The 72,089-nt window shown below is 41.3% G+C and overlaps 2 protein-coding genes across 3 annotated transcripts; one reads left to right on the top strand and one right to left on the bottom strand.

The window, feature by feature from the left end:
• Positions 1-38,972: 38,972 nt before the first annotated feature.
• LOC142165136 (uncharacterized) lies at positions 38,973-39,311 on the bottom strand. The gene has a single exon (XM_075223756.1). The coding sequence runs from the start codon at positions 39,309-39,311 to the stop codon at positions 38,973-38,975; it is 339 nt and encodes a 112-aa protein (XP_075079857.1).
• Positions 39,312-50,150: 10,839 nt separating this feature from the next.
• LOC107828942 (ethylene-overproduction protein 1) lies at positions 50,151-56,918 on the top strand. 2 transcript variants are annotated; one of them, XM_016656335.2, is made up of 4 exons: positions 50,151-52,453; positions 52,938-53,229; positions 53,307-53,616; positions 56,102-56,918. In XM_016656335.2, the coding sequence occupies exons 1-4, from the start codon at positions 50,403-50,405 to the stop codon at positions 56,329-56,331; spliced, it is 2,883 nt and encodes a 960-aa protein (XP_016511821.1). In that variant the 5' UTR covers positions 50,151-50,402; the 3' UTR covers positions 56,332-56,918. The 2 variants fall into 2 exon arrangements, with proteins under 2 accessions (XP_016511821.1, XP_016511822.1); XM_016656336.2 differs by lacking the exon at positions 56,102-56,918 and adding an exon at positions 54,498-56,083 and having other exon boundaries at positions 50,157-52,453.
• The last annotated feature ends 15,171 nt before the right edge of the window (positions 56,919-72,089 follow it).

Genomic DNA, 72,089 nt, shown 5'->3' with positions numbered 1-72,089 from the left:
TAAAGCGGTGCCTTCCACCCTACATCAGACAGTGAAGTTCGAGTGGGAAAGACAAGAGGTCGTGTTGCACGGCGAGGATACAACAGGCGCCATGGGCGGAGCCATTGTGCCTTTCATAGAGACCACTGATGACAAGGGTCCCTGGGTCTACCAGATTCTCGATACAGGGTCGGCCAACAAAATTTCTGAAGGAGAAATCATCCCGCACCCTAGGGTGACTGCCGCAACAGTAATGATGGTATCAGAAATGCTGGGTAATGGGTTTGTGCCGGGAAAAGGCCTGGGAGTTGAACTTCAAGGGATAGTCCAACCTGTCTCCCTTCCTAAGAATCTGGAAACTTTCGGGTTGGGGTTCAAACCAACCGCAGCAGACAGGAAGCAAGCGCGAAAAATGAAGAAGAGGGTCTGGTTTCTGCCTAAACCAGTGCCACGCCTCTCGAGGTCTTTTGTTAAAACTAGTGCCAAGGGGTCAGCGATCCCAAAGATTCGAGGACCTTTGATCGGCATAAGTGAAGACCTGAATCAGAGTTTTGAGAGACTATTCGCGGATGTCAGTATGGTGGAAGCTGGAGAGGGTTCCAGCAGAGCAGAGATACAATTTGTGGGGCCTGAGGCCAAGACCAACAATTGGACGGTTACTCCTCTTCCTGTCCGAGGGGAGTCTTGGTAGTAGGCTTTGATTAATGTTTTGTTTGTTTGTTTGATCGGATTATTCAAGGGTGTAATCCCAATTTTACTTTCGTTTTGTAAAAGTGTGAACCCTTTTTATCCTGCAAATTTAATAAAGTTCTTTTCTTTTGTCCCGTTTTAATTTCTTGTTTTGTTCTTTTTCTTTCTGAACAGTTCTCTTTTTACTGGTCCTAATGACATGGCATGCACAGCGGATCTTCGACCTAGTCTAATAAATCAATCTGAATCTGACTCAATGATGCAAGAGGTCGTTTGTGGTAATGAATCCGAATGTGACGAAGGGGAAGCCTTCGAAGAAATAAATCGAGAACTGTGCCAATTTGAAGAGAAACCCAAGCCTAACCTAAATGACACTGAGGCTGTGAACCTAGGAGACGCTGATAACATCCAAGAGACCAAAATTAGCATCCACATTGAGCCGAATGTCAAAGCAGAATTGATCGAAACTCTCAGGGAATTCAAAGATGTTTTTGCATGGTCATATGATGATATGCCTGGATTGAGCACCAATTTAGTGGTTCACAAATTGCCCACTGACCCGGCATACCCTCCGGTCAAGCAAAAACTAAGGAAATTTAAAACAGAAATGAGTGTAAAGATCAAAGAAGAAGTGATTAAGCAATTACAATCGAAGGTCATTCGGGTCACTCGGTATCCCGAGTGGTTGGCCAATGTGGTACCAGTCCCAAAGAAGGATGGAAAAATCAGGGTGTGCGTCGACTACCGCAACCTCAACAAAGCAAGTCCCAAGGACAATTTCCCGTTACCCAACATTCATATCCTGATCGATAATTGCGCTGGGCGCGAGATCGGATCCTTTGTGGATTGCTATGCGGGATATCATCAGATCCTAATGGACGAAGAGGATGCTGAGAAGACAGCATTTATTACGCCATGGGGAACCTACTGCTATCGGGTAATGCCGTTCGGTTTAAAGAACGCTGGGGCAACGTACATGCGAGCAATGACTGCTGTGTTTCATGACATGATACACAAAGAAATAGAGGTGTACGTCGATGATGTGATCATCAAATCTTGGCGTCAGGAGGACCATGTGACAGACCTAAGGAGATTTTTCCAAAGACTCCGGAGGTATGATATCAAGCTTAACCCGGCCAAATGCGCATTCGGGGTTCCATCAGGAAAGTTGCTGGGATTCATCGTCAGTCGACGGGGGATTGAGTTAGACCCATCCAAAATTGAATCCATCCGAGACTTGCCACCGCCAAGGAACAAAACAGAGGTAATGAGTTTGCTGGGTAGACTCAATTACATCAGCAGGTTCATCGCTCAACTCACAGCAACTTGTGAGCCCATATTTCGGCTACTGAGAAAGGATGCTGCAGAAGGTTGGACGACAGAGTGTCAGGAGGCTTTCGACCAAATCAAAGGGTATCTGTCTAATCCACCCGTGTTGGTCCCGCCTAAGCCCGGGAAACCCCTAATCCTTTACCTGACAGTCTTGGAAAATTCATTTGGTTGTGTACTGGGGCAACATGATGACACAGGAAGGAAGGAGCAGACCATCTACTATCTTAGCAAGAAATTCACAGTGCATGAGGTCAAGTACACTCAACTCGAGAAAACATGCTGCGCCCTAACTTGGGTAGCTCAGAAGTTGAAGCACTACCTGTCTTCATATACTACTTACCTCATATCCCGCTTGGACCCATTGAAGTATATCTTTCAGAAACCTATGCCCACGGGAAGGTTGGCAAAGTGGCAAATTCTGCTCACAGAATTTGATATCATCTACGTGACAAGGACGGCCATGAAAGCCCAGGCACTGGCAGACCATTTGGCAGAGAATCCCGTTGATGAGAAATACGAGCCCTTAAGAACGTATTTTCCTGACGAAGAGGTGATGCATACGAATGAGTTGGAATTACCCGAGGAACCGGGTTGGAAGCTTTTCTTCGATGGAGCGGCAAACGCATAAGGGGTTGGAATAGGAGCAGTACTCATTTCTGAAACAGGACGGCATTATCCTGTTACGGCTCAACTACGCTTCTATTGCACCAACAATATGGCCGAATATGAAGCTTGCATTCTGGGTCTGCGCTTGGCTGCTGACATGGGTGTCCAAGACGTCTTGGTCTTGGGAGACTCGGACCTCTTGGTACATCAAATTCAGGGTGAATGGGAAACACGAGATCTAAAGCTCATACCATACCGACAATGCTTGCATGATCTGAGCAAGAAATTTCGATCGGTAAAGTTCAAACATATCCCGAGAGTTCACAATGAGGTTGCGGATGCCTTAGCCACCTTAGCATCAATGTTGCACCACCCTGACAAAATGTATGTTGATCCTCTGCATATCCAAGTCCGTGATCAGCACGCCTACTGCAATACCATAGAAGAAGAAGCAGATGGCGAACCCTGGTTTCATGATATCAAGGAATACCTCAGAATGGGGATATATCCAGAACATGCCTCTGGAGACCAAAAAGAGCCCTTCGGCGTTTGTCGAATGGTTTCTTCCTCAGTGGAGGAGTATTGTACAAAAGAACCCCGGATTTGGGATTGTTGAGATGCATAGATGCCAGTCAAGCAATGACGGTTATGGAAGAGGTACATGCGGGAGTTTGCGGACCGCACATGAGCGGATATGTATTGGCAAGAAAGATCCTTCGAACAGGGTGTTATTGGCTCACCATGGAACGCGACTGTATCACTTTTGTGAGGAAATGCCATCAGTGCCAGATACATGGAGATTTGATTCATTCTCCGCCAACAGAGTTACATACGATGTCAGCACCTTGGCCGTTTGTGGCCTGGGGCATGGATGTCATTGGGCCCATCGAGCCAGCAGCGTCCAACGGTCATAGGTTCATTCTAGTGACCATTGATTACTTCACCAAATGGGTTGAGGCTAAAACCTTCAAATCAGTAACTAAGAAGGCAGTGGTGGACTTTGTTCACTCCCATATCATCTGTAGATTTGGGATCCCAAAAGTGATCATCACGGATAACGGTGCGAATCTTAATAGCAGCTTGATGAGAGAGGTATGCCAACAATTCAAGATTACACACCGCAATTCCACCCCATATCGTCCTAAGGCAAATGGAGCAGTCGAAGCAGCCAATAAGAATATCAAGAAGATACTGCGAAAAATGGTGGAAGGGTCCAGACAATGGCACGAGAAATTGCCCTTTGCTTTGTTGGGTTACCGCACTACCGTCCGGACTTCCATAGGCACAACTCCTTATTTGTTGGTGTATGGAACTGAGGCCGTGATACCAGCGGAGGTCGAAATTCCGTCCCTCCGAATTGTCGCTGAAGCCGGGATTGATGATGATGAATGGGTCAAAGCTCGATTGGAACAGTTGAGCCTGATAGATGAGAAAAGATTAGCAGCAGTGTGCCATGGTCAGCTGTACCAGAAGAGAATGGCAAGAGCGTATAATAAAAAGGTGCGCCCCAGGAAGTTTGAAGTAGGGCAGCAGGTATTGAAGAAGATCCTCCCACATCAGGTCGAGGCAAAAGGCAAATTCGCCCCAAATTGGCAAGGGCCTTATATCGTGACCAGAGTCTTGGCCAATGGTGCTTTGTGTTTGACAGATGTCGAAGGTAGATGTGTCGACATGGCTATCAATTCAGATGCAGTCAAGAGATATTATGCGTAATTTCTTTAAATTATGGCAATTTTGGTTTATTTGTTTGTATTTGGCATTTGTTGAATAATGAGATGACGGAGGCAATTCTTTCTTCTATCCAAACACTTTTAACCTTCGCTTCCCCCTTTGAGCCTTGAGCAAATTCTTTCAATACCCCTCTTTTGGAATCACTAAAGGGAAAGATACGAAAAAAGGGAAAAGAAACGAAAGGAAAAGAAAATGAAAAGAAAGAAAATAAAAGTCAAGGAATATAAAACCTTGGGAACTACGTTTGACCTAATTCCTCAAAGAGGATACGTAGGCGCCTCACGGCTCGGTCATAGTATGCATCATAATAAATATAGGATGCATAATGTACATAGTGTGCATAATAGACACAGCGTGCGTAACGCACGTAGCACAACATAAGAGTAAAAAATAAATAAATTCCCCAAGCAAGAAAACTGGGGCAGGAGTTATGTTTTAAGTTCCAACAAAGGTTTGATTCCAAAAGTTGTAGCACATCACCCTTCAAGTTGTTTTCATTTTATAGCCTTCCTTCAATCCCACACCAAAACCAACATCGACATCCAAAAGACCTCCCGATCAATGTTCGAGAGATGCCAAATCCGGCAAATAAGGCCGAGAATAATACACTGATCCCCAGCAAAGAAAAGGATCGTAAGACTGGGAATGAGTTGATAGTCAAAAGAATCCCCGGAAGAGAGGGTCGTATCTACAACACCCCGATTCCTCGAAAGAAATAAAATGAGAGAGTCTCATCGGTGAAAACCTTCGCAGGCACCGAGAGGCGATGTAAGATGAGGGCTATGAAATGAGAGAGTCTTATTGGTGAAAACCTTCACAGGCACCATAAGGCGCCGGGAGATGAGAGAAAAGAGAGAGTCTCATTAGTGAAAACCCCTCGAAGGGCACTATGAGGCGACAAGACAGATCAGCAAAGCTACCACATTCGAAACGAAGTGAACACTCCTTTATCATCCCCAGCAGGTCAAACCATCGAGCAGATCAATCGATACAAATAGACTGGGTCGGAATCTATGGTGCACGCCATGATCACGGGGACCAGTTTTGTCCTCCAGATAAGTTCTGTGGATTGTCTCTTCCCACAAATATTGGCTAAGAAAGTTTTTTTTCTTTTCCATATCTTTATTTCTTTTCCTAAAAAAGTGTCTTTAAAGGATTTTTCAAAGCTTACTACCAGGAACCAAAGGGGAATTCATCCAGCGCAGGATAATACAAACAGTCTTAAAGGCCAGTCCCGGGCAATGCAGTGATTGTGCCTGGAAATTTTGGAAGAAGTAAGCTCCCAAAAGGGAGTGGTTTCGAGAGTTAGAAGCGGACTCCCACATCATGTGTTTAAAGAGAAAGCAGAGTAGGGGATAAACTGAAAACCAATCCCCAGCAGGCTAGAGACCCCCAACAGGCAACTTTGCCCGCCAACCAATTATGGGGACAAAGAGCGAGAAAAGAGGAAGAGAGAAAAATTGCTCGCCAGAAAGGCACCCTCTACCACCACGATAAAAACTAATTAAATCCTTTTGTCTGTTGCAGGGGAACAGAGGATTGATGAGGGCAGCAAGATGCAATGCCATGAAAGTCACCAAAAACCGGGGCAGAAAATTTTCTGCCGATTGTCAAAAATTTTCTCGGAAGAACGGAGAAACAATTTCAATACATTCAAGTTCTAGGTCGCCCACCAGTATAATGCGGGAATACTTTTAAGTTCTAGGTCGCCCACCAGTATAATGCGGGAATACTTTTAAGTTCTAGGTCGCCCACCAGTATAATGCGGGAATACTTTTAAGTTCTAGGTCGCCCACCAGTATAATGCGGGAATACTTTTAAGTTCTAGGTCGCCCACCAGTATAATGCGGGAATACATTTAAGTTCTAGGTCGCCCACCAGTATAATGCGGGAATACTTTTAAGTTCTAGGTCGCCCACCAGTATAATGCGGGAATACTTTTAAGTTCTAGGTCGCCCACCAGTATAATGCGGGAATACATTTAAGTTCTAGGTCGCCCACCAGTATAATGCGGGAATACTTTTAAGTTCTAGGTCGCCCACCAGTATAATGCGGGAATACTTTTAAGTTCTAGGTCGCCCACCAGTATAATGCGGGAATACATTTAAGTTCTAGGTCGCCCACCAGTATAATGCGGGAATACTTTTAAGTTCTAGGTCGCCCACCAGTATAATGCGGGAATACATTTAAGTTCTAGGTCGCCCACCAGTATAATGCGGGAATACATTTAAGTTCTAGGTCGCCCACCAGTATAATGCGGGAATACTTTTAAGTTTCTAGGTCGCCCACCAGTATAATGCGGGAATACATTTAAGTTCTAGGTCGCCCACCAGTATAATGCGGGAATACATTTAAGTTCTAGGTCGCCCACCAGTATAATGCGGGAATACATTTAAGTTCTAGGTCGCCCACCAGTATAATGCGGGAATACTTTTAAGTTCTAGGTCGCCCACCAGTATAATGCGGGAATACATTTAAGTTCTAGGTCGCCCACCAGTATAATGCGGGAATACATTTAAGTTCTAGGTCGCCCACCAGTATAATGCGGGAATACTTTTAATTTCTAGGTCGCCCACCAGTATAATGCGGGAATACTTTTAAGTTCTAGGTCGCCCACCAGTATAATGCGGGAATACATTTAAGTTCTAGGTCGCCCACCAGTATAATGCGGGAATACTTTTAAGTTCTAGGTCGCCCACCAGTATAATGCGAGAATACTTTTAAGTTCTAGGTCGCCCACCAGTATAATGCGGGAATACTTTCAGCTCTAGATTTTGGAATCAGTCGCCCCACCTGAAGACGGAAGGGTACAACAGAGATCCCCAAACGGGAAACAATGAAATCCCCAGCACCAAGAAGCAGACAACTGCAGAGGCAAGCGCGCAATTCAAAAGGAAAAAGGAACGCGTCTCAAAGGAAGTAGTTTGGGAACGGTGTAGCATGCCCAGTATAACAATTCTGATGAAAAGCCATACCACTGAAGAAACCATTGGAATATTTAAAGAAGAAAGCTGTATCCCCAGCAAATCAAGCAAAGTGATGAGAACTGACATTCAAAAGGTGAAGGACCAGCATCATCTCCAAGTTCACAAAATAAAAGCGTCAGAGGAAAGCGTTAGCCGACAAGAAAGCAAGGCAGCAAGAACAAGTTGAAGATGGATGAGATTTCAGGATCCTCAGTTTAGCTTAGCTTCTTGTTTTCCTTTTAGAGCAATGTAATAGGGAGATCGGTTGAGCAGTAGCATCCTACAGCAGCATACAACAGCGCACAACAACAGCAAACACTACAGTCGCACGGTAGTCCCAGCTACCAAAATTTCCCGAACTACATTGACCTGATTCCTGTTTCAGCCCAGGATATGTAGGAAACCTCTGAAGCAAAGGTTCGGTCAAATCTTTTTCAAAAATGCTTCACACGGAGTATTCGGACGGGCAAAAATCGCTCGCTTATCTTTGCGCGAAAACCCTTCATGTCTTCGTGCAAAGAGGGGCAGCTGTAAGCACGTGATTTTTGCTTTACGAGCAATCGCTCCAAAAGAAAATAAAAATAGTGACAAATGATTTCGCTGTACAATTGTTCGAGTTTTTCGTGACATGTGTTGTTAGTCATTTGTGGATCTGTCCATTTTGCATTTAATCATTAACAAACAAAATACAAAATATGCATGTCAGGGTGATTAAACCATAATTCGGTCAGTAAAAGAAAATTCAAAAAATATATGTGCGTCGTTCGTTCTAGGTTGTGATTTAACTTACTTAAATATTTTGTGATAATTATGTGGAAATGTCACAGTGTTGTTGATTTTAATTTCACTATTTTTATTTATTATTAGAAAAAAAAAAGAGTAAAAGAGTGAGGGAAAACCGGTTTGGGCCCAAAAGAAATGAAATAAAACAGGCCCAAACCAGCACTCTGATCCAGTCCAAAACAAGCCTGCCCAAACACGGACTCAAACGACGCCGTATTGGCATCCCTGCCAAAGTCGTTGATCTGATTCAAACGAACGGTCCAGATCAGGTTGATCAACTCGCCTCAACGACGTCGTTTCAGGTAAGATGATCTAAGACGTCCAACCCCATTGATCCAACGGATCCAGGCCCTCCTCTAAACCCGTCAACATGGCCCGATCCATTCCCTTTACCCGGTCTCACCCACCATCACGCCCAAACGACACCGTCTTTCCTAAGTGGATGGATCCTGGCCATAGATCTCACTTGATCCAACGGCCAGGATCTAAATCCTCAATACATATATAAGTTCTCCATTACACCCCACGCCCCCCAAACCAAACCCCACCTTCCCCACTGTACACCCTCGTCCTAAACACATCCCCTTCTCATCCTCGAACCCTAGCAGCCGCCCCAGTATCCCTCGCCATTAAAACCGGCGGCATGGACGCCGGTGGCCACCTCCTGAACACCCTAGGACCACCTCACTGTCCTGAACACAAATCCACTAACCACGAGCCTCAAATCACTTCTGTTCGTCTCGAATCTTCATTTGAAGATTTGAGTCGAACCCGGATCTATGCCAAACCATCCCATCTTCATACCAGACACTCCCCTGACCTTCCTCGTGACCAAACCAAGCTTGGTTTGGTCCGAATCTACCCACAACTCCTAAAAATCCAGATCTGGAAATCCAGAACTTGAAACACATGCACCTGGGGAACCCGGCCGGTTTTGACATGGGTTTGAGGTCTAATAGACCTTAATCAAGGTGTTCTCATGTGAGAACACCCTGATTAAAGTTTGTTCGGCCTCAAAAATTCGAAGTTGAATCAGATTTGGGTCTGTTTGATTTAAACATTTTGGTAAGTTTTCCTTTCTTTTGTTTTATTTCTAAATAAGTTGTCAGCATATCTCTTTGTGTTTGGTTGTTATTTTGTTATTTTTTGGATTTCTTTCATCTCTGTAAAGACCTTTTATTCGGTCAATTGTCTTCTGTGTATGATTTGAATGTATTCTGTGATGAACATGTTCGATTAGATTAGTCGTCAAATGAATAAACTTATATAGGTTCCCAGTAATTGAACACAAAATTGTCTGATGCCCTTTAGGTCCCTGAACATATTGTTTATGTGAGCGACTGATTATTACCTGTTATAATTAGTATAGTCGACTCGATAAATGTCGTCGATTAGTTTGCTATAACTAATGAATCGAATGAGCTAGTATTTTCACGTAACTAATTGAACTCGGACACTGACTGAATGTCCCAGTAATGTTTGAAATGGTTTGTTGGCATTATAAAAATGACTAAAAGGGTTCAGTCTAGGCAGTCCCGAATTTGAACTCTCATCAGTTCAAAAATACCCTGATGCTGCAAAAAGGTCAAGACAGTGATAACCAGGGGTATTCTGGGGTGTCAAAAAGAACAGAAGTAATTAGTTTAAGTGAGCTGACAAATGGGGTACGAAATTAGGATTAAATTAATGCCAATGGGGAACAAGACATAAGAGTATGGGACTTAAATTGAATAAAAAATGATGCCCATAACTCCTGATTAAACAAAACCAGACGTGGGAATAAAGGGGGGCTGACACCAAAAGATGCTTAGGCATGGGCTTTAAAGAGTATGGGCAGGCTGCAAGTTGCAGCAAAAAAGGGCAGCTTAACTGCACTGGTTTTTGGCTTATAAATAAGCCATTTTGAGAACTTAAACGGGCTGGAATTTTGAGTCTGAGGCTGGATTTTTAGTCTTCAGAAAAAGAGAGAAAAGGCTGGAAATTCTAGTCTTGAAGAGAGGTCTTGTGAGTTAAAGAAAACTAAAAAAAAAAAACAGAAAGAAATTTCCAGAAATACTGTAACTGAACACTGTCCAAGAATTGCGCAAAGAAACCAAGTTGGTTATCCTAACTGGGATTGTTCTTTGTTCCATTAAGAGAAGTCTGTGTTTCTTCTGCTGTGATTGTTGCTACACTGAGCTTTCTGTGTGCTGTTGGTTTGAGTTTTAGTCTCCTTGATTGTCGAAACTGTGCTGGTTATTTGCTGAGCCTTGGTGGTTATTGAACTTCTGTGGCTACAGCACAAAATATTCTGTCTCCTTTCTCGACTGGTTTTGTTTCCTATCCTGCCTTCCTGGGATTATTAGTCTGTTGCTCGACCAACGTGTGAACTTCATCTTTGTGGCTGTTTGGTTGCTGCTGTGTTGTGCCATTTATCTGCTGCTGCTGTGCTTGCTGCGTACCACTCAGCTGATCATTTCCTTCTTCTTTTGTTTCTCTATACCAGGTACATGACTAATACTCTGGCAAATGTAATTGGAAAGTTGAGCATGAATACAAAAGAAAAGACCTGAAGAGTGACTTTTATACATAGATTGTTACATTAGATATCATGTACTGTATAATAATTTGTCACTCCTGTTTTGATAATGGAAGTAGCCTGTATGCCCAGTATATATCAATATAGATTAGCTGAATGTTAGTTTATATATGTATGTGGTTAGGCGAAAATATTCCCAATGTAATAGGTTGTATCTTAGACTTAGTTTAACTGTGCAGTATATTCTTTGATAGGCCAAGCATGAAAACTGTCCACTACTAGTTAATTTCTTTCCCTTTAATATGCGATCCTTTTATAACTGATAAACCACGCCAATAGAACCCAGAACAAGTTCACGGCCTCAACCTCACAAGGGTCGAGCCCAGGTCGAGGACAGATCAGGCAGGCCCGCATCAAGCGAGCAGTGGCCCAGGTCTGGCCAACCGCGCGTGGGCTGGATTTGGGCCCAGGATTATTTGTTTGGCCGACTGTGCAAGCAGCTTCGGTCCCAACTTTTGTTAAGCATTTCCGAATTCCATTACAAACAACTCGCAAGCATGTAATTAATTAGGACTATCTACCGTTTTCAATTGATAGAGACGAACACGACAAGAAATGTAGTTGCTATAGGATATCCTTTTAAAATAAGAACGAGATGAGCCTCGATGAAAATAAAGAAAACACGCAGATGCGGGGCCCTTGTTAAATGTATATTATTGAAGCATTCAGTTTCCAGGACGGGTTGTTTAGCAAATCTCACAACCCTCCTAAAATGACAACACGTTAGTCTCTTTAGGACACGCTTTAATAAACCTTACCTTCTTAAACTCGGGTGCACATTTATGTGACCCAAATCCAATTCTCAACGGAGTCGAAATGTGTTTCTAATCACGGGTACATTGATTGTGACGTGGTTCGAGATGCGTGTCCATGACGTTGTAATTTCATTTTAAAAAAATAAGAATGAGATGAGCCTCGCCAAATAAAATACAAATTGCGGGGCCCTCAGTAAATATTTGCTTTAAAAAATTGTTTAGACTTCGGGATGACCGTTTAGTAAAATTTCACGGTCCTACCCAAAAATAAATACGCTAGTCGCTTTAGGCGCGCCTTTAATAATTTAATTTCCTTAAACTTGGGTGCACATTAATGTGACCCAAATCTAAATCTCAACGGAGTCAAAGTGTGTCGACGACCACGGGTACATTGATTGTAACGCGGTTCGAGATACATTTTCACAACGTTGCAATTCTTGATAAAAACAGTAAATGATAAAAGCAGTTAAAAGTTAAATTTTGCACATAAGTTCACACTTGTATAAAATCAGATAATCAAGCCGAATATAACAGTTGAGCGACCGTGCTAGAACCACGGAACTCGGGAATGCCTAACACCTTCTCCCGGGTTAACAGAATTCCTTATCCGGATTTCTGGTACGCAGACTGTAATATGGAGTCATTCTTTTCCTCGATTCGGGATTAAAATTGGTGACTTGGGACACCCTAAATCTCCCAAGTGGCGACTCTGAAATAAATAAACCAATCCCGTCTCGATTGTCCTTTAATTGGAAAAAACTCCCATGCGCCCCCTCGGGCGCGGAAAAGGGAGGTGTGACACTATCGCTCCCATATGCGCTCAAATAATGAGAACCGAGCGATTGTACAAGCTAGGACACGACTGGGCTCAAAAATATCCAACCTCACAAACTGATTGGCCAAAGCCTGAACATCCAATGCAAGTGATCTCTCACCGACTGGAATGTACGCAAGGCTGCCCATGCTAGATGACTTCCTACTCAAAGCATCGGCAACCACATTGGCCTTCACGGGATGATACAAGATGGTGATGTCATAGTCTTTCAATAGCTCCAACCATCTTCTCTGCTTCAAATTGAGTTCTTTCTGCTTGAACAAGTACTGCAAACTCCGATGATCCGCGAATACCTCACACCGGAACATCATAAAGATAGTGCCTCCAAATCTTCAGCGAGTGAACAATGGTTGCCAACTCTAGATCATGAATAGGGTAATTCTTCTCGTGAACCTTTAATTGTCCGAAACATATGCAATAACCTTGCCATCCTGCATCACTACCGCACCAAGTTAAACTCGAGATGCATCGCAATATACCGTATAAGATCCTGAACTTGTTGGTAACACCAATATCAGCACCTTAGTCAAAGTTGTCTTGAGCTTCTGGAAGCTTGCCTTACACTCGTTCGACTATCTAAACGGGGCACCCTTCTGGGTCAACCTGGTCAACAGGGTTGTAATAGATGAGAACCAATCCACAAACTGACGGTAATAACTCGCCAATCCCAAGAAACTCCGGATCTCTGTAGCTGATGTGGGTCTAGGCCAGTTCTTGACTGCCTTAATCTTCTTAGGTTCCACCTGAATACCCTATGTTGATACAACATGTCCTAAGAAGGCAACTGACTCAACCAAAACACGGATTTCAAAAACTTAGCATATAACTGGATGTCTCTTAGAGTGTGAAGAACAACCAATAGATGCTGCTCATGCTCCTCTCAACTGCGGGAGTAGATCAAGATATCATCAATAAAAACAATCAAAAAGGAATATAGATAGGGCTTGAACACCCGGTCATCAAATCCATGAATGTTGCTGGGGCATTTGTCAGCCCAAATGGCATCACTATAAACTCATAATGCCGATACCGAGTCCGAAAAGTTGTCTTAGGGACATCTGATGCCCTAATCCTCAACTGATGGTAGCCCGACCTCAAATCGATCTTTGAAAACACCTTTTCACCCTGAAGCTAGCCACATAAATCATCAATCCTCGGTAATGGATATTTGTTCTTGATGGTGACTTTGTTCATCTACCGATAATCAATGCACATCCTCATCGACCCATCTTTCTTCTTCACTAATAACACGAGTGCACCCCAGGGCAAGACGCTAGGTCTAATGAAGCCCTTATCAAGCAATTCCTGCTACTGTTCTTTCAACTCTTTCAACTCTGGAAAGGCCATGCGATAGGGCAGAATAGAAATAGACCGGGTGCCCGGAATCAAATCAATATCCCTATCAGGTGGCATCCCCGACAGGTCTATAGGAAATACCTCTAGAAACTCTCGAAAAACTAGCACGGAATCCATCGAAGGAACCTCTTCACTAGAATCACGAACATAAGCCAAATAAGCTAGACAACCCTTCTAGACCATATGTCGAGCCTTCATATAAAAGACAATCCTAATGGTAGAGTGAACAGGAGTTCCTCTCCACTCTAATCAAGGAAACCCTGGCTTAATGTCACTATCTTGGCATGACAGTCCAACATAGCATGATAAGGTGACAGCCAATCCATCCCTAAAATAACATCGAAATCAATCATATTGATGAGTAGAAGATCTACGCTAGTCTTAAGACCCCCAATAATAACTACACACGAACGATAGACATGATCTACCACAATAGAATCCCCCACAGGTGTGAACACATATACAAGGGTACTCAAAGAATTGTGAGGAACAACCAAATATGAAGCAAAGTAGGATGATACATACGAATAAGTAGAACTCGGATCAAATAATACTGAGGCATCCCTACTGCAAACTGAAACCGTACCTGTGATAAGCGGGTTAGATGACTCAGCCTCGGGCTTGACTAGAAAAGCATAGCATCGGGGTTGGCCCCCACCACTTTGTACTACATCTCGAGGACGGGCCCTAATTGGCTGGCCTCCACCTCTAGCTGCTTGACCTCCACCTCTAATGCCTCGACCTCCACCTCCAGCTATATAACCCCTACCTTTAGCTAGTTGAGCAAGTGATGAAACACCCAATGTCGGGACCATGGCACAAGAACCCTGATTATTAGAACTACTCGATGTTTGAGGGAGAACCTTAGAAATGTGTCTCGGATCGCCACAATTATAACAAGATCTTGCCTACTGTGGCTGATGACCCTGAAACTGACCCTAGTGGCCTAAGTAACCACCTTGAAAAATCTGGAGTGGAGGTGCACTAATAGGAGCTAGTGATGCATTGTAGGCTAGCTGATCGGAATACTGCATATGAGGGCCATGACCACCTGAAGCACCGTGGGATGCCTAGAGTGCTAAATGAATTGTCTGATTACTTATGTGTTAATTTCCTCAAACTAACCGTTTTGTTGTGTGTACTGTTGAATTTAGGTGTTGTTCTAAGGTGGTTGATTTTGTGGTAATCTGGCTTCACACCATTACTTTACAAGATCCAAGGAAAGTGTTGAAATGTCATCAGATAGTCATCTACCAACAATTTCCATCCCAGATGATAGCCCATTATCAGCTATCCCAACATTAGAGTCGGCTGTTGTAGAAGAGAATAGGACATTGTGCCTCCTCACATTGGAAATGTGCGACGCCTGGTCCAACCGTAGATAGCCACTGAGTGCAATATCTGGTTTCCCCGAGTTACTTCCCAGAGCAAGCAAAACTTCCAACGTCCCAATAAGTTACCCAAACACCCCATTCGGATATCCCACCATCTCGGCCTATTTCACCAGAATGCCTTCTGAGGTTCGCCCCCAGGCATTGATTTCGAGAGTGGCTTCTAACATATTTACTGCACCACCAACTTCGGCTACGGCACAGCCAACCTTGCCCAAGCCAAGCTTTGATCCATCATCCTTTACCTTCCAAGTACCATCTTTTCCACCAGACACTGCCCATTTCACCACCAATTATTACCCTCAACAACCCCGGTATGAGTTTACTGCGGGGCAAGAGAGAGCTACAAAGAATCCTGAGTAAGAGAAAATCACTCGGAAAATAAGAAGCATGGAACAGAGCCTAAAAAATGCAAGGTTTAAGTGGCCAGAAGAGTGTATCCTACGCTTACTTGTGTATGTTCCCATACGTTCATTTTCCCATCGGTTTCAAGACTCCCAAGTTTGAAAAGTATGAATGACACGGGGACCCCACAGCCCATCTCAAGAGGTATTTCTATCAATTGAAAGGAGCAGGCGGGAAAGATGAGCTCCTAATGGCTTATTTCAGAGAGAGTCTAGTTGGCATTGCATCCGAGTGGTACATGGATCAAGACATGTCTTGCTGGAACATATGGGATGATTTGGCTTGAGATTTCATCAGGCAATTCCAGTACAACATAGACATAGCTCCAGACAGAAATTCCCTATCTAATCTCAAAAAGAAGTCTTCGGAAAGTTTCCGAGAATATGCTATTAAGTGGCGCGAACAAGCGGCCAGGGTGAAGCCCCAGATGGATGAGACCGAGATGGTCAGTGTTTTTCTACAAGCCCAAGAGGCTGACTATTTCAAGAATATGATGTCTGCAATGTGAAAGCCGTTTGCTAGGGCTATGAAAATTAGGGAGATGGTCGAAAATAGTTTCAAGACAGGCTGCATATTGAGCCAGTCTGCTATAAGAGCTACGTCCCAAGCAATCCAGAGTGGGTCAAGAGGTGTAGCAACTAGAAAGAAGAAAGAAGAAGTGGCGATGGTGGCTTCAAGTATGAGAAACCCCCATCAACCCCGATGTTACTTACCGCCAAACACCCCACAACATTATTATCCTCACCAAGATATGGCTTATGCCATGGCTCCTCAACCTTATGCGGTGATGAATGCCCAACCATACGCTCGGCCACAACAACAATTTAACCAAAATCGAGCTCCACTTCCTAGAAATAACCCTTCTCACCAAACTTCATATAATCCCCGTCTCCCACAAAATAATTTCCCATACAATGCCCGTGCCCGGGAGCCACCCAGAAGAACCAACTTCATGCCTATTGGTGAATCATACTCTAGCCTATTCCCAAAACTGGTCCAAATGGGTTTGTTGCAACCCATACCCCAAACCAGACAAAACCCAAAGTCGCCCTCCTACCGACACGGTGCTCGATGTGCTTACTATTTAGGAGCGGAAGGGCATGACACCGAAGACTGTTGGACTCTCAAAAGGGCAATCGAAAACCTAATAGAGCAAAATAGGGTAGTGTTGAAAGATGAAGAGATCCTCAATGTGACCAATAACCCATTGCCAGCTCACAACAACGAGCCATTTATTGGGATGATTTTTAAAGATAAAGAGTTTGACCCAGCTCTGAAAGCCATCATTACTATCGCCGATGTTGAAAAGAAGCCAAGGGCGGTTGCAAAGCAATAAAAGGGGGAGAAGAAGAGTAACTCCGCCCCTCAAAGTGTAGAAAAGATGGTGGGCACCAAAACAGGGGAAGTACCCCCTAAAGATACCATTCTTTATGTTCCTTGGGCTCACAGGAAAGAACAATTGGCGTTGAGTCCTCCTAAAAGGTTCGAGTTGAACAAGGGACCTAAGATGTATGTACCCAAAGGGACATATGTGGTGCAGGGACCAGTAATTCCACCCACGCTGATCGAGCCCATGATCATTAGTCGCGCACCACAAAAGCCCATGAAATACCCCACTGCAGTCCTTTGGAACTACAACTAAGAAATTGTGACGTACAAGAGGAAAGAAATCATGGGGGAAATAAATGAAACTAACCCATCTGAGAAGTACCCCAATCTGGACGAAGTGAACAGCGCCAAGCAGAAGCGTTTTCCACTTAAAAAGCGAATCAATACCGAAGAAGTAGAAGAATTCTTTCGAAAAATGAAAACTGCAGACTACGAGGTAATTGACCAACTCCGAAAGTCTCCCTCTAAGTCTCGCTCTTGTCTTTACTGATAAGCTTGACTGAGCATCAGAAAGTGTTGATAAAGACCCTCAATGAAGCGTATGTTCTGATTGAAACCACTGTTGAGCAACTGGAAAAGATGGCAGAACCATTCTTCGAGGTCAACCGGATTTTATTTAGCAGAAATGATTTGCCCCCAGAAGGGGCTGCCTACAACAAAGCTCTCCATATAATAGTTAAGTGTGAAGGGTACTATATGAAAAGAGTCATGGTGGATGGCAGATCTGGGGTCTACATATGCCCTCTCTCCATTTTGTAAAGAATGGAAATTGAGACTGAGAGAATCATGCCTAACAATGTTTGTGTGTGTGCTTTCAATGGTAGCAAGAGAGACACAATAGGGGAGATTGATTTGATCTTCACTATCGGGCCTGTGGATTTCGAAGTGACGTTTCAGGTCTTGGACATGGATACCTCCTATAATTTTCTATTAGGAAGGCCTTGGATCCATGTTGTAGGGGTCGTACCTTCTACCCTCCACCAAATAGTGAAGTTTGAACACGAAGATCAGGAAATTGTGGTTCGTGGAGAGGACGAGCAATCAATTTACAAGGACCCGTCAGTCCCATGTCTCGAGGCTATGGAAGGTAGCTAGCATATAGTCTATCAAGCTTTTGAGGTTGTGGTTGCAGATCAATGTGAGGAAGGGAGCCCGTGTCCTTAACCTTTTCTGTCCAATGTATCAATCATGGTCGCCACTGAAATAATCAAGCATGCTATAAGCTTGGGAATGGGCTCGGGGCATCTTTGCAAGGTATTACGGAGCCCATCACCTTGACTGCCAGTAAGAACTTCTTTGTTGTCGGTTTTCAAACTACAAAAGTTGATGTGAAATGGACTAAAGAACATAAGAATGATGGGTGGGTTCTACCTCAGCTGGTCCTGCATCTCTCCAAAACATTCATCAAGCTTGTACACAAAAGAAGAAGAAGAAGAAGAAGAAGAAGAAGAAGAAGAAGAAGAAGAAGAAGAAGAAGAAGAAGAAGAAGAAGAAGAAGAAGAAGAAGAAGAAGAAGAAGAAGAAGAAGAAGAAGAAGAAGAAGAAGAAGAAGAAGAAGAAGAAGAAGAAGAAGAAGAAGAAGAAGAAGAAGAAGAAGAAGAAGAAGAAGAAGAAGAAGAAGAAGAAGAAGAAGAAGAAGAAGAAGAGGAGGAGGAGACCTTCACGGCCGAGAAAATTGAGGACATATGTGGAGCCATGAGGCAAATGTTATATGAAGCTCACATGGTCCAGCTGGGTGAAGGCTCGAGCACTACTAAGGTGCAATTTATGGGGCCCGATGCCAAGCTACAAAATTGGAAGGCTACTCAGTTCCCAGTCAGGCGGGAGTCCCGATAGTCCAGTCTTGCCACCTTTTCTGCATTCCGAGTTATTCCAGGGTGTAACTCGAATATTTCTTTTAGTTTATTGTCTTTAAAATTCCAATGTAAACCCTTCTATATTCAAATTCAATGAAATGAAATCAATACTTCATTGTCTACGAGTCTCTTTCTTTATTCTTTATGATTTTGTTATTATTCTTATTTCTTCTTTCAGTTCTTATAATGCGGACTTAAATAATATGACATGCTTTCAGACTTCATGCCCAGAACCTAACGTGCTGTCTAATTGTGAAATATTGAATCAAGAGCCAGAATACGATGAAGATGAGGCTTTTAGGAAAATAAACTGAGAACTGGAACAATTAGAGAATAACCCGAAGTAAAACTTAAATATATCGATCCGGTTAATTTGGGTAGTTCAGAAGAGGTCCAAAAAACCATGATAAGCATTCATACTGATGAAAGAACTAGGATACATTGATCCAACTTTTGTTTGAATTCAAAGATGTATTTGCTTGGTCCTATGATGATATGCCAGGACTAAGTGTTGATTTAGCGGTGCACAAATTGCCAACTTACCCCGATCATCCCCCTGTCCAGCAAAAACAGAGAAAGTTTAAAACTGACATCAGTGACAAGATCAAAGAAGAGGTCACCAAACAGTTAAAAGCAGGTGTGATCCGAGTGGTCCGATACACCACGTGGTTGGCTAATATGGTTCCAGTGCCAAAGAAAGATGGGAAAACCCAAGTGTGTGTTGACTATCGGGATCTAAACAAAGCGAGTCCCAAAGACAACTTCCCTTTGCCAAACATCCACATCATTGTTGACAATTGTTCCAAACATGAGATACAGTCTTTCGTGGATTGTTATGCTGGGTATCATCAAGTCTTGATGGATGAAAAAGATGCGGAAAAGACAGCCTTCACCATACCCTGGGGCACCTATTGTTACAGGGTCATGCTTTTTGGTTTGAAGAACACCGGGGCAACTTACATGAGAGCTATGACTGCCATCTTTCATGACATCATGCACCAAGAAATCGAGGTGTATGTGGATGATGTAATCATTAAATCAAGAACGCAGGATGACCATGTTCGGGATCTGAGAAAGTTCTTCGAGCATCTACATATGTATGACTTGAAGTTAAATCTAGCTAAATGCGCATTTGGAGTTCCGTCTGGGAAACTCTTAGGATTTATAGTCATTCGGAGGGGCATCGAGTTAGATCCAACAAAGATAAAGTCTATTCGGGATTTGCCTTCTCCCAGAACCAAGAAAGAGGTTATGAGGTTGTTAGGAAGGTTGAATTACATCAGCTGGTTCATTGCTCAGTTGACTTCCACATGTGAGCCCATATTTAAGTTGTTGAAGAAAGATGCAGCGATTAAATGGACATATGAGTGTCAAGAAGCCTTCGACAAAATCAAAGAATATCTTTTGAATCCGCCAGTCTTGGTCCCATACAAACCTGGGAGGCCTTTGTTTTTGTATTTGGCGGTGTTGGAGAATTCCTTTAGGTGCGTTCTCAGGCAACATGATGTGACCGGGAAGAAAGATCAGTCAATATACTATCTGAGCAAGAAGTTAACTAGTTATGAAGCCAAATACATTTTGTTGGAAAGGACTTGGTGTTCCCTAACTTGGATCGCTCAGAAGCTTAGGCATTACCTGTTGGCCTACACCACCAATCTCATCGCCAAGTTGGATCCTTTGAAGTACATATTCTAAAGGCCGATGCCCACATAGAGGTTAGCAAAATGGCAAATCCTGCTCACCGAGTTTGACATAGTCTATGTCACTCACACGCCAATAAAAGCTCAAGCTTTAGAGGATCACTTAGCGGAAATTCCTGTTGATGATGAATATCAGCCTTTGAGTACTTACTTTTTGAATAAGGAAGTAAATTCAACTGAGATAATTTCAGAATACACCAATGCTTGGAAAATGTTCTTCGATGGAGCTGTGAACTCAAAAGGTGTCGGGATTGGGGAAATCTTGATCTCACCCACTGGTCAGCACTATCCGGACACAGCCCGACTTTGGGTTTTCTACACCACCAACACCGCCGAGTATGAAGTCTGCTTTATGGGTATGAACATAGCAATCGACCAAGATGTGGAAGAATTGATAATCATGGGAGATTCGGATCTAATTATCCGACAAGCTCAGGGAGAATGGGAAACTCAGTATGTCAATCTTATTCCATACAGGCAACATGTGGAAGATCTTAGCAAGCTGCTCAAGTAAGTCGAGTTCAGATAGATTCCTCATTTTAACAATGACTTAGCCGATGCACTCGCTACTTTGGCCTAGATGTTACCGTATCCAGGCAATCTCCACATTGACCCGTTGGAAATCCAAATCTGGAAAATGCATAGTTACTGCAATATGGTTGAGGTCGAACCAAATGTTCAGCCATTGTATCATGATATCAAGAGATTTTTGAAAACAAAAGAATATCCCGAGGAAGCCAATGAAGACCAAAAGAGAACCATTAGAAGGCTTGCCAGTTGTTTCTTCTTGATCGGTGAGGTTTTGTACAAAAGGACTCCAGATCTCAATCTTTTAATATGTGTGGATGCCCAAGAGGCCGGAAAAATCATGCATGAAATACACATAGGAGTGTGTGGACCCCATATGAATGGATACGTCCTGGCAAAGAAAATCCTTCAAGCAGGCTACTACTGGATGACCATGGAAAAGGATTGCTTTAGCTTTGTCCGAAAATGTCATGAGTTTCAGGTGCACGGCGACCTGATTCATGTACCACCTACAGAACTTCATCCTATGTCAGCACCGTGGTCGTTCTCTGCTTGTGGTATGGATGTTATTGGGCCAATCGAGCCAAAAGCTTCAAATGGGCATAGATTCATATTGGTTGCCATTGACTACTTCACAAAATGGGTTGAAGCAGTTACCCTCAAAGTCGTCACTAAGAAAGAAGTGGTAGACTTCGTGCACTCCAATATCATTTGCCGTTTTGGTATTCCTACAACTATCATCACGGATAATGCTGCGAACTTGAATAGTTATTTAATGAAGGACATATGTGAGCAATTTAAGATCGCGCATCGAAATTCGACCCCTTATCGGCCAAAATTAATGGTGTTGTTGAAAAAGCAAACTAGAATATCAAGAAGATTCTGAGAAAGATGATTCAAAGTTCGAGACAGTGGCATGAAAAGTTGTTGTTTGCATTATTGGGATATCGCACAACTATGCGCACATCAGTCGGAGCAACACCCTATCTACTGGTTTATGGAACTGAAGTCATAATACCCGCAGAGGTTGAAATTCCATCTCTTTGAATCATAGTTGAGGCTGAAATTGAGGATAATGAGTGGTTCAAGACCCGTCTAGAACAGTTAACCCTGATTGACAAAAAATGGATGGCCACAATTTTCCACGGGCAGTTGTATCAACAAAGAATGGACCATACCTACGACAAGAAAGTGCGTCCAAGGAACTTTGAAGTGGGGCAACTCGTTTTGAGAAGTATTCTCCCTCATCACAAGGAAGCAAAAGGAAAGTTCGCTCCTAACTGGAAGGGCCCATACATTATCAGAAAATTGTTGCCGAAAGGGGCGTTGTACCTGGGAGACATTGAAGGAAATAACCATGAAACAGCCATAAATGCAGACGCGATCAAAAGGTATTACGTTTAACCCTTTTGCGGTACCAATATTATCTGATTGGGATGACGAAGGCTTTCATTCTCACTACCAAAAACACCTCAACCCTTTTGCTAACCCTTTGAGTCGGCTACCCTTCTTTGATTACCCTATTTGGATCTTGAAAACGTTTGTAAAAAAATTAAATCAAAATCAAAAACAAAGTTTCCCTGAACTACGTTCAACTTGATTCCGAAAGGATACATAGGTAGCCTCTTACTGGGGTTTAGTCACACCAAAATAAAAATCCAAATTCCCCCAAAAGTGAAACTAGGGCAGATGTTATAATGGTTCGACAATGATCCCACCTGGATGGTTCCAAAGTTGTAATTCAATCCAAATTCTTTTTACCCCAAAATCCTGTTCAAGTCTTTCCGATCAATCGGTGAGAATGTTCAAGGATCGGAGAACTTAGCTATTTCGATCCGATATAATCAAAATGAGAGAAATAAAATGAGAGTGTCTTGTTGGTGAAAACCCACATGGGCAAGGCGATGGTGAGCAGAGAAACTGAAAAATGAGAGAGTCTTGTTAGTGAAAACTTGCAAAGACCACTATAAGGCGACACTAAGAAGAGAAATGAGAGATGTCCATTGACGAAAACCCGCAAAGGGCGCCATTGATCGAAAAGAGGGAATTCCTTACAACCATCGGCACTAATAAGAGTCTTGGCAAGGTTTCTTGGTTTTGAGATATGGAATATGAAGGGTCTTTGTGAGATTGGATGGCTGCGCAGATTGGGTATCCAGTCCAAGAAGCATGTCATGTTTATTGAAATCTGCATGCACTCCAGATAAGTCCTTCTTTCTTCCGCCGAAAGGGACACTTCTTGTTAAATTCAGTATCCTCTCCTTTGTTTACTTTTCTTTGAATCTCTTTCAGTTTAATTCTTATCCGAAACTAATACAAAGAAAATATGGCAAGATTGGTTTTACAGGGTTCTGCTTAATAAAAGTCGAATTCAAAGAAAAGCACCCAGCCTCAGCAGGTGCATCAAGTCGATCCCGACTGGCCATGATGGCCGATGCTCCAAAGTCAAAGTTATGGAAAAGGAAAGAAATCCAAAGTCAAATGCCCATAAAGGTGAAATAAGATAAAAAGGCCAAAGCCCCACATGAGTGAACCATCATATGAAAATTTTGGAAAGTCAAGACCCCTGAGCTTAGAATAGCGATCGATCTCAAAAAAACCAGCGAGCAGTAGAGGTTTTCATCAAAAGAGTTTGGCCTAGATAAATACAATCAACGCCACAAAACCAACCACTGTTTCAAACTAACAATTGTTCTTTGTTTTAAAACATGAAATAGGTGCAATCCAAAGCAACCTGGCAAGAAGCAGGTGATACCAAAAAGAAACTGCGCAAGGGCTAGAAACAGCTTTGCAACAATAATTGAACCAAAAGGGAAGTCTCCTCCAAATTCTTTCTTGTATTTTGCTCATTTTCTTAAAAAAACACATGGTAGCCTAGGGTCCCCAATCTCTATTTACGTTTTTCTAACATAGGATCTCCACTCCCTAGCTGATTTTATTTTAGACATAGGGTTCACACTCCCTAGTCACTTTTCCAACATAGGGTCTCCACTCTCTAGTTGAAGTTATTTTAGACATAGGGTCTCCACTCCCTAGCTAATTTTATTTTAGACATAGGGTCTCCACTCCCTAGTCGTTTTTCCAACATAGGGTCTCCACTCTCTAGTTGATTTTATTTTAGGCATAGGGTCTCCACTCCCCAGTCTGCTTTTCCAACATGGGGTCTCCACTTTTTGGTTGATTTTATTTTAGACAGAGGGTCTCCACTCCCTAGTCGCTTTTCTAACATAGGGTCTTCACTCCATAGTTGAAGTTATTTTAGACATAGGGTCTCCACTCCCTAGTCGATTTTCCAACATAGGGTCTCCACTCCCTAGTAGAAGTTATTTTAGACGTAGGGTCTCCACTCCCTAGTCGTTTTTCCAACATAGGGTCTCCACTCCCTAGTCATTTTTCCAACATAGGGTCTCCATTCCCTAGTTAATTTTATCTTAGACATAGGGCCTCTACTCCCTATTCGTTTTTCCAACATAGGGTCTCCACTCCCTAGTTGAATTTATTTTTAGGCATAGACTCTTCACTCCCTAGTCTACTTTTCCAACATAGGGTCTCCACTCCCTAGTTGAGTTTATTTTAGACATAGGGTCTCCACTCCCTAGTCGCTTTTCTAACATAGGGTCTCCACTCCCTAGTTGATTTTATTATTAGGCATATGCACTCCACTCCCTAGTTGCTTTTAAAACATAGGGTCTCCACTCCCTAGTTGAAGTTATTTTAGATATAGGTTCTCCACTCCCTAGTCGTTTTTCCAACATAGGGTCTCCACTCCCTAGTTGATCTTATTTTAGGCATAGGGTCTTCACTCCCTAGTATGCTTTTCCAACATAGGGTCTCCACTCCCTAATTGATATTATTTTAGACATAGGGTCTCCACTCCCTAGTCTACTTTTCCAACATATGGTCTCCACTCCCTAGTTGAGTTTTTAGACATAGGGTCTACACTCCCTAGTTGCTTTTCCAACATAAGGTTTTCACTCCCTAGTTTATTTTATTTTTAGGCATAGGCTTCCACTCCCTAATCGCTTTTCAAACATAGGGTCTCCACTCCCTAGTTGACGCTATTTTAGACATAGGTTCTCCACTCCCTAGTCGTTTTTCCAATATAGGGTATCCACTCCCTAGTTGATCTTATTTTAGGCATAGGGTCTCCACTCTCTAGTCATTTTTCCAACATAGGGTCTCCACTCCCTAGTTGATTTTATTTTAGACATAAGGTATCCATTCCTTAGTCGCTTTTCCAACATAGGGTCTCCACTCCCTTGTTGAGTTTATTTTGGACATAGGGTCTCCATTCCCTAGTCGATTTTCCAACATAGGGTCTCTACTCCCTAGTCGTTTTTCCATCATAGGGTCTCCACTCCCTAGTCGTTTTTCCAACATAGGGTCTCCACTCCCTAGTTGATTTTATTTTGAGGCATAGGGTCTTCACTCCCTAATCGCTTTTCCAACATAGGGTCTCCACTCCCTAGTTGAAGTTATTTTAGACATAGGGTATCCATTCACTAGTAGCTTATCAAACATAGGGTCTCCACTCCCAAGTTGAAGTTATTATGGCAGTATGATTGTCACTCAATACGAGACCCATTTTATTAATTTTGCTAGTTAAGCTTTTCTTATACTTCCTACCGAGAGAGAGGGTGAGGAGGTTCATTTAGGGACTCACTCAGCCTATCAGATTACAGATGGCTAAGGAGACTGGGAACAAGATTTCTTTTCAGACTGCTGCTAATTTTGTCAGGCGAGTCGAGATGGGTTTAGCTTAGGGGAGCGGTCAGGGGTCTGACAAGAGGCCTCGTCACTCCGGTGGATTAAGTGGGGTGTCATCTAGAGGCCGGGGTACTTTTGGCAGAGGCCATATGGTTAACACAAAGTCATTCCACCATCTCTTGGCAGACCCTATCATCTGGAACATAGGAAAATCGACCTCATTGGTCTCCACTATCCCCATGTTTTGCAGTACCTCATGGCAATGGTCAAGATAATCCTGTGGGTCCTCAGAAGGTTCCCCACTATAATATACTAGAAAGAGCTTGGTGACCTTGTCCAATCTCAATAAGCTCTCAGAGGACATAGTTGATCCACCAACGGCCTATGCCATAACAACTAGTTGAAGTACTCAAACTGGTTGAGCTGCTGGAGTTTGGTACTAGGATTATCTGCTCCAGAATATGAGTAGCAAGAGTCTGTGCTCCTCTTCTAGCCTGGGAGACGGCTGGTGCCATGGGAAAAGTGCTTGTTTGAGCGACACTCTACATAAGGCCCACATAACGGACCAAAGTGACCTAAAGCACGGGGGTAGCAATGAAATCCTCTGGGACCTAAGTTGGTCCCACTGGAATGGTCAGGGCTGGAGCCTCCTCATCAAACTCCACCTGAGGCTCTGCCGCTTATGCTGCTGCTCGAGCTTTGGGCTGAGCCCTACCCCTGCCTCGGACTCAACCTCTGCCCCTCATAGGAGCTGCCACTAGGGACTCTGGCTGCTGCTCAACTGAAGACATGGTACGTATTCTCGCCATCTGCAAACGAACAAGAATAGAACAGTTTGGTTAACACTGAGAGAAAAAAATCGCACGATAGAGAAGAATATAAGTGGTATTGTTTCTAAACTCTGTAGCATCTGTGAGATAAGTACAAACGTCTTCATACCGATCCCCTAGACTTTTCTAAGACTGTTCGTGAATTGTGAGACCTAGGCAACCTAATGCTCTGATACCAACTTGTCACGAACCGGATTTTTCCACCGATGGGACCGTGATGGTGCCTAACCTTTTAGTTGCTAGGCAAGCCAATAATTAGAGATTAATACATTAACTCTTAAATAATTCAGTAAATAACATCAATTAAACTATTACAGATTAAAGGAGTGCAAAATTTTATAATAACCGAAATAATTATAAACAACTACCCAAAATCGGGTATCACAATTCATGAATATCTAAGAGTCACTACAAATAACTGGTTGAAGGAAGGTACAATTGTTTTCGAGTTAAAAGAAACAGTAAACTGAAATAACTGGAAGGGGACTCCAAGGTCTGCGAACTCTGGTAGATCTACCTTGGGTCTCCTGTGGGATTGAAGTCAGCAGCTCAACTCGTGTCAACACGGTCCAGTAACGAAATCTTCACAAAATGTATAGAGTGCAGTATCAGTACAACTGATCCCATATACTGGTAAGTGTCGATTCTTACCTCGACGAAGTAGTGACGAATCTAGGTCAAGAGACCCCCAAACAATCATGTGCAGTTTATCAATACATATACACTAATAACAGCACTAAAGAAACAAGGCAAGAAACATTGGGAAAGGGGCATGATGGGGGGATTAAAAGACAAAAAATTACAACGGAACTGAGAACATGATCAATCAATGTACCTTAAACAGATAGAAACGGGTAAACACAGTAAAGTAAAGTGAACGACATCACCCTTCGTTCTTTCACTCTCAATCTCACTAGATAAAATAATAGAAACGTGCACGGCATCACCCTTCGTGCTTTTATACTTAACCTGACCATAAGAAATAATAGGAACGTGCACGACATCACCCTACGTGCTTTATAACTCACTCACAAAACAATGCACGGCATCACCCTTCGTGCCTTAACACTCTCCCTCGCCAAAACAATGAACAATGACAACGGGGGGATAGGAATATCAAGAAAAAATCTTACTTTGATACTTAGTTCTATGATACCAATATCAACTTTGAGTCCATACCAAATTCAGTAAAATATGATATGAAATTGCTCCACACTTCGAATAGCTAGTCTAAACATCAGCAATGTGATCAAAGAATATAACATTACAAAAATAAGACTCACTCACATGCTATGACTCGACAACAATGCATAGGTACTCGTTACATCACCTATACGTTGTACTCAACATCCAAACATGTAGCAAATAGGCAAATAATACCTAATCCCTCAAGCCAGGGTTAACAACGACACTTACCTCGCTCTAACGGCCAAACTCAAAGCTCAATCACTGTTTTTCCCATCACACTAGCCTCCGAACCAATAGAATCTAGCAAATTACCAACCAAAAAGTTCAATTTAAGCCTTAGGAACTACCCATGTTTGCAAGGAATTCAATTGAGGCCATTTTCAAAAAAGTCAACAAAAGTCAACATTCGAGCTAGCTTGGTCCAGACCCAAAATTCGGACCAAAACCTGATTACCCATTCACCCCCGAGCCTGAATATATAATTGGTTTTGGAGTCGACCTCAATTTGAGGTCTAAATCTCCAAATTTTGAAATCCCTAGTTTCTCTACCCAAAAATCCCCAATTCCACCATTAAAATATTAGATTCTAGGTTGAAATCTTGTAAAATAAAGTGAAAGATTGAAAGAAACGAGTTAAGAATCACTTACCTATGATTTGGGAAGAAGTGATCTTTGGAAAATCACCTAGAGGGTTTCTTGTTTTGAAAGGTTTGAAAAATGAGCAACAATCCCATCTAAGTCATGTTTTATCAGCTGTAGATATCGCAAATACGACCTAGGCTTCGCAAATGCGAGAAATCCATCACATTTGCGAAGATTCCCACAGCCCTGCCTTTTTCACAAATGCGAAGAAAAGTTCGCAAATGAGAACCAAGCCGGTCGCAAATTTGCGAAGGTTGCCTCCCCCCTATCCCCATCGCAAATGCGAAGGGATGTTCGCATTTGCGGACATGAGCTGGACCAGATTCTCTTCGCATTTGTGATGAGAAGCTCACAAATGCAAACTATTCATATATCGTAAATACGATGACAGACCTCGCATTTACGAGGTTTGAGGCCTGCAGCAACAAAAAACCAGCAATGTTCTAAGTCTTATTTTCACTTCGTAGCCTATCCAAAACTCACCTGAGCCCTCGAGACTCCCAACAAAATATGCACACAAGTCTTAAACATCATACGAACTTGCTCGCATGATTAAATAGCCAAAATAACACCTAGAACTACGAATTCAACATCAAATCAATTGAAATTCCCAAGAACACTTTGAAATTTCTATTTTCTCAACCGGACATCCGAATTACGTCAAACCAACTCCGCTTCTATTCAAATTTCACATACATAACTTAAATATTATATTAAAACTGTACCGGACTCCGAAACCAAAATGTAGACCCGATATCAACAAGATCAAAAAAAATAATTTCTTAAAAACCATGAAATTTCAAACTTCCAATTTTTAACAAAAATTCATAACTCAGTCTAGGGACCTCCGAATCCGTTTCAGGGCATACGCACAAGTCCCATATTTTGATATGGACCCACCGAGACTGTCAAAATACGAGTCCGGTCTGTTTACCCAAAATATTAACCGAAGTCAGTTAAATCAACTTTTAAAGGCAAAAATTATTATTTTCATCAACTTTTAACATAAAAGCTTTTCAAAAACAGCCCAGACTATGCACGCAAATCGAGAAGGGATAAAATGAGGTTTTAAAAGCCTCAAAGTACAGAATTTTTGTTTTAATCATAAGATGACCTATCGGGTCATCACAATATCCGAGTGCAACGTTGCAAAACAATCAACGTTACTTTTAAGGAAATCAATAAACTCTGACCTAAGCTCAGGATTGAGTCTTGTTCCCAAGTGAAATTTTCTCTCTAGGAATTCTTCAAACAAAGCTACTTGTTAGAGCTCTTCCGCCAGGATTTGGTTGCATTTGTCTCTTTCGGTACTTGAAAGTATCTTGGTACTTGGTAGGATTCCGTCGCCCCCTCATCTTTATCATTTCTGCTTGTCTGGGGAGTAGGCGTCGGTTCCTATAATTGCTATTTGTTGGGTTCCTTCCCCTTACATCCAGAAATTGATATTGTGTTAATTTTTTGTGATGTCGGTTGATCTCCTCTTATTTCATGATCCCCTCTGGGGTTGGGAATTATAGTAGTTGATGATATGTTGATGGAACAACCTTCATATCATGCAACCATGGTCTACTGAGAATTATGTTGTAGCCCACGTGACCATCCACCAATTCAAATAAAGTTATTTTCGTGACCCCTTCGGCGTTCGTGCGTAGCAAGATCTACCCCTCGGATTTTCACACTAGCCAGATCAAACCCAGCGAGAGGCTTTGTCACCGGAATGATGCTTCCGGCTAATTTTGCTTGTTCCATAACTATCCATTGAATGATGTTGGCTAAACTTCCTAGGTCAACCAGAACATATTGAATCTTGAAATATAGAACATTAAGGGAAACTAACAGGGAATCGTTGTGCGGCAGGAGAAGTCTATCAGCATCTTCATCCATGAAGGTGATGTCATCTTTGGCGACATCCCTGAGTCTTTTGTTGTGAGTCACTGATACCTTCGTCTTCTTGGCTGCCGAGAAAGTTACACTATTAATCTCATTCCCCTCCCCCCTGATACGCTCAAATTACACTTTAATTAAATAGTGTAAGGCGATCGGTGTCAAATATAATAATCCAACAAGGTTGGGGTCGAATCTCACAGGGAATAGGTGTGAAAAGGTTACTTGAGTAGTGTGAAACTTAACTTAGGTCATAATTCTATTCCTTTAGCTTAACAAGAGAATGATATAGTTGTGATTTAACAAGATGACTAATTTTGTTATGAGAATGTGAATAATTTGATTAAGGAAACCAAGTTTGTGTCCCAGTCAATGAAATGTAATGCTATCGGTGTTAATATGATATATTTCTAATGGAAAGTCCTTTGATATACAAATGGTTTCTAAATGACTACCCAATATTTCCCAATAGTTGGGTAGTATTTTCTCTTTATAATTTTCCCAAATATAAAAGAGTTGCAATTAAGAACAACCAATTTCCAAGCAGAATCCACTTATTCCTAAGCGATTCTATTAAACAAGATATAAGGTCTTGAGTTCTTGATATTTATTTCTACCAAACCCTAACCCTTTTTTCCAAGTAAAGAAAGAATAAGATGGAGTAAGTTAATGGTTGCAACCACCAACCATAAATAAAGCATAAGAAATGAATAAATATCAACCAACCATTATATATATCTTCAATGTTAAACACCCATTAACATTACACTCATTTAGGGTCCACAACCTTAGTATTTAAAACTAGCTACCCATGCTAAAATACAAGAACAAAGAAATAAATAAAGTCATAATTCTTACAAAAGTGTTGGATTCTCTCTTCACAAGCTTCCAAATTAATAGAGTATTCAATGCTATCAATTTAGGACCTTTTTCAGACTTAATGACTCACAAAAACTCTAGTTATTCTTTTTATAGTGGACCAAAAGTCGTGGTCAAAATCGAACAAAATTGCCCCGGCAGACGACTTCTGCGACCGCATAATGGTCACAAACCATGTATGCAGTCCGCATAATCTTTGCTTGCATCACAGATGTGTAGATTTCCAGTGCCAGGAGTCCACCGCAGATGAATTATGTGGTCCTCATATCTGTTATGCAACCACATTTTCCCATCGCATATGTGTTGGGCAACTTCTTCAATTGAAATTGTGCGGTCATTATGCGGCTCGCAAAAGTGTTATGCGACCACATAATGGGCCGCATATTTTTCTCTTCATTTGGCCAGCAACTCTGCTTCAGTTTGCGGTGATTATGCGGTCCGCATTTGACTTCTACGGTCGCATACTTGCAACACTTTTGTGACTTTTTGACTTCTTTTCCATGTTTTTGGGTCTTCAAGCCTCATGTTTTCCATTCATTTTCTCTCCTTTTTTTACATATATATTTTCTTTTCTTTTCTTTTTGGAGCTTGCATTTCATTATATACACAACTTTGAGGTTGTTGTTTTTTTCTCTACACACAATAGTAAACCTTACCATTTTCCACTTTGTATCGGCACCCCCAACTTAGGCTTTTTGCCTCATTCTTACCCTTTCAAGGAGAGACGGGTTCAAAAGAAGAAATTATTTTACAAAAGGGGTAAAGGTTTGTAATATGGCAGCGAATGAAAGGTTAAAGGCTCGACGGGGGTAACTAGAGTAATTAATGTACCAGGGGGTCAATTTGGGCAAACTAGCTAGTAGTCACAAAGAGAGCCTAAGATCATTTCAGCATCCAATCATTAACCTGAGAGTTGCACCAAGAAACCAACCAGACAAGTTCTAGAAATCACAAGTTAAGCATATGCATTATTTATACAAATCCTCACTTACTCACAACGCATGAATTATTCAACTTAACATAGTTTCAGCCCTCAAGAGAATGCAAGGCAACTCAAAACCTTTATCTCATGATATGTAAGATTCTTAATAAGCATAAAGTCAAAGAGCGAGCCTCACATTCACAAGAATAACTAACAAAAAATATATATTTTTTTATATATGCTAGGAAGGGTACAATGTATTTACACAATTTATCACATACTTGAAGCTAGAACAATCAACAACAAATAAGTCAGAACATTTCATGCTACTACCTTAGTTCAATTATTACACCCTTGGAAAAGACCCGGCGAAGAAAAACCAAGGGGAATTCATTGCTAACTATGAAACTATACTACAAGAGTAAAGAGTCTATGTACAATATTTACACAAAACATGGGGTACAAAACATGACTACCCCACCCCCAACCAAAAATCATGCATTGTCCCCAATGCATAGTTAATGTAAAAAGGAAGCTCAGGGACTTCCTGGGGTGCACTAGGCACTCGGAAGAGCTGAAGCATCTAGGGAAGCTGTGGGGTCATCTACTGGTACTAAAGCTGCAACTAGTGGAACCTCGGACTGGGTGGTGGCCTCCACGGCTGGAGCAGGAAGCTCCAGTTGCTCTGAGGATGGAGCAGGAAGCTCCACCTACTGTAAGGTTGGGTCTGGGTCCTGGGAGCTGCTAGCCTCGCCTAGTGAAGGCTGAGTGGTCGATGGAAGTGCCTTGGTGACTATATCCGCTAAAGAATATGCAATTGTTGTCAACAAAACTGTTTCCTCTTCATCATGTGGAATCATAGAAACAACAACTTGCTTACCCTTTTCCTGATGACCCTCAGTGACTTCTATCAGTACATCCTCATATGTTTCCTCATCTTCTGAATCTCCCTCATCAGAATCCTCAGTATCTCCAGATCCCTCCTCTGAAGGAATGTCAATGTCAGGAGGAACTGGAGCCTTTGAGGTCTCAACACTTTGTGCCTCTGGAGCTGTCATAAAGTTTGTGAAATCAAAGTCCATTCCTGGAATGGAAGTGCCATCACCCTACTCACGTTTCTTCGGGCGGAAGGCGTCAAGTCAAACTCCAAATTTTGCATCTTCTACAGCTCTGCTTTCAATTCATCAACATCCTTCCTGAGCTGAGGAATACCTCCAAGCTCACCCCACTCGACCTTCTCAAGACGCACTTCAAATTGCTTTAGGAGATCCTCATAAGATTTATGTTGCTGTTGAAGAACATCCACTAAGGCTTGGACGGGGATCAATGCTTGCTAGATGAGGTTTGGGATTTCTTTTATCAGCTGGTCTACCTTAGCATTGATGTGCTTGGCCAGTACGCCTAGCTTGGAGAGAGCTGGTAAGGGAACCTGTGGTTGTGTGTATGCTAAGGAGTGGCTGTGGAGGTAGCTAGGAGAGAGGTGTCAGGCAGTGCAGGGACCTCTGGTGCTGCTGAGTCTGCTGGAGGAGGAATTGAAGTCTCTTGTTGATTTGTAGTCTCCTTGTCTCCTGCTTCACTTATCCGAGTGATGTTAATATCTTTGAGAGCCTTCTCAAGTTTTTCATGCTTTGTCATAGGAAGCACACCCACAGCTTTACATAGAGCAGTGATCAAGCAAGTGAATGGAAGTGATGTTTGTTTTTGGTTTGCTCTGATCCCCAACTCCTTGAATGTAATCTCTCCCACATAAATCTTGATACCTGTCATGATGCATCCAACGAGGATATCCTTCTCAATGTTGGTTTCAGTTTTATTCCTATATGGCATCAGATAGGAGCGAACAAAACTGAGCCAATATCGACCCTCCTGTGTGAGATCCTACTTGTAAATCTTGTGTTTAGGCTCAATCTGGGATGGTGTCCCATTTGCTATGACATAGGCAACCCAGGCATACTCGTTATCCTTATTGGCTACTTTAGCCTCATATTTAGCAGTGCCTAACCTCCACTCCTCAAAGTACAGGTCATTGATGGTGGCGTCATTACCGAGCACTTGGACCCCTCAAACTAGGACAGATTATGCAAATATCCTATTTCTCTTATGCTCAGCAGTCCTTGATACACCATATGAGGCATAGAATTCCCTCACAAGTGTCTCATTATATTCATCAGGGACCTCAGTGAAGAATTCCCATTTTCTCTGCTTGATGTTCTCGATCACATGAGGGTAGTGTTCCTTCAGCCCCTTTAGACTCAACTGCTTCTCCTCGAGAATCTTTCTCTTTGCTAGCTCTTATTTATACAGATTCATGGAGCCTGTGACTCCAAACCTGAGATTAAGATCCTCCCCCATCTTTCGTCATGTATCATCCTGTAGGTCAACAGATGGCCTGAGGTCACTCTATGCCTCCTCTTCTTTAGACTAGGAGGAGTGCTCAGAAGAATGCAAATTGCCTGAGACCATTGACGTTTGGATTGTTGTACTTGTTGGCTCGGAGTAGCTTCCCGTTACTTTCCACAAGCGGGCGGTGACCATTGGAAGAGACTTCTTTGGTTCCATTCTTGTTAATGAAACATTGTGTGAGTGGGTGAAATAGCATAGGAATCACATTGAGACAAAGTAAAGAAGTAAGTAGCTTATGCGATGGGTTATGTGATTGCATAACTACTATGTGGCCCGCAAATGTATCGCAAATGTGCAAAACACAGAAGGTAAAAATGATTATGCGATTGCGAAAGCAATCGCATATTTAGTTATGCGACCGCAAAGTGGTCGTATTTCCTCTCAACTGATGAGCTAATGGTCGGCCTTTGTTTGCGGACCGCATAAATGCTTTCCAATCGCAAACAAAATTGTATAATCTTTTTGAAGTAGACCACCTAGGGGTCTTTTGCTATGACTTTGCGGACCGTAAACCAATTATGCAGCCCGCAAAGATTGTCTTTTTCATTTAAACTGTGCCCCTTTTTTAACTCAATATGCACACCCCACTCACATGTTTTTTACACAATATGCACATCACACTCACATGCCATCCTAATACTACCTACTTAGATTCCTCATTGTTGGTATAGGCCACTTAGTAGATTTAAGATAAGAGGGGTACTCAAACTTCCCCCATTTTGTTTCATCAAAACTAACACACAGTCACTCAACCCAAATCCTCACACAAGGTTAACCATAATCATAGGGAATTAGGGGACCAGGGAAATGACCATGGAGCTCAGAATTTATGAAGAAGCATGGATTACAATTACGAGAGGTAGAAGAAAATCATACCAGAAGTTGAGCGAGATTATGCAAGCCCGATATGCTTCGTGTGAGTTGGATTCCTTGCTTTGTGAGTAATTTTTTCTTTTTGATCTTTTCTCTTTCCTTTCCTTGCTTGTAAATTTTTTTTGTTCTTTTGATTTTGTTAAGTGTTAGTGTGTGATAAAAGTGATGATGAAAATGCGGAAGGTTAGGGTTTTGTACCTGTCAAGTTTGCGGCGCACAAGTCCATCGCATAACACATTATGTGATAGCATATGTGTTGTGCAATGGGCTAATGACTGGGTAACCTAAACTAACTTTGCGATGCATTATGCGATCGCAAGTTGTTATGTGGTCCGCATAAGTGAAAAACTTAACCCATTTTTAAACACCAAGTTGACAAATTTTTCTGCCTGTGTCTACGATGATTATGCGGTTCGCATAGTCATTATCTGACCACATAGTTGTCTCCAACTCTGGACGTTTCTTTCCTTTAGTTTCCTCAGCACTAGGACCTTGTTCGTGATATTTTGGGACTACCTGCACTCTAACACACACGTCAACCTGCTCAATCTAAACTATATAAATGAAAAACTACAAAAGAGTGTTACCGCACATGGTTTGCCTCCCAATAAGAGCTTGATATAACATCGTGGCATGATGCAGTTGACCCCATTTGGGCTATTCATTGGTGGGGACTATTGTTGGACTATCCTTTAGAGCAAATTGTTCTATCAAGTGCCTTTCTCCTTTGGTACCGAGGTAATACTTGACTCGTTGACCATTCACTTTGAAAGTTCGAGTTCCATACTCAGACTCCAGTTCAATAGCACCATAATTGGACACACTCACAACTTTGAACGGGCCAGACCATTTGGACTTGAGTTTTCCCGGAAATAACTTGAGTCTTGAATTGAAGAGTAAGACCAATTCACCTAATTTGAACTCCCGCTTCAAGATCTTCTTGTCATGGACAAACTTCATTCTCTCCTTGTACATGGTTTCACTCTCGTAGGCATGGAGACGGAATTCCTCCATCTCATTGAGTTGTGTCATTCTTAGATTACCAGCCTCGACCTAGTCAAGATTCAACTTCTTTAATGCCCGCATGGCTTTGTGTTCAAGCTCCACTAGCAAGTGACATGCTTTTCCAAAAACCAACCGGTACGGTGAAGTGCCAATGGGAGTCTTATATACTGTGTGATATGCCCACAACGCATCATCTAGATTCCTTGACCAGTCGGTCACGTTTGCACTGACAATATTTGCTAGGATGCTTTTGATTTACCTGTTAGAAAATTCAACCTGACCACTCGACTGAGGATGATAGAGTGTGGCCACCTTGTGCTTTACGCCATATTTTTCGAGCAGCCCGACGAAAGCCTTGTTGTAGAAATGAGAACCACCATCACTTAGGATGGCCCTTGTGGTACCAAACCGTGCAAATATGTTCTTCTTCAAGAATGCGGTCACACTCTTTGTTTCATTGTTAGGCAAGGTGGTTGCCTCGACCCATTTAGAGATGTAGTCCACAACCACCAAGATGTAGGTCATGCCATAAGAGCTCACGAAAGGGCCCATAAAGTTTATCCCCCACATATCAAAGATCTCGACCTCCAGTACAAAATTCATAGGCATCTCATGTCTTTTGGATATTGACCCTTGTCTTTGACATTGATCGCATGCCTTGACTATTTGATTTGTGTCTAGGTAGATCGATAGCCAATAGTAGCCATATTAAAGAACCTTTGCAGCTATCTGGTTTCTTCCATGATGACCCCCAACAGGAGAATCATGACATGCTTTGAGTATTTGCATTACCTCATCCTCCGGAACACACTGCCGAATGATGTTGTCGGCACAAATTCGGAACAAAAAGGGTTCCTCCCAGTAGTATTGCCTACATTCACGCAAGAACTTTTTCTTTTGATAAGTCTCCAATCCATCGGGAATAAAATCACTAACCAAGAAGTTAGAGATGTTGGCATACCAAGGAGCGAATGTGCTAGACAATGCCAATATGTGCTCATCTGGAAAGGCATCATTGATCTCAAGGTCTTCTTTTGCTTTCCCTGTCTCTTCAAGCCTAGATAGGTGATTCGCAACTTGATTTTCTATCCATTTTCAATACTTGACTTCGAAGTCAAGCTCTTGCAATAAAAGGACCAACCGAATCAATCTTGGTTTGGCATCCTTCTTCGCCATAAGATAGTGAAGAGCAGCATGATCGATGTAAAATATCACTTTGGACCCCAACAAATAAGCCCAAAACATTTCAAAAGCATAGACAATGGCGAGAAGTTCTTGCTCAGTCACGGTGTAATTCATTTGAGTGCCATTGAGTGTCTTTCTTGCATAATATACAGGGTGAAGGATCTTGTTATGAAGTTGGCCAAGCACCGCCCCAATGGCTACACCCCTAGCGTTACACGTGAGTTCTAATGGAAGAGACCAATCGGGTGTGACAATAATAGGTGTCGTGGTGAGATTTTCTTTCAATTCCTCAAAAGCCTTTAGACATTTCTCATCAAATAAAAACTTTGCATATTTTTCAAGGAGCTTGCACATGGGATTTGCAATTTTTGAGAAGTCCTTAATAAAATGCGTATAGAAACTGGCGTGTCCCAAAAATCTTCCAACACCTTTTACTGAAGTGGGTGGAGGAAACTTGGAAATGATTTCGATCTTTGCCCAATCAACCTCTATGCCTTGTTTGGAAATTTTGTGGCCCAAAACAATTCCCTCATCCCTATGAAGTGGCATGTCTCCCAGTTTAGCACAAGGTTGTTTCTTCACATCTTTTGAGCACTTGTCAAAGGTTGTCAAGACAATGATCAAAGAAATCACCCACTATAGAGAAGTCATCCATAAACACCTCTAATAAATCTCCCACCATGTCCGAGAAGATTGACATCATGCACCGTTGGGAAGTAGCTGGAGCGTTGCATAGCCCAAATGGCATACGGCTAATAGAAAAAGTCCTATATGGGCATGTGAATGTCGTATTATATTGATCTTCCAAGGAGATGTTAATTTTATTATATCCGAAATATCCATCCAAGAATAAGTAGGATGACCTTCCGGCTAGCCGATCAAGCATTTGATCAATAAAAGGCATAGGGAAATGGTCTTTGGAAGTCACACTGTTTAGCTTCCGCTAATCCATGCAAACTCTCCATCCGGTCACTGTTCTCGTTGGATGAGCTCATTTTTGTCATTTTGAATCACGGTCATGCCTCCTTTATTTGGCACACCTTTCACCGGACTCACCCAAGAACTATCGACAATGGGGTAGACCACCCCGACATCTAACCATTTGATGATTTCTTTCTTTACCACCTCTTGCATGGAAGGATTTAACCTTCTTTGATGCTCCACACTTGGTTTTATCTTTCTCCAATTGTATCTTATGTTCATAAATTTCAGCGGGAATCCCTCGGATGTCCGCTATTGTCCACCCAATTTTGCCTACGCTCCCTCAAGACATTCAACAGTTGTTCTACCTGAACATCATTGAACAAAGAACAAATGACTACTGGTAAAGTGTCATTAGAACTAAGAAATTTATACCTTAAATGTAGTGGAAGTTTCTTGAGTTCAAGTTGCGGCGTCTCAATAATTGAAGGCTTGGCAGGAGGAGTGACTCTATTCTCTAAGTCAAGAGAAAGTTTCTTTGGAGCATAAGTGTAGGACCCAAGTCCTTCTAATGCATTCACTGATTCCATGTACCGCTCCATGTCTTCACTATTAGAATTTACCAAAATAGCCGCCAATGCCTCACCAAGGCATTATTCTTCCATCTTCATCTCAATTGTGTCTTCTACCTCATCAACAACATCAATGACTGAGATGCTTTCATATACATGTGGCAACTTCATACCCTTGCTCGCTTGGAATGTAACCTCTTCGTCATTAACTCGGAACTTGATCTCATTTTGTTCTGAATCCATAAGTGCTCTTCCGGTAGCAAGAAATGGTCTCCCTAAGATGATAGGGATATCTTTGTCAACAGCACAATCACGGATCACAAAGTCGGCGGGGAGGAGGAACTTTTCCACTTTCACAAGCACATCATCAACAATTCTCACTGGTCTCTTTATTGAACGATCGACCATTTGCAACCTCATACTTGTAGGCCTTGGCATACCTAACCCCGATTACTTGTAAATAGCAAGAGTCATTAAATTGATGATAGCCCCATTATCATAAAGAGCTCTTGCAAAATCGCGCACTCCAATAGTGCATGGAATGGTAAAAGCTCCCGGGTCTTCTTTCTTCTGAACGGTGGTTGTTGCAATGATGGAACTAACCCGGTGAGTCACATTCACCACTTCATTCTTGGTGGTTTTCTTCTTGGTGATCAAGTCTTTCAAATGCTTAGCAAAACCCGGCATCTCTTGAAATGCTTCCACAAATGGAATATTTACCGATAATTGCTTGAGAATGTCATAGAACTTCTCGAGCTTGCTATCATCAACCTTCCTAGCAAGTCTTTGAGGGAAAGGAGAAGGATGTCTAGGAATTGGTGCTAGAGTTTTTGGATTCTCTTTCACCTTTCCATTAACCTCTTCTTGGTTCACTTCATGAAGTTTCAACTCTTCCGGGACCTTTTTAGCTTCAACAACAATTGGCACTTCAACTTGTGCCTCAACTTCTTGTTCGGAATCTTCCACTTCGACCACTTGTTCATTCTTTCCTTGAAATACTTTCCCACTCTGAGTTGTAAATGCCATGCAATGAGAAGTTAGACCACTCCCACTACCTTTTGGGTTTGCAATTGTGTCACTTGGGAGTGCACCCTTTTGCTTCAGATTTTGCTCTCTTGAGAGATCTCTCATTTGCATCTCCAAATTTTGAATAGATGCGGTATGAGAACCAACAAGCTCGGTCATGTTCCTCATTGAAGTGTCGAACCTATCTTGATTTTGCAATACTCGCTCAAGCATGTTCCAACTTGGAATCACTTGAAAAACCTTGATTTGAATATTGCCCTTTTGTTGGAAGGGTTTGAACTCCGATTTGAAAAGTTGTTGTTTTTGTTACTCCAATTCCCTTGATTTGAACTACCTTGGTCATTTTGCCACTATTGGTTGCCTTGCCCTTGTGGGTTAGGCATCCATTGGTTTTGTTGTCCTGAACCTTGTTACTATTGCCTTTGATAACCTCCTTGAGAGTTGTTAATGTAATTTGTTTCCTCATAATCTTCATTTGATATGGGTTGAACATCTTCCACCATATTCACCTTTTTTGTTTGGCTTTCGGTGAACATCTTTGTCAACACATTGACGTTGGTGGCAAGCCCGACAATTACTTAATCTCTTTATTGGTTCTCCTAATCATGTTGGTCAAGAAAGGAGTACCATATGCAATTCCATATGTGGTGTCCTCTGAGTGCCAAGCTTGGTTATGTTTTGCCATTTTGTCAAGGATTTGTGTGATTCTCGCTAATATTTTATCCATAAAAGATCCATCAGCTGCATTCTTGGCTATAGATTGGTTCATAGCATCCAAAACCATGTAGAATTTCTCCAACAAGATAAAATCCGGAAAACCATGATTCGGAGACCTCACTAAATATAACTTGAATCGATCCCATGTCTCATGTAGATGTTCTCCCGGTAGTTGTTTGAAAAAGAAAATTTTATCCCTCAGCTCAGATTTCTTGCTTTGCAGGAACCATTTAGCTAGGAATGCTCGGACAAGTTCAGGCCAAGAATGGATGGAATTTGGTGGTAGATTTTGAATCCATTTTCTCGCCTCTCCAGTCAGTGAGTACTTGAATACCCTCAATATTAGGGCATCATCTAAGACGTTGTTCTACTTGTGCATCGCACATACACCCAAGAAGTTTCTGAGATGTTGTGTCGGATCATCATTGGTGGAATTTCTGAAAACCCCCTCTGCTTTGAGCATTAGGATTAAATCGTTTTCCACATTAAAAGTGGCAGTGTCAACTCTCGGAGGTACAATAGCATTTGTATCCTCAATATACTCATCTATGTCCATAAAAGGATTCTCTACTTCGTCATCTTCGACCATGTTTTCCTATCAACACCAAGCAAAACAAGCAAAGTGTGATGGAATAGAAGAAGACATAAAGTAAAGCACACACTAATTAGTAATTTCAAAATTGAATTCCCCGGCAATGATGCCAAAATTTGATACGTTCAAATTATACTTTAATTAAATAGTGTAAGGCGATCGGCGTCAAATATAATAACCCAACAAGGTTGGGGTCGAATCCCACAAGGAATAGGTGTGAAAAGGTTACTTGAGTAGTGAGAAACTTGACTTTAGGTCGTAAGTCTATTCCTTTAGCTTAACAAGAGAATGATATAGTTATGATTTTACAAGATGACTAATTTTGTTATGAGAATGTGAATAATTTGATTAAGGAAACCAAGGTTGTGTCCCCGTCAATGACATGTAATGCTATCAGTGTTAATATGATATATTTCTGATGGAAGGTCCTTTGATATACAAATGGTTTCTAAATGACTACCCAATATTTCCCAATGGTTGGGTAGTATTTTCTCTTTATAATTTTCCCAAATATAAAAGAGTTGAAATTATGAACAACCAATTTATGCTAAGTAAAACTCATTTATTCCTAAGCGATTCTATTAAACAAGATTTAAGGTCTTGAGTTCTTGATATTCATTTCTACCAAACCCTAACCCACTTTTCCAAGTAAAGAAAGAAAAAGATGGAGTAAGTTAATGTTTGCAACCACCAACCATAAATAAAGCACAAGAAATGAATAAATATCAACCAACCATTATATACATTATCAATGTTAAACACCCATTAACATTATACTCATTTAGGATCCACAACCTTAACTCATGCTAAAATAAAAGAACAAAGCAATAAATGAAGTCATAAAGCTTACAAAAGTGCGAGATTCTCCCTTCACATGCTTCCAAATTAATGGAGTATTCAATTCTATCAATGTAGGCCCTTTTTCAAACTTAATGACCCACAAAAATCCTAGTTATTCTTTTTATAGTGGACCAAAAGTCGTGGTCAAAATCGAACAAAATTGTCCCTACAGACGACTTCTGCGACCGCATAATGGTCACAGACCATGTATGCGGTCCGCATAATCTTTGTATGTGTCCCAAATGTGTAGATCACCAGTCGAGGAGTCCATTGCAGATGAATTATGTGGTTCGCATATCTGTTATGCGATCGCATTTTCCCATCGCAAATGTGTTGAGCAGAGTCTTCAATTGAAATTGTGCCATCATAATACGACTTGCAAAAGTGTTATGCGACCACATAATGGGCCGCATATTTTTATCTTCAATTGGCCAGTAACTCTGCTTTAGTTTGCGGTGATTATGCGGTTCGCATTTGCATTTTGCAGTCGCATACTTGCAGCATTTCTGTCCTTTTGTGACTTTTTAACTTCTTTTTCGTGTTTTTGGGTCTTCAAGTCTCATACACTATAGAACAACCAAACTTGATAAGAATTAACTAAAAATGCATTAAAAGACGAGCTAAAATCTAAGTAATTGGTATCAAATGTGCCGAAATTCTACACCACATCACCCCCCCTAAAAATCATGTTAATAGTTAGTCAAGGGGGTTCTTCCCCAATCTTTGAGGGTCTTGTGTTGTCTCGGTTGTGGGCGTAATTGTTCTTCACCTGGTCGCTCAAGAAGTCCCTAAGATGGTCGTTCTTCAATAGTGTTGCCACCTCCTCGCACATAAGTTAGCAGTCCTTAATTCAATGGTCATGAGTCCCGTGATATTTGCACCACAAATTAGGATCCCTCTGATTGGGATCAGATCTGATCAGCCTAGAGAATCGTGCTTTCTTAATATTTCTCATAATCGATACCAGCTCCACTACGCTAATGTTGAAATTACACTCTGAGAGCCTAGGATAAGTGGAATCTCAAGAACCCGATACCTCTTTGTCCTGACGACCTGTTGTTTTGACCACGGTCAATTCTTCTATTGGGGCGAACCTATCCACTAACCATAACCCTTTCCCGCCGCATCCTTCTGCTCTCTCATAGGACAAAAATCGACCCTTAGAAGATTGTCGATCTGCATCAAAATCATCTTTAGATTTATCCCTATTCTTTCTCGATCCCGACCCTTGGTTGATGTCAAGAACCCGAGATGATCATATTCTATCCTTATCTTTGATTCATAACGGTTTTGCACATCCACCCATGTGGTTACTTGGAACTTGAACAGGCTTTCTTTCATCTTTTGCAAAGTGTCGGAGCTCCTCGGGTTCAAGCCCTTAGTAAATGCCTCAGTTGCCTATTCATCTGGAACGACCAGTAACAACATCCTTTCTTTTTGGAACCTGCTCATGAACTCACACAGCAATTCGGACTCTCCTTGCAAAATTCTTAATATGTCCGCCTTCCAGGCCTGGACCTTCCTAGACCCAGCATGGGTCTTGATGAAAGAATTTACGAGCATCTCATAAGAATCAATTGAATATTCGGGTAAAAGCGAATACCATGTTAAGGCCCTTCTTGAGGTTTCTTCGAATTTCTTCAGTAGGACCGACTCAATATCATGTTGTGCCAAGTCGTTTCCTTTCACTGCCATTGTATAAGTTGTGATGTTCTCCTGAGGGTCTGAAGTCCCATCATACTTCGATATGTATGGCATTTTAAACTATTTCAGAATCAACTCTGGTGTTGCGCTCAACTTTAACGGCAATCAGGTGTACTTCTTCGAGTACGGGCCCTTTAACACTGGTGGTGCAGCCTGAATTTGGTCCATTTGAGTGTGGAACTCTTTAGCATTTTGATCCATCCTCTTGTTCATTCTCTCATGAATCTCATGAGTTCCATCTTGAAGGGGTCATTACCAAATGTCGCGCCCTCGTTTTCTCGCGAAATTGGGTTTATGACATTTGGTTGGAACAAATCTTTCCTTTTGGGAAAGGGGTTTTGCAATTTTGAAGAGTCGCCACCTAACGATTTTAAGGTGTGTTAGGGCACCTATGGGGGTTCAACTACAACTATGTTTGATAACCAGAGATAGGGTAAGGGATTGAAATTATCCCAAGGGGAAACTGTTAGGCACCCCTCAGGATCCACTAGTGTGGTTCCCCGCCAGATGGTTTTGTGACTTTGTGCAATTAACAAGTAAACAAATAAGACTCAAATAATAGGGGATTTTGAATTTAAATACACTAGTGTTTGAAAAACAATAAAACCAAGGTTTGAAAAAGAATTATAATCTAAGCATGCTTGTGAGTGTAAAAAGGTCCTAGGTTTGTTTGTAATATAGGCGGTGTATCTAATTATTAAAACTGACTTGAGACTTATAGGCATGATTTATAAAGAAAACGAATCTGGACATATGCCGTTACGAAAATTAAGCTTCAATTACTTTATCCTATAGGCATGATATCTAATTGTAAAGTTAATTTTTAACCCTATAGGCATGTTATCTATTATTAAAGACATTTATATCCTATAGACATGATTTCTAGTTGTGTGAAAGTGAAGCATGCGGAATTTATTTTAAGAAAGAACTGATCCTATAGGCATGTTATCTAACAGACTATATTTGAAGCAAATAGACCCTGTAGGCAGGTTATCTACTATTAATAGCTAAAACATGCATATTTCCCAGCACTTTTCACTAGCCAACCCCATAATATTTACAAGTTATTACAAACCGTGTGACTGAATTACAAAAGCAGAAATGAAAGAAAAACAAGAAGCTACAACCATAAGAAGCCTGATCTTGACTTCCTGTCTGAGTTATGTAATTAATCACTTCAATGCCAATGTTATTCCAAAGCCTTTCTCATATCTGGGTGTGTCAAAGTTCCCTAAGGACCTCAAGGGATCCCGGGCAGTGCTTACACCCAGATTTGCATAGCCAAACAGAATGAGTACAGTGTAGAAGGGCCAACCCTTATGTGTCTAAGATGAGAGGGAGCTCAAGGGTCCCAAGGCAAGGGTCACACAAGAGGGGCAGAACCTAGATTCTAAGACTATAGTGGAAGTGCAGAACATAGTTTGAAAGAGATTTATTAAAACCGGGTTGGACATAGTAGGTAGTAAGGGTGATTTGAAAACAATTGTAGTAGTGAAACTAAAAAATACACAGAATCAGTAGTCATTCAAAGGGACAAGGGATTGTGGGGATACATTGTATGATCCCAGCAGGGGTCTGGTTTGGTCATGCACAACAATAGCTGATGCTGGCATGACCACAAACCAGCCAAAGGAACACAAACACATATAGGGGATATGGGGGTTTGGGATTCATAAGGTAGCAAGGACACGACAAGTGACTGACAGAGTACACACATAGGGAAACATTAATTTAAAAAGGGGAAGTGAACATATTACAGCATGCTAGTAACATAACTTGACTGTAGAAACATGAGCGAAAGTAAACAAGAATGAGAAACTGAAGCAATTAAAGAAAGCATGTTGTTGTTGAGGCTTGAAAAATTAACTAGGACATACCAGTAGAGAAGCAAAGTGCAAAAAGGTAAAGCAAGCAAGATTCCATAATCTAGCCTTGGCTTTCAGCCGACTAGACAAAGCAATAGAACAAGTAGTAGTAAAGAAAGAGAGAGTTTTTAAGTGTAAGTTGTGTGTTCTGAACTCAAATTGTTCGTCCCTTAAAAAGAAGAGAGGGTAGGGTATTTATAGTTTTGAAAACGAGTGAAAAATAAGTTAATAAGTAAAGTTTCAACACAAACATGGAAATAATCACAGTCAGAATTAATTAACACAAGTGATTTCCTTTAATTAAGGAATCACTGCTTAACGGATACTAACATGTTTAATTAAGGAAAGAAATCAGTTTGGGGACATATTGACTATTGCCATATAAGGGGGCAGGTAAAAGTATGAAGTAAATGACTGAGTCTAAGTACAAAAAATATACTTAATTTTGGAAATAGATTCAAAGTAAAACACCACAGTAATTAAAGGAAGGAATCAATCAATTTAAACAAATGAATAAAATTAGGGTTCATAAGAAAACCTTTTGCAATCAGTTGCAACATTGAGGGGGTCAGAATCAATCAAGAAAGGAACATGATTTTGCACCTCAGCCTATAAATAATAAGGAATGAACAGGCATGCAGGGTCAAATATGTCGACAAAAAGAAGCAACACAAACATAGAGTAGCGGTAGGGGTAAGCTAGGGTTCAGTAGTAAAAGAGACCTATTCGAAGAACAGTAGTCAAGTAGGTCAAGTAGTCACATAGAATCAAAAGTGAAGAAGAACACAGTAACAAGTAAGAGAGTCAGAAACGAGTAAAGGTCTCACAGTAACAAGTGAGGAAAACCTTTTAAGAAATTAGAGTTTCAACAATAATCGAGTTTAAAGATGGTAAGAACTCAAAATCAAGTAAGTCCAACAAGACAAAAAGATTCAAATGCAACGAACTTAATCGAACCAAACATGCGTGTAAAATAAACCAAGCGAGTTTCAGAAGCCCAGGTAGAGCCAAAACACTTAGGGCTTTTAGCATGATGAACCATGTAGCATCAAACATGGAGAAGCATAGTAAAAATCATAAAAACACACTGAAAATCGGAGAAAAGTTTAGGAAACCCTAATCGTTAAAAAATGGAGAGTCATTTTGAAAGAAAAATCGAAGAACCTTCGAAAAGCTCTTAAGAAGTTTGTAATAAGCACAGATCTAAGATAGATCTAAAAGAAAAATCGAATAGCTCTTAGATCTAGGGTTTCAAAGAACCCAGAGAAAGTGAGAAAGGCTTTAAAAGATACCGATCTAGCCGGAAAAGTCAAGTATCGAACTTGAACAGCCATGGATGGCTGGAAAAAGACCAGAGATCGAAGTCGAGCAAGGACTGGACCAGACCTCTTTGAGATTTGCCCATGGAATCACGAAAATATGTAACCAGTAGACATAAGAGACGAGTAAATGTCTCAAAACTCCATGGAAGACCATGGATTAGGGTGGAATTAGGTGCCGGAGGCTAGGGTTCATGTGAGGCTGCAGAGAGAATCGAGAGAAGAGGGATTCAAGGGCGGCGTTTTGTGAAAAGTGAATTAGGGTAAGGGGTCGTTCAGGTTTATTTTAGGAAGATTGAACAGTGGCAGTTGATCTGAATGATCAACGACCTGGATTAAAAAGGTAGGTGGGGAATCCGGGTTTGGTTCGGTTTAATTGAGTTAGGGCCGGGTTTAATTGAAATTGGGTATGGGTATAACAATTTAAAAATATGGGGGCTTAATTTTATGAATATAAAACACAATTAAATCTTAAAAAGGCTAATATTGCAATTATAGGCAATTAACTTTAAAAAAAATACTATATAATTGTAAAAATATGCAAAAATTACCTTAGCCATATTTTGGCATAATTATAAAGATCCAATGAATGAATCATCAAAAATAATAATTTCAGGCATCATTATTGGGATTTTATGGATGAAAAAGGGAAATAAATCGATTTAAAAACCTTTAAAAATTATGGAAAAATAATAAAACATTTGGACATGCTTATGTATGCTGTTTTGAAAGTATTTTGCGTATTGAAAATATATGGGAAAAAATTGGGTGTCAACACCAAACCCGCTACCGATCCCCCGACTCCTTCGAAGCTGATCTCACCCGTCGGGGTGTTGTTCAACTCTTTGAGCGGTTTGATTTGCCGGAGCACCGGGAGGAACAAGGCCTCTTCCATTCGCGTTGTTGGAAGCGCTTGATAATGCCTGCTTTAGCTATGTTATGACTTGGTCTTCCCTTGAGAGATGGCCCACGATGTCCTTTTGCTGCTCTCTCAAGATCTTTACTGTTTCCGCAATGTGCTCGTCCTCAGCTTCATCAGAAGTTGTCTCCCGCACATGTCGAGGATATTGCTCACCATGGACCGGAGTTACTACAACTCCCTCGTTGCGGTCTCACTGAATGAATTCTCATGCTGAGGCAGATTTTCTTGAGCCTCAACATTGTGTGTGTTGTTGACATCATTAGCTGCCATTTTTTTTTCCAATTTGTGCTATGAAACAAAGAATCAAACAAGTTAGTAAAAGACGCAAGGATCTACTCAATTACGCAGCTGTCTAAGCCCTATGGTGGGCGTCAAATAGTTTACCCGTAAAATGGTACAATTGAATTTGTTGCGTGATTTATAGATAAACGGACTGATTTGATCCCAAAATGATAAATAAACTAAATGAAAATAAGATTTAACATTGAAATCAAAAGAAATAGCAAGTCTAGTTCCGGGAGCAAGGCTTCAGAGGACAACAATAAGAACAATTGATCTAGCTTCACACCTCGCGGTGCTTACATTTCTCGATACTACACAAAAATCAAGTTGTCTTATTGAGCTTGAGAAATATAGCATAAGTTTTGCCAGTGACTTTGCGTCTACAATGGTTGTTGAGGCCCATATTTATAGTTATACCTTGGGAACAAGATTTTAGGATCAAGTCACTCTTAAATGACAATAAATAGGGCCATTGATGAATATATAATGACAGGCCACGAATGCCAAAATACTTTGCAATAGTTTCATATTTAATACTGAGGAATATTCTTCATTAAATGTCATTTGATAACAAAAATTCGTTTGCTTCCGTTGACTGTGTTCCCTTTGGGATCTACCCGATACAAACCGAAGTTGTTGTCCTCGGTCTTGGTTTGCACTCCCTTCATCTTCCGTTTGCCTCCGGTTTCACGTGTCATGTAATCATTTGAGCATTTAATATAAACTAATTTTACCTTATACAAATATACATTTTCACTTTAATAACAATTGTTAAGATTAAATATTTTGATTTACTGTAGCCATGTAGATATAGAGTGTGAAATAAATTTTCTCCAGAAGTAGTGTAACTGAAGTTGAAGAACTCGTGACCCATTTAATAGCATCTGCATGCCCATTATTAAACTTAGATAGAAACAACTAATTAACACTTTCACGTAAAGAACATAATGGATCCTCAAACAAGAAAGGAAAATTAATCAGAAGCTGACTTGATTAAGATGTGAACTTAATATCGGAAGGCATACGTTTTTGGAGGGAAAGTGAAAACTATATTTGAAGTTTTGTGTAATCAAATACGATGGTCCATGTCTTTCTTGATGAAAGGCAAGTTTCCATTAATGATGCAGAAAGATGAAGATTAAGTTGCTTCAATCTTCTAGTTAGTACTAACATTTAGAGGTCGTTTGGTACGAGGTATAAGAAGGTATAAGGGTGATACAAAAATTTAATATCACCTTAATACTATAAGTTATCCCGGTGTTAATTTTAACACATTAACACCGGGATAACTTATACCTTATAGAGGGTGGGATAATTAGCACCGGTATAACTTATACCTTCTTTTTAGAAATTATACAATTGTCATTCTTAATACAACATATCAAATATTGAATACACAACAATCCCAGCATAACTAATCCCAGCATAACTTACCCCAACATAACTTATACCGGCATAAGCCCTATTCCAACCACACGAACCCTTAATACTTTAGTATTAGTTATCTTTTGACGTAATTTCCTTTTTAAATTCATTTAACTATCAATAACAACAATAACAACAATCCAGTAAAATTCCATTAATGGGGTTTGGGGAGGGTAATGTGTACGCAAACCTTATCCCTACACCGAAGGAGTAGAGAGGCTGTTTCCGAAAGTCCCTTGGCTCAAGAAAAAAAAAGGACAAAATGAGACAATATTAGTATCACCACAGAAATCATAGGAAAAATAGGAACAACATGAAATCCAGAAGAAAGATGCAAAGCAAAAACGATAGCTCGTAAATAGTTCGGGAAGCTAAATAGTAAGACACAATATTTTTATTAGTTATCTTCTTAGACACGTAAATTTCCCTTTTAAATTCGTTTAACTATCATAAGATAATTTTAAGTACTCCAATAAAAAAAAACAAAAAAAAACAGAAACACAATAAATGTACACACATAAACACACACGCAGCCTGATATAGTGATGTGACGAGCTGGCATTATTCAAATGAAAAAAGAAATAAAACAAAACATACATAATGGATTAGATACATCCTCCATAAAACTATTACTAAATCCTTTTCTTTTTTCATGTTCACAAGTCAGATGAAAGTAGTGTCTGTATAACAAATCACACCATAGTTGAACCTTGAACCTGCATATCTATCACCCCCCCCCCCTCTAACCCCACTTATTTCTAGGTGGTGATATATGCAGGGCAAAAGGTGAAACAATCAATTAAATTCGTTATTAGATTCATGTCTACTTGTACAGACAGTAATGAAGAGAGAAACATTTGGAATTGGAAATCAAGATTTGTGAGTCTCATCTGTCACTATTCCCTCGAACTCTCTCACACTATGCGGGGCAGCAGGGGTTTCAAGCTCAAAGACCGTTGTAAGACTACTCAAGTCCATGCTTACAACCCATCTTCTGAAACTTCCACGAGCAACCCTTTTCCTTTTCCTATTTCCAAGCTCCATTTCCCTACAATCAACTCCATTTTGCAAGAATCTGCTGATTCTATTATTTCCCTTTCAACAGCTGAGACTTTTCTTCCCTATGGTCTTCCAAGAACCGATTCTTTTGAGCCCCCACTTGAGCTTTGTCTCAAATCTGTTGATTTTGTTGAATCTTTGGCTGAGCTTTACCGCAAAATCCAGATGACCCAAGATTTTGATAAATCTTTGGTTTATTTAGAGCAGTATGCGCTCTTGTGCAGCCTTGGTGATCCAAAGTTGCTGCGAAGGTGTCTTCAATCGGCTCGTCAACATGCGGTTGATGTGCATTCCAAGGTGGTTTTGTCAGCTTGGTTGAGGTTTGAAAGGAGAGAGGATGAGTTGGTTGGATCATCAGCTTTGGATTGTATAGGAAGAGTTGTTGAATGCCCCAACGCTGCTTTGCTACATGGCTATGATCCCAATTCTGTTTTTGATCATTGCCTATGTTCTAATCAGATCTCTCATTTTGGGAATAATTTCCTCAGCTCAGAATCAGAAGAGGATGGGGTTGTTTGCTTCTGCATAGGCAATGAGGAAGTCAACTGTATTCGAGGTAAAATTGCAGCTCTCTCTGCTCCATTAAAATCAATGCTGTATGGTAATTTCATTGAGTCTGATAAGCAAAGAATTGATTTTACACACGTTGGTATATCTGCGGACGGAATGAGAGCTGTAGATTTCTTTACTAGGACTAGAAGATTAGATTCTTGCTCACCCAATGTACTTCTGGAGCTTCTTTCATTTGCAAATAGATTTTGTTGTGAGGAAATGAAATCTGCTTGTGATTGTTACTTGGCGTCTTTGCTTTCCGATATCGATGAGGCATTGGTTCTTATTGATTATGCTCTGGAGGAGAGAGCACATCTGCTCGTGGCGTCTTGCTTGCAGCTGATGCTAAGAGAGCTTCCAGGTTATTTATATAATCCAAAGGTTCTCAACACCTTTTGTAGCTCTGAGGCTAGGGAGAGACTCGCCACAGTTGGGCAAGCTTCTTTTCTGTTGTATTATTTCCTTAGCCAGGTAGCAATCGAAGATAACATGGTGTCCAAAGTTACAGTTATGTTGTTGGAGAGATTAAAGGAGTGTGCTAACGAAAGATGGCAGAAGGCACTCGCTTTGCATCAACTGGGTTGTGTATTGCTTGAAAGGAAGGATTACAAAGAAGCTCAACATTGTTTTGAGATGGCTATTGAGGCTGGTAATATTTATTCAATAGTAGGTGTTGCACGAACTAAACTCAAGCAGGGGCAGATGTTTTTAGCTTATGAGCTAATTAATGATATTATTATAAAGTATAAACCTATGGGGTGGATGTACCAAGAGAGGTCTTTGTACAGCTTAGGCAAACAAAAGATTTTGGATGTTAATGAAGCCACCAGATTGGATCCTACCCTTACGTTTCCATACAAATACAGAGCCATTGCAATGGTAGAAGACAGCCAGATTGAGGCTGCTGTCACAGAGATAAATAGGATTGTTGATTTTAAGGTCTCTCCAGACTGCATTGAATTGCGCGCTTGGTGCTTTATTGCACTTGAAGATTACCAATCTGCTATAAGGGATATCCGTGCATTGTTGACTCTAGAGCCGAACTTTATGATGTTTCATGGGAAAGTGAGAGCTGACCACCTGGTGGAGCTCCTCAGTCAGCACGTTCAACCATGGAGTCCTGCAGATTGCTGGATGCAACTCTATGATCGATGGTCATTTGTTGATGATATTGGTTCATTGTCTGTTATATATCAAATGCTCATAAATGATCCTGGGAGGAGTGTCCTGCGCTTCAGGCAATCTCTTCTCCTATTGCGGTAATTTCTTGAGACATTATCTTTTGAGTTTTGCTGCAACCTTATGCAACAGTTCCTAATGTCTCTGAGTCCTGATTCTAGCTTCAACTTTTATTTTTTCGGGAATGCAAATAAAAAAGGGAAAGACTGGTCATTGACTTTTTCTGGCGATCTGTAAGCCATATTCTTGTTGTCACATATGTTACTTTATAATCAAAGAACCTGATTACTAATTGCAATACATCAAATCCGGCTTTAAGTTATAAGACCCATGTTATTGAAAATTAAAATGGATAATGCATGAAACAACTCTTTGATAACTATCCTTAGTTGGATTGAGTCAACATATGTGTAAGTAAATTTTGGGGACTGGCTGGAAATATACTGTCATTCTTAGATAGAAAAGCCTTATCATGGGTTAACATTCCATGCTGTTCTGATTTCCATAAATTATTGATATAAGCACATCCTGTTACTTAGTTTACCTAATACCTTTTACGTGCAGGTTGAATTGTCAAAAAGCCGCAATGCGCAGTTTGCGCCTGGCCCGGAATCATTCCACCTCCAAATATGAAAAGCTTGTGTATGAAGGATGGATATTATATGACACTGGACATCGTGAAGAAGCACTTGCCAAAGCTGAGGAATCGATTTCTATCCAAAGGTCATTCGAGGCCTTTTTCCTTAAAGCATATGCTCTAGCCGATACAACTCTGGATTCTGAATCTTCATCTTATGTCATCCAACTGTTGGAGGAAGCACTTAAATGTCCTTCAGATGGTCTTCGCAAAGGACAAGTGGGTCAATTCTCCAAACTAGTTCTCTTGGTGTTGTTTCTGTAGATAAATTTATTCATGTTATGTGGTCTTGGCAGGCATTAAATAATCTAGGAAGTATTTACGTGGATTGCAATAAGCTGGACCTTGCAGCAGATTGCTATGTTAGTGCCCTCGAGATAAAGCACACAAGAGCTCATCAAGGGCTAGCGCGTGTATATCATCTCAAAAATGATAGGAAAGCTGCTTATGAGGAAATGACAAAGTTGATAGACAAGGCTCAGAACAAGGCATCAGCTTATGAGAAAAGGTCCGAGTATTGTGATCGCGACATGGCAAATAATGATCTCAGCATGGCTACACAGTTGGATCCTCTAAGGACATACCCGTATAGATACAGGGCTGCAGGTATATTATCACTTTCAATCACTTTATAACCCTTGCTTGTTACCTAATTTTATTGCTCGGGGAAGAGCTTACTAAAATTCTGACTAAATATCTGACTGTAGGGTGATGAATAAAATTTGTTATGTGAATTAGAAGTATAGTTCCGATATGATTATATTTGAGGAGAATCTTTCTTGGGTGTTATTACTAATTGTGACATAAATTCCTGGTGTAACCTAAAAGAGTATCACAAAGAGGAAGCAATCGTTGTTGCTTGTGGACGGGGCTTGAGCGAATGAATCTTCTTATGTTCACTTGAAAATGTAATTCACTTTTCAGAAGGAATTAGCAGTGTTGATAAAGGATGAACGCAGTGCCGCCATGTCCAGACTGAAAAGAGAAAAGCTGTATGAAAATTTGAAATTAAGTCACTTGAAAGAGCCTTTATATAAGGGAATACCTCTCTTTTCTTCTTCTCAGGATTGAGATTTACTACAACTATTACAATTTGAATTTGGTTAGCAAAAACATTTTTGATGAAAGCACTCTTTCTCTTTTCTGCGAAGGCCCTGTCATATAAAAACGATTTCTAGCTATTTTATGTATATCTGATGGTCTTAAAAAGCTGTTTTCCAAATTGCAGAATATACATTGCAAAAAAATAAAAATAAAGCAGGTAACAAGATATTAGTGTGTTGGTTTATGCCTATGTCACGCAAAGCATCAATTGAATTCATTACATTTAAGAGATATGCATCTGTTCATTGCACCTTAGGTTTGACAAGCTATTGTCCTATGATGCGTACCCCAAATGTTCTTAAGATAAGTTGTCTATGCAATAAATACAAATGTAATGTAGAGAGAGGAATTTATCACTGATATCTTGTCCATCTTTGACATAGGCAACTTATTGTTCTCATGGAGCAACTGCAGAGAGCTCCTCTTCTTTTGACAAGTAAATTATTCTTTGAATCAACCGGTACCAAGAAGGTGCTTAGAGAATATAAACTGATGACTCGTCTCATTTCACATGTTTAAGGAGTATAGCAAGTTGTTTAAATGATTATATCATTTACAGTATTCTTCCAATCTTCGTACACCAAAATTATAAATTTTAAAGACATTACATATTATATGTGCTCCTTTTTCCGTCAAAACATCTATGATTCTTTCTATCCAGATTGTCCTAATAAAACATAAGCAAGTTTCCAACTGTGACTCTTTTAGATATCCTCTGTCCCTGCCCATTGTTGAGAGTTTGCTGCAGATTCTTTGGCATCACGGACTCCAAATATGTTTAAAAACATTATCCATATTTTCTATGTTTGCTTGTTGTAGGTGGTTAACTGATTCATTGGAATCATGTAGGAAGCATCTATGAAACAGTTTAAAATCCCTTCTTCGCATATTATCTTGTGTCAAACAGGCTTCATGTGTTGCAACCGCATGCTATTTTTGGAGGTGCCTTGGTGTTCCAAATCATTTTCCATGGTCAATGATCTTCTTCTTTTACTTGTCTGTGGATTATCTTACAGCATATGATTTAACAGTAAATCTCCCATCCTTGCTACCAATCCAAAGTATGTAATATTTCACATCATCCTCTAATACCATTTTTTCCAGTTTCTGCAGCAAAAAGCTGATATCCTCAATTTCTCAATCATTGAATTCCTTCTAAACTGTAGATTCCATAACATTCTGCAATTGTACAATCTTTAGTTGTGATAAGGCTGTACCAATCTGGGAGGATTCCTTTTGGTGTCAGGCCTCCGACTGCTTATCAAATACATATTCTAATATTTCTCCTGTTGCCCAGCTTTAGTCTAATACTGTTCTGATATTCTCCCCAAATGCAAGAAGCTCTTCTTTTTGAGCTTGGCCTATCAAATGGTTACAACAGCCTTTTGGAATATTGCATTTTCTGACACAAGGACAATCTACTTTATGCTATCAAAATTCTTTTCGTTGGCATTTGTCTGTGAATGGTGAAATGATATTGATGAAGTATGATAAACTTTACAGTAAAGTTTAGAGTTTTGGTTCAGTCAAATCAAATAGTAGTCTAGACTCTTCATGAATGACTTCAGCGAAGTAACTTTAATCCTGTCGAATAAGTCTCCCTGCAGGGAGATTTATTAGCTGATTAAGTACATAATGTGATGCTTCTGTATATATTTGATGGTTTGAGCTGAAAGATCGTTTTGCTCCCACTGTTGGAAGAAAAATGGATGAAAGCATTGTGCTATATTTTCCTAAGTTCTTGTACAAACCAACATGAAACTAGGAGGACAAAAGTTCCCAACTGGTCAGGTTGAGCCTGCACCGTATAGATTGAAGCCTCAGCCGTGAGTTTAGCACTTGTTGCCTTATTAGCTTACCTTCTCAAAAAAAAAATTGTTGTTGCCTTGTTAGCGGCGAGTTAAGCATTTTTATCGCCTTGTCAGCTGCGAGTTTAGCAATTTTTGTTGCCTTGTCCGAACTGACATTTGACTGTTGCATGCAACAGTGCTCATGGATGACCAGAGGGAGACTGAGGCTGTGGAGGAGCTTACAAGAGCCATTTCTTTCAAACCTGACTTGCAAATGCTTAATCTTCGGGCAGCATTCCATGAGTCAATGACTGATTTCTCACGTGCTCTCCAGGATTGTGAAGCAGCCCTCTGCTTGGATTCCAATCATAAGGATACCTTAGATTTGTACAGTCGTACACGTATTCAAGCACGGCAAAATACGTGAAATATGCATGTGAATGGACTAGTTTTGAGGAGTACTTTCTGCTTTCAAAGAAAGAAGAGAAACGGCTTGAGCTTTCTAGTCTTTGGATATAAGGCTCCCTGCACAACATTCTGCTGTGCATGGATTGGTGACTAAGACAAACTGGGAAATCATTGAGGAGGAGAAATTGGATTTGGTGTACATATGATTAAAGGACTGCTATGGACATGATGTTGGTAAAAAGTTGTTCTGTTTTTGATGAAGCAAAGCCAGACCATTTCACAGTAAGCAAAATCAGGACACTCGAGCTCAATGTACTTTGACATTGTTTTGGTCATTAAGAATTGAAATTCTCATACTCTTATCATAAGTTCCGTATACGACCTAGAAAGAGGTAAAAATTCTCATTTGTGTAAGTTCAAGGGAACTTTTCTTCTGTCATTCTGTTAAACGATAGAGTTGCTGGAATGTGTAGAAGTTCTCCGTTTCTCTTGATGTTGTGAAAATTATAAGTCAAGATCCTTGTAATTAAATTAGATAGCAGCAGAGATCTCCTTGTATTCTGGTCCAAGACCACTTAATGTTTTGATGATCAACTCTTCATTTGATAATGGTGAGCCACTGATGGCTAAATCATCAGCAATGGACTTTATTTCTCGCATATATTCACTGACAGGGCGAGACTCTCGCTTGAGATTGGATAATATTTCACGCAGGCCAAAAATCCTTGATTGTGATTTGTTCGCATAAGTAGTTTGAAGAATATCCCAAGCATGCTTAGCAAATGTTGCGTGTGCAACTAAAGGAGCAATGGTCGCATCCCCAGGAGCCATAATGGCATTCCTAATGAGGCTACATTGTCATTGCCATAATTTGAAGGAGGGATTGAGAGACTCTCAACCAGAATAATCAATCAATTGCTTTGGTGGAATGGCTACTGTACTATCAACATAACAAAGTAGGTCGTAGCCAAATAGTAGAGTAATTGGAACTTCCTGTTAACTTGAATGATAGTTGGGGGGTTGGATTGAAAGATATCAATTGTGTGGTCTGGACAACGCTGCCGTGTCCAAAAATGACGGAAGGCTTCAATGAATCTGAATTTTTGGATGTGGATATCTTTGGTGAGAGGTCGCCCATTATTAAATGCAGATGGAAGACAACAACTGGCTTGAGATCAAAGGAAAAATGTAGGCAGGATCTTAGCTTGTGAGAGCTGTATACGATTAAAACCGGGTCTATCCGATTTTATTATTTGATCGAGGCCAGGGAATTGCATCGAAGGCCAGCATTGTAGTGGATCAGACCAGAGTACAAAGATAAGGTATCGAATTCGAGGATGGAGGTGCCTATCGAGATCGAGGCCAGCAACGATCGAGATCAAATATGGCAGACTTGGAGCAAAGCGCGATAATGGAAAAGCGAGATATCCGCGACCGGTCAAAGATCACGGCGGAAATCCCGGAACAGATCAAATCAAGGGCGGTTGTTTAGGCTAATCATGGGATTTACTTCCGTAATTAGAATTGTACCATAGATAGGATTCCTTTCCTATATAAAGAGGGTTCTCATCGTTTTGTAGACACCTTACATTCACACATATCAAAGCAATACAACACTTTCTAGCTTATATCGTGTTCCTCAGATTGTCGTACTTTTAACTGTTCTTGCATTGATCAATTCGAAATATTCAACTCGAGGGCAGAACTCCATTCAAATACTGGTTTGCTTAATTTTACTGTTAATTTTTGCGACTAATTTTCGTATTCATCAATTGATATTAGGTGAAAATCACATTATAAGTTTTAATTATTATCCAATTTTAAGGGTAAACAGTTTGGTGCCCACCGTGGGGCTAAGGATAATAGTGATTGCGTGGTATTAATTCCCATAATAGACACTGCTTTATGCTTGTTCTCGTAAGTGTTTTTGTTTTCAGGATCAATATGTCTAACTTGCAAACAATACTCATTCACGCCGATGACGGCCTCAGTTTCCATGGAGAAAACGATAATGTAGCCGCCCCAGGGATCGAAGTGCCTCAAGCTGGCCATGAAGGAGTACCGATCGCAGACCCCATCGACGTTAGTTCGCACGTCGCGCTAAATGCAAATCTAGATGTCGACCCTGGAAATAGTGTCCCCAGAGATGCCCGAGCAGCTGATCAGAGCGCATAGAGCGGTGGAAAAGGCGGAATGAGCCTTCGAATGATATTCGAAATGTTGCAGACTCAACAAGCTACGATAGCGCAACTCCAAAGTCAAAATCGAGGTCCAAGTAGAATTGACCTCGAAACATCATAGGAAGTTGTTCAAAGAATCAAACCTGTATCGGAGAAATTGAACGCTAATGAATTGGGGACCGATCTCGCAATTACGAAGATGCTCGAAGAGCTTACTAAACGGATCGAATCAAGTGAAAGGAAAATCGAGGCTAATGCCAAAAAGGTAGAAACATACAACTCACGGGTTGACCAAATACCATGGGCACCCCCGATTTTAAAGGGTTTGGATTCGAAGAAGTTTGTACAGAAGCCTTTCCCTCTGAGTGCGTCTCCGAAGCCCATTCCTAAGAAATTTTGTATGCCATAAATCCCCAAATACATTGGGAACACCGACCTTCATGAGCACGTCACTTCTTACACATGCACAATAAAGGGAAACGACTTAGAAGACGATGAGGTTGAATCCGTTCTATTGAAGAAATTTGGAGAAACTTTATCGAAAGTTGCCATGATATGGTATCATAACTTACCACCCAACTATATTGATTCATTTGCTATGCTCGCAGATTCTTTTGTGAAAGCCCACGCCGGAGCCATTAAAGTTGCAACATGGAAATCGAACCTCTTCAAGGTCAGACGGAAGGATAACGGATGCTTAGGGAATTCATATCTCGGTTCCTAACGGAGAGAATGGATTTGCCTCCAGTCACTGATGATTGGGCTGTTCAAGCTTTTACACAAGGTCGCAACGCCCGGAGCTCCATAGCTTTCGCAACAGTAGAAGCAAAATTTGATCGAATATCCTGATGTCACTTGGGCCGATGTACATAATAGGTATCAGTCAAAGATTAGGGTCGAAGATGACCAACTAGGACCTCCAATTGGTTCGATTTATCCTAGAAGGCCCGTGGACAGGCTAAAGGGTTGTCGATCGGGAATCATAACAAAATAGAAATAGGTACCACCATACAGTGGAGATCGGAAAAATAGCGATCCCTGATGCAACCCCATACAGAATGATAAAAAGAATGATCGGGTACAGAGTTCCTGAGGTCTTATGAACAAAAGTGGTTTCGATAGGGATGTCAGGTCCAAAGGAGCACCTCGACTGTCAGAATACAACTTCAGCGTTGATGTATCAGGTATTATATCATCCATCGGTCGGATTAAGAATATTATATGGCCCAGGCCTTTACAATCTGATCCAGCTCAAAGGAACCCTAATCAAATGTGCAAATACCATGGTACCCATGGTCATAGAACTGAAGACTACAGATAGCTGAGGGAGGAGGTAACACGTCTATTCAACGAGGGTCGCCTTCGATAATTCTTAAGTTATCGGGCCAAGAACCACTTCTAAAACAGAGATTCAAACATGCAGAACGAGCAGGAAGAGCCACAACACGTAATTCATATGATCGTTGGTGGGGTCGATATCCCTCAAGGACCGGTATTTAAACATACCAAGGCGACAATCACGAGGGAAAAACAAACCCGAGACTTCTTACCAGAAGAAACCTTGTCTTTAAACGACGAGGACACAGAAGGGATCGAACAACCTCACAATGATGCACTGGTAATGTCTATCCTTATGAATAAAATTCAAGTTAAACGTGTGTTAATTGATCTAGGTAACTCGGCAAATATTATTCGATCAAGGGTCGTAGAGCAACTCGGCCTCCAAGATTAGATTGTGCCCGCAACTCAAGTACTTAATGGCTTCAACATGGCAAGTAAAACCACCAAAGGGGAAATCATTCTACCAGTAAACGTGGCCAAGACTATCCAGGAAACAAAATTCCATGTGATTGAAGGCAACATGAGGTACAACGCGCTGCTCAGAAGACCTTGGATTCATAACATGAGAGCAGTGCCCTCGACGCTTTACCAAGTCTTGAAATTCCCTACATCAGAAGGAATCAAAATGGTGAACGGTGAACAACCTGTCGCCAAAGAAATGTTTTCAATCAATGAGGTAATACCGATATCGGTGTTGTCATCAACAAAGGGATCGGAGCCAAAGGGAAAAAAAGAAGTCAAATAGCAACCACAGTCGTCGGCCTCGGCCCGATCAAAGGAACAAGAAACCTTCGATGATGATGATTATATGATACCTCGAACCTTCGTGATCCGTGATGATTCCGATGCAACAAAATCAACGATCGAAGAGCTAGAACAATTCATACTGATCGAGCACCTTCCCGATCGAAAGGTATACCTGAGCACGGAGTTAACTCCTGAACTTATGAAAAAACTCATTCAATTCCTTTTAAATAATAAGAATTGTTTTACTTGGTCCCACTTAGATATGACAGGGTGTCACGACCCGGATTTCCCACCCTCAGGAGTCGTGATGGCACATACTCGTGGAAGCTAGGCAAGCCAACACATTCACATATTATTATCTTTTTACATTATCCATAAGGAGTTACGAGTTAACAAATAAATGACAACGGAATAATAATAATAAAAGTAGTGCGGAAGACGAAATCTGATAATTTAACTTAATACAAATTGCGGAAGTCTAAGTACAACTCTGTCCCAGAATTTGGTGTCAAAATGTCACAGACCATCTACGAATACTACAAATAAGGTCTGAATAAAAATACACGAGTCTGTCTCTGAATAAGTAAAATAGAAAGGAAATGATAGAAGGGGACGCCAAGGCCTACAGACACCTGTAGGACTACCTCGGGTCTCCGATGGACTGAAGGCAGCAACCCGTAGCTAAGGTTTGTATGCTCCAGTACCGGGATCTGCACAAAAGAGTGCAGAGTGTAGAATCAACACAACTGACGCTATGTGCTGGTAAGTGTCGAGCCTAACCTCGGTGAAGTAGTGACGAGGCTAGGACAGGACTACCAAATAAACATGTGCAGTTATATCATATACAGTGAGTAATAACAACAGAACTAATAGTTAAAGTTGGGAAGGGGAAACATGCTACGGAGGATAACAAGTACAACAAAATTTCAATAAAGAAGCATAAAGTACACCAAAATTCAACTATAAGCAAGAGTAAGGAGAACAATACAAGTGCAAGGCATCACCCTTCGTGTTTTTACTCTCGTTCTCACCATAAAAATCAATATAATCGGCACGACATCACCCTTCTTGCTTTTACCTCACATAATCATGGCACGTAATTATCCTTCGTGCATTATTACTCATATCATGGCACAACATTGTACATCGTGGGGCACATCATCACCATTCGTGCATTAATAATCACAATATCGGCACGGCATCACACTTCGTGCATTAACACTCTCAAACTCACGCATGACATCACCCTTCGTGCTTTACACTCTTCCTCACCCAAGCAACAATCACAAAGCAATTTGGGCAAGGGAATCAATAATATCACAATAGAATCTAGCAAGGGAATAATAGTTTAACAATAATATCCCAGCAAGGAAAATAATATCACCAGCAGTAACATCCCGGCAAGGGAATCAATATCAATAACAATAATATCCCGGCAAGGGAAATAATATCATAAACCTCTTCTCATTTCCACAATCTCTTCTCAACACAAATCTAAACTTGAGTCAATGCTCTACAATATTCAATTACCAAGAATACTTCCGTAAGCCTTGTTCAACATTAGAAATCATCATATTAAGCATGGACAATACAAAACGGAGTCACATCAATCATAGTGTAAGACTCACGGGCATGCTTGACACCGACGTATAGATACTCGTCACCACACCTATACGTCGTACTTAACAATTAACACATAGCAAATAAGACCACAACTCCTAATCCCTCAAGCTAAGGTTAGACCAAACACTTACCTCAATGCCACAAACACAATTCAAGCCTCAACTACCGCTTTACCCCTCGATTCCACTTCCAATTCGCTTGTATCTAGCCACAATTTATTTAACGATATTAAAATATGCTAAACGAATCAATTCTAATGTATGAAAATAGGTTTACTAATAATTTCCACAAAAATTCAAAAATTGACCCCGGTCCCACATGGTCAAAACCCGAGGTTCGAACCAAAACCCGATCACCCATTCCCCCATGAACTCAAATATATAATTTGTTTTGAAATCGGACCTCAAATCGAGGTCCAAATCCCCAGAATTTGAAAATCCTAGGTTCTACCCAAAAACACACAATTCCCCATGAAAACCCTTGATTTTGAATTGAAATCATGTGAAAAGATGTTATAGATTGCAGAAAATGAGTTACAAACGACTTACAATTGATTTGGAGAAGAGCTTTTCTTTGGAAAATCGCCCAAGAGAGTTTAGGGTTTGAGAGAGTTTGAAAAATGAGGAAATTTTGGCTAAGTTATAATTTGTGCAGGTGCAGATATCGCATTTGCGATGCTAGGTTGGAAAATGCGAACTCGAAAATGCGTCCCAGGCTTCGCAAATGCAAAGGTAGGTCAATCCTGCTTTCTTCGCAAATGCGAACAATTGTTCACAATCGCGGTACCTGCTGTGGTCGTATTTGCGACATTGAGCCTCGCAAATGCGAAGGTCACCCTACCCATCCCTCTTCGCAATTGCGATGTTTTCTTCGCAAATGCGAGCTCGCATTTGCGAGCCAGGCTTTGCAATTGCGAAGCCTATAAACTTGCAACACACCAGCAGTTTTCCTAAGTCCAATTTCATTTTGTGGCCTATCCAAAACTCACCAGATCCCTCAGGGCTTCAAACCAAACATGCACGCAAGTCCAAAAACATCATACGGACTTACTTGTGCGATCAAATCATCAAAATAACATCAACAACTATGAATTAAAGCTCAAATTCATAAATTCACTAAAGAACATCAAAATTTCCATTTTCTCAAATAAATGTCTGATTTATACTAAACGAACTCCAATTCTTACTGAACTTTGAAAATTTAACTTAATTATTATATAAGACCTGTATCGGGCTCCGGAACCAAAATACGGGCCCGATACCATCAATTTCAAACATCTTTATATTTCTAAACCTCTTATAATTTCAGTTAAACAATTTCTTTCAAGAATTCATTACTCGGGCTTGGGACGTCAGAATTCGCTTCCGAGCATATGCCCAAGTCCCATATTTTACTACGGACCCTACGAGACCATTGGATCACGGGTCCGGGTCCATTTACCAAAAATATTGACCAAAGTCAACTTTTATCAATTTTAAAAGCCAAATTACTTACTTTTCTTAGTTTTCACATAAAAGCTTTCTGGAAATGCACCAGAACTGCGCACGCAAATCGATGCGACACAAAAAAAGATTTTTAAGGCCTCGAAACAGAATTTACTTTCAAAACAAGGTCATCACATTCTCCACCTCTAAAATAATCGTTCGTCCTCGAACGGACATGAGAATAGTACCTGAGTCAGAGAAAAGATGGGGATATTGGCTCTACATATCAGACTCAGACTCCCCGGTAGCTGTCTCGGCAGGCTGACCTCTCCACTGAACACGAATAGAAGGAAAACTCTTCGATCTCAACTGACAAACCTGCCAGTCTAGAATAGTTACCGGCTCCTCCTCATAGGACAAATCCTTGTCCAACTGGACAGTGCTAAAGTCTAATATGTGGGATGGATCACCATGATACTTCCGAAACATGAACACATGAAATATTGGATGCACGACTGATAAACTCAGCGGTAACGCAAGTTTGTAAGCCACCTCTCCCACTCGATCAAGAATCTTAAACGGGCCAATGAATCTAGGGCTTAACTTGCCCTTATTTCCAAATCTCATCACGCCCTTCATAGGCGACACCCGAAGAAACACTTGCTCGCCGACCATGAATGCCACATAACAAACCTTACAGTCTGCGTAACCCTTTTGCCTGGACTGAGCTGTACGAAGCCTATCCAGAATGATCTTAACCTTGTCCAAGGCATCCTGCACTAGATCCGTACCCAACAACCAAGTCTCTTCCGGCTCAAACCACCTAACCGGCGATCGACATCGCCTACTATATAAAGCCTCATAGGGAGCCATCTGGATGCTCGACTGGTAGCTGTTGTTGTAGGCAAACTCCGATAAAGGCAAGAACTGATCCCACGAGCCTCCAACTTCAATAACACAAGCTCGGAGCATATCCTCCAAAATCTGAATAGTATGCTCGGACTGTCCGTCCGTCTGAGGATGAAATGCTATGCTCAACTCGACCCGTGTGCCCAACTCACGCTGAACTGCCCTCCAAAAATATGAGGTAAACTGCGTACCTTAGTCCGAAATGATAGACACGGGCACACCATGAAGACGAACAATCTCCCGAATATAGATCTCTGCCAGCCGCTTAGAAGAATAGGAAACCGCTACAGGAATGAAATGTGCTGACTTGGTCAGCCGATCAACAATAACCCACACTGCATCGAACTTTCTTTGAGTCCGTGGAAGTCCAACAATGAAGTCCATAGTGATACTCTCCCACTTCCACTCAGGAATCTCAATCTTCTGGAGCAAACAACCAGGTCTCTAATGCTTATACTTTACTTGCTGATAATTCAAACACCGAGCCACATATGCAACAATATCCTTCTTCATCCTCCTCCACCAATAATGCTGCCGCAAGTCCCGATACATCTTAGAGGCGCCCAGATGAATGGAATACCGAGAACTATGGGCCTCCTCTAGAATCAACTCTCGAAGTTCATCCACATTAGGCACACAAACTCAACCCTGCATCCTCAAAACTCCATCATCTCCAACTGTAACCTGCTTGGTACCTCTGTGCCGCACTGTGTCTCTAAGGACAAGCAAATGAGGATCATCATACTATCTATCTCGGATACGCTCAAATAATGAAGAACGAGCGACTGCACAAGCTAACACATGACTGGGCTCAGAAACATCCAACCTCATGAACTGATTGGCCAAATCTTGAACATCCAAAGCAAGCGATCTCTCACCAACCGGAATAGACGCAAGATTGCCCATACTGGCTGACTTTCTACTCAAAGCATCAGCCACCACATTGGCCTTCCCCGGATGATATAAGATGGCGATATCATAATCTTTCAATAGCTCCAACCACCTTCCCTGCCTCAAATTTAGCTCCTTCTGCTTGAACAAATACTGCAGACTCTTGTGATCCGTGAACACCTCACATGACACGCCATATAAATAGTGCCTCCAAATCTTCAGCACGTGAACAATGGCTGCTAACTCTAAATCATGAAATGGATAATTCCTCTCATGAATCTTCAACTGTCTCAAAGCATAAGCAATAACCTTGCCATCCTGTATTAACACCGCACCAAGTCCAATACGAGATACGTCACAATAGACTGTATATGGCCCTAAACCTGTGGGAAAAACCAACACTGGCACCGTAGTCAAAACTGTCTTGAGCTTCTGAAAGCTTGCCTCATACTCGTCCGACCACCTGAAATAGGCACTCTTCTGGGTCAACCTGGTCATCGGGGCTACAATAGATGAAAACTCTCCATAGACGGACAGTAATAACCCGCCAAACCCAAGAAACTCCAAATCTCTATAGCTGATGCGGGTCTAGGCCAGTCCTTGACTGCCTCTATCTTTTTCGGATCCACCTGAATACCCTCTGCTGATACAACGTGACCCAAGAAAGCAACTAATCCCAACCAAAACTCGCACTTCGAAAACTTAGCATACAACTGACTATCTCTCAAAGTCTGAAGAACCACTCTCAAATGCTGCTCATGCTCCTCCCGACTGCGGGAATAGATTAAAATATCATCAATGAAGACGATCACAAAGGAATCCAGGCAAGGCTTGAACACTCGGTTCATCAAATCCATAAAAGTTGTTGGGGCATTCGTCAACCCGAATGACATCACCAAGAACTCATAATGCCCGTACCAAGTGCGGAAAGCTGTCTTAGGGACATCGGATGCCCTAATCCTCAACTGATGGTAGCTAGATCTCAAGTCAATCTTCGAGAATACCTTGGCACCCTGAAGCTGATCAAACAAATCATCAATCATCGGCAATGGATACTTATTCTTGATTGTAACCTTATTCAACTGCCGATAATCTATACACATCCTCATCAACCCGTCCTTCTTCTTAACAAATAACACCGGCGCACCCCAAGGCGATACACTAGGTCTAAAGCCTTTATCAAGTAAGTCTTCCAACTGCTCCTTTAATTCTTTCAATTCAGGCAGGGCCATACAATACGGCAGGATAGAAATGGGCTAAGTGCCTAGAGACAGATCAATGCAAAAGTCAATATCCCTATCAGGTGGAATACCCGGCAGGTCTGAAGGAAATACCTCAGGAAACTTACGAACAATAGGCACAGAATCCATAAAAGGAACCTCGGCACTAGAATCACGAACATACGCCAAATAGGCCAAACATCCCTTATCAACCATACGCCGAGCCTTCATATATGAGATAACCCCACGGGTGGAATGACTAGGAGTCCCTCTCTACTCCAAACGAGGCAATCTGGTAAGGCACAGTCTTGGAATGACAGTCCAAGATAGCGTGGTAAGGTGATAACAAGTCCATCCCTAATATGACATCAAAATCAACCATATCCAAAAGTAACAAGTCTACTCGGGTCTCAAGACCCCTAATCGCCACTATACAAGAACGATGAACACGATTTACCACAATAGAATCACCCACCGGTGTAGACACATAAATAGGAGCACTCAAAGAATCACTAGGCATGATCAAATACGATACAAAATAAGACGACACATAGGAGTATATAGACCCGAGATCAAATAGCATTGAAGCATCCCTACTACAAACCAGAACAATATCTATGATAATTGCATCGGAGGCCTCAACCTCAAGCCTGGCTGAAAGAGCATAACATCGGGGCTGGGCCCCACCACTCTGGACTATATCTTTGGGACGGCATCCTACTGGCTGTCCTCCACCTCTAGCAGCCTGAGCTCCACCTCTAATACCTCTACCACCACCTATAGCACCTCTACCCCTACCTCTAGCTAGCTGAGCAGACGGGGAACACTTGGTGCCTGAATTATGGCACGGGAACCCTAATACTGAGAGCTGCTCGGTGCTCGAGGCAAAATCTAGCAATATGCCTCGTATCGTCACAAGTATAACAAGTCTTCGGTTGTTGAGACTGCTGACCCTAGCGGTCTGAATGACCACCCTGAAAACTCTAGAGCTGCGATGCACTGATAGGAGCTAGTGGTGCACTATAGGGCAACTGATAAGAATACTGCATATGAGAACCACGGCCACCTGGCGCACAGTGAGAAGCCTAAAGTGCTGAATGAAACGGTCTGGAAGGATGACCCCTACCAAAAGAATCTCTGCCTCCAGATGAGGCACCACTGAACCTGCCCGAATGGCGAGGTCTCTTGTCAGACCCCTGACCACTCCCCTATGATAGAACCATCTCAACTCTCCTGGCCACATTGGCCGCATCCTGAAAAGAACTCTTGCTCCCCATCTCCTTAGCTATCTGCAATCGAATAGGCTGAACGAGTCCCTCAATGATACTCCTCACTCTCTCTCTCTCAGTGAGAAGTATAAGAAGAGCATGATGGTCCAAGTTAATAAATCTGGTCTCGTACTGAGTGACAGTCATAAAACCCTACTGGAGATGCTCAAAATGCCTCCGATAGTTCTCCCTCTGAGTGATAGGAAGAAATTTCTCCAGAAATAGTTGAGAGAACTGATTCCAAGTCAAAGCAGGTGACTCAGCTGGTCTAGCCAAACAATAATCTCTCCACAAAGTCTTGGCGGACCCAGACAGTCAAAAAGCAGCAAAGTCGACCCATTGGTCTCCATTATCCCCATGTTCCATAGAACCTCATGACAACTATCCAAATAATCTTGGGGATCCTCAGAAGATGTACCACCAAAAGTAGTAGTAAAGAGCTTGGTGAACTTGTCCAACCTCCGCAAGGCATCAGCAGATATAGCTGTCCCCTCACCAGTCTGTGCCACAATACCCGGCTGAACTACCCCAACTGGCTGAGCTGCTGGAGTCTGAAACTAGGGATCCATCTGCTCTGGAGTACGAGTAGCAGCAGTCTAGGATCCTCCTCCAGCCTGATAGACAGTTGGTGCTACATGAAGCAAGCCTGCCTGGGCGACACTCTCCATAAGGCCCACTAGATGGACCAGAGCATCCTAAAGTACCGGGGTGGTGATGAACCTCTCTGGGACCTAAGCTGGTCCTGCTGGAACTGACTGGGCTGGAACCTCATCGTCAAACTCAACCTGAGGCTCTGCCGCTGGTGCTGCTGCTCGAGCTCTGGGCTGAGCCCTGCCCTTGCCTCGGGCCCTAGCATGACCTTAACCTCTGCCTCTCGTAGGAGCTGCTATTGGGGGTTGGGGATGTTGGTCAGCTGACAAAGCGGTACGTGTTCTCACCATTGTGAAAGAACAGAGTGGAAGTTCAATTTGAATTGAGAAATCAAGTCGCACGACAGGAAAGAATAGATATGAAGTTTTTCCTAACTCTGTAGCCTCTGGGGGATAAATATAGATGTCTCCGTACCGATCACTCAGAACTCTACTAAGCTTGTCCGTGAATTGTGAGACCTAAACAACCTAGAGCTCTGATACCAACTTTTCATGAACCGGATTTCCCACCCTCAGGAGTCGTGATAGCGCCTACTCGTGGAAGCTAGGAAAGTAGACACATTCACAGATTATTATCTTTTTACATTATCCATAAGGAGTTACGAGTTAACAAATAAATGACAGCGGAATAATAATAATAAAAGCAGTGCGGAAGACGAAATCTAATAATTTAACTTAATACAAATTGCGAAAGTCTAAATACAACTCTGTCCATAATTTGGTGTCACAATGTCACCGACAATCTATGAATACTACGAATAAGGTCTGAATAGAAATACACGAGTCAGTCTCTAAATAAGTAAAAATAGAAAGGAAATGATAGAAGGGGATGCCAAGGCCTGTGGACACCTGCAGGACTACCTCGGGTCTCCGATGGACTGAAGGCAGCAACCCCGAGCTAAGGTCCAAATGCTCCAGTACCGGGATCTACACAAAAGAGTGTAGAGTGTAGTATCAGCACAACCGACCCCAAGTGCTGGTAAGTGTTGAGCCTAACCTCGGCGAAGTAGTGACGAGGCTATTGCAGGACTACCAAATAAACATGTGCAGTTATATCATATACAGCGAGTAATAACAACAAAACTAATAGTTAAAGTTGAGAAGGGGAAACATGCTGCAGGGGATAACAAGTACAATAGAGTTTCAGTAAAGAAGCATAAAGTACACTAAAATTCAACTTTAAGCAATAGTAAGGAGAACAATACAAGTGCACGGCATCACCCTTTGTGCTTTTACTCTCATTCTCACTATAAGAATCAATATAATAGGCACGGAATTACCCTTTGTGCCTTTACCTCACATAATCATGGCACAAAATTATCCTTCGTGCATTATCACTCATATCATGGCACGACATTGTACATCGTGCGACACGGCATCACCCTTCGTGCATTAATAATCACAATATCGGCACGACATCACCCTTCGTGTATTAATACTCTCAAACTCATGCATGGCATCAGCCTTCGTGCTTTACACTCTTCCTCACCCAAGAAACAATCACAAAGCAATTTGGGCAAGGGAATCAACAATATCACAATAGAATCCCGGCAAGGGAACAATAGTTTAACAACAATATCCCGGCAAGGAAAACAATATCACAAGTAGTAATATCCCGACAAGGGACTCAATATCAATAAAAATAATATCCCCGCAAGGGAAACAATATCATAAACTTCTTCTCATTTCCACAATCTCTTCTCAACACAAATCTCAACTTGAGCCAATGCTCTACAATGTTCAATTACCAAGAATACTTCCATAAGCCTTGTTCAACATTAGAAATCATCACATTAAGCATGGATAATACAAAACAGAGTCACATCAATCATAGTATAAAACTCACGGGCATGCTTGACACTGACGTATAGATACTCGTCACTACACCTATACGTCATACTTAAAAATTAACACATAGAAAATAAGACCAAACTCTTATTCCCTCAAGCTAAGGTTAGACCAAACACTTACCTCAATGCCACGAACACAATTCAATCCTCAAGTACCGCTTTACCCCTCGATTCCACTTCCAATTCGCTTGTATCTAGCCACAATTTACTTAACAATATTAATAAATTCTAAATGAATCAATTCTAATGCATGAAAATACGTTTACTAATAATTTTCCCAAAAAGTCAAAAATCGACCCCGGGCCCACATGGTCAAAACCAAGGTTCAAACCAAAACCCGATCACCTATTCCCCCACGAACTCAAATATATAATTTGTTTTGAAATCGGACCTCAAATCGAGGTCCAAATCTCCAAAATTTGAAAATCCTAAGTTCTACCCAAAAACACCCAATTTCCCCATGAAAACCCTTGATTTTGAATTGAAATCATGTGAAAAGATATTATAGATTGAAGAAAATGTGTTAGAAACGATTTACAATTGATTTATAGAAGAGCTTTTCTTTGGAAAATCGCCCAAGAGAGCTTAGGGTATGAGAGAGTTTGAAAAATGAAGAAAATTTGGCTAAGTTATAATTTGCACTAGTGCAGATATCGTATTTGCGATGCCAGGTTGGAAAATGTGAACTCGCAAATGCGGCCCAGGCTTCTCAAATGTGAAGGTAGGCCAGTCCTGCTTTCTTCGCAAATGCGAACAATTGTTCGCAATTGCAGTACCTGCTATGGTCGCAATTGCGCAATTGAGCCTCACAAATGCGAAGGTCACCCTGCCCAGCCCTCTTCGCAATTGCGATGTTTTCTTCGCAAATGCGAGCTCGCATTTGCGAGCCAGGATTTGCAATTGCAAAGCCTACAAACCTGCAACACACCAGTAGTTTTCCTAAGTCCAATTTCACTCCGTGGACTATCTAAAACTCACCCGAGCCCTGGGGGCTCCAAACCAAACATGCACGCAAGTCCAAAAACATCATACGGACTTGCTCGTGAGATGAAATCATCAAAATAACATCAACAACTATGAATTAAACCTTAAGTTATTAAATTCACTAAAGAACATCAAAATTTCCATTTTCTCAAATAAAGGTCCGATTTATACTAACGAACTCCGATTTTTACCAAACTTCGCAGATTCAACTTAATTATTATACAAGACCTGTATTGGGCTCCAAAACCAAAATACAGGCCCGATACCATCAATTTCAAACATCTTTACATTTCCAAAACTCCTAAAATTTTAGTTAAACAATTTCTTTCAAAAATTTATTTCTTAGGCTTGGGACCTCGGAATTTGATTCCGGGCATACGCCCAAGTCCCATTTTTATTACGGACCCTACGAGATCGTCGGATCACGGGTCTAGGTCCGTTTACCAAAAATGTTGACGAAAGTCAACTTTAATTAATTTTAAAAGCCAAATTCCTTATTTTTCTTAGTTTTCACATAAACGCTTTCCGAAAACGCGCCTGGACTGTGCATGCAAATCGAGGTGATACAAAAAGTGAGTTTAAGACCTTGAAACATAGAATTTACTTTCAAAACAAGTGATGGAATTTCGGTTCATGACACAGGGTTCCCACCGGAGATTACTACGCATCGACTAAGCTTGGACCTGAAGT

The sequence above is a fragment of the Nicotiana tabacum genome, chromosome 10 (genome assembly GCF_000715075.1).
Source record: "Nicotiana tabacum cultivar K326 chromosome 10, ASM71507v2, whole genome shotgun sequence".
Classification (NCBI taxonomy): Eukaryota; Viridiplantae; Streptophyta; class Magnoliopsida; order Solanales; family Solanaceae; genus Nicotiana; species Nicotiana tabacum.
The sequence above is the reverse complement of the archived record's forward strand: the minus strand, read 5'-3'. Positions and strand labels throughout refer to the sequence as shown.

What these genes read in the sequence shown, in the direction of transcription:
- LOC142165136 (XM_075223756.1), bottom strand. Translation starts at nt 39,311, where the DNA reads ATGAGGTTGCAAATGGTCGATCGTTCAATAAAGAGACCAGTGAGAATT.
- LOC107828942 (XM_016656335.2), top strand. Translation starts at nt 50,403, where the DNA reads ATGTCTACTTGTACAGACAGTAATGAAGAGAGAAACATTTGGAATTGG. An exon ending in ATGGTCTTCGCAAAGGACAA is followed by an intron (nt 53,230 to 53,306) that starts GTGGGTCAATTC and finishes TGGTCTTGGCAG; the next exon opens with GCATTAAATAATCTAGGAAG. An exon ending in GTATAGATACAGGGCTGCAG is followed by an intron (nt 53,617 to 56,101) that starts GTATATTATCAC and finishes TGCATGCAACAG; the next exon opens with TGCTCATGGATGACCAGAGG.